Here is a 72,089-nt window from a genome sequence, read left to right on the forward strand (position 1 = left end):
GATGGGACCCAGTATGGAGGCCTGTGGGACATCAAAGTCTAAGCAGTAGGGACTGATTCTGATTTGGTATCACCAGGCTGCAAACTTCTTAGATCAGGATAATTGTAAAATCAAGCAAGTGGGCTATCACCAAAACCTGCGTAGGTAAGTCTGGTGAGCAACAGTGTGTGGCCAGCAAGGTCAATGTCACTTGAGATATCTATTAAAAGTGTGTTGGTTAAAATGGTATTACCATATTATTATAAATGGAATCAGTGTCAGAAGACAAAGAGAATATTTAACCCCTTTCTGAATCCATGCTCTGCATGCTTAAGGCATCAATTCTTACATTATTAAATATATATAATCAGCTCTAAAATATATGTAAGAGGCTAGAGGTTTGATATGAGCTGAAATTCACTAGAACCTGTAGGTCTGGAACATTTGGACAGAATAATAATCCTCATCATTTTCCAGATGGCAGGATTATTTCCATAAATTTATTAAAACAATGAATATGTGACAATTATTTCATCTAAATGAATGATGACAAGTTTGAATAGCTTTGGGTGAATTTCGTCAATGAAGCTGGGGCTACACTGTGGTTGACTAACCAAGAAATTCATGGCTACTTTTGTGGAGACAGATTTAAATGCAAACCTTGATGTGGGTAAGTGAGAAAGATTTGAATCAGTGCAGAATGATACCCTTAGTTAAGATTAAAGGGGAATAATTCCACTAGGGTTTTGAAGAGAGGTGGCATGATATATTTTGTATGATCACATGTAGCTGTATGTGATACTGACCAGGTATAAAGGTCTGTGAAGTGGACGTCATGGCCTCTTTACAATACCCTAGCATTTCTTTGAATGTAATTCAAAAGGCTCTGAGTGGTTAAGCAATAAGGATGCTTTGTGTAAAAGTAAATAGGATGGTATGTTAAACAGCATCACATATTTAACACAACTGTAGCTATTGTGCATGTCTATAATTACCACATGTAGCCTTTGCAATCAGAAGGAGATGGTTCAATCACTAGATGCCTTTGTTTCCATGTGACAGTAAATGTTTTTCTAGTTCATTAATAATGCCTGAAATTAAAATTCCACATAACCTGCTCTTATCACTTCATACCTTTTGTGTTTCTGACAATCTGGATAAACAAACTGAGTCATAAAACATATTAGTCATCTTTTCATGAGTCAATCACTATTAATAAACAAAAGCATAAGTAAAAAGGTCAACATTTAGTGTGTAACATTTCAGGAATGAAGCTTATCTGGTTATGTCTTGGGTAAGAGCAAATCGTTTGCCTATTTGTATAGTCCTTTATTAATTTGTTAACAGATTGGTGAACTGGTCTGAGGATTATTTTCATCAATAACCCACTCGATATGGCACAAAAAGAGTGTAATAATAATTTTTCAGAGAACAATGCAGAATTTAATACTGAAATTAAACTTTTCTCATTAACTAAGTGAATCTGTGACCTAGTTACAGGTGAAGTGTGACAGTCTATATAACGTAGGTGGAATGTTTGGAATTTGCAAACAAAATGAACAGTACTTACATACGTTAAACAATAAACAGGTAGTACACAACATATAGAACTGGTTGTCAAACCACCCCCAGCTTACAACTGAAATAAAACTTTTGTCATTGTGTAGACCTTATAAACCATATAACAGTGAATCAAGGATCTAACTGCATGAAATAATGCATATATAGTAAAAACATAAAGACCAAAGTAAAGTACTATGCAATTGTCAAAATGAACAGGGAAGTTTAAGCTGACCTCAGCTCCTACAGGTATGGCTTCATTTACTAAAACATATGCATGTGGTAGTATCTTTGAGCTGATTAAGATGGAAATACTTTTAAAGTTAGAAATGACAAGATAAATCAGGTTTAAGCTGGTGTAAACTTGAAGAAGGGGGGTAGAAAGGGAAAAAAACAGCCAATATAGTGTGCAACCACCAAAAGTTTGAGACCCAAGATAATTACTTATAGCTACAGAGAGGAATTTCATACCTACAGTGAAGACAGGTATATTCTTAAGTAATTTGTAGGTGGTAGTGCAAATTTATGGGAGTTATGAAACTGCTATAATTCTATTGTTATTATTTAGTTTATTATTTTTTTTTAATACAGACGAAGCTAGATAGATTAAATGCTGTCTGAAACTGCACATAATGACTTCAGAATAATTGATTTTGAATCTTGGCATATTCACTAAATACATTCTGTTGTAGTGATTTAAGCAAGTCAGACATCAAATGTTAACAAACAGTATTTTAAATTATTTAGTTACTTCTTTATTCATTTACCAGTCATGTCATTATGCCAGAAAAAAAAAATTCGGTACTTGTGTATTATCGCAACCACATTCTCAACAACTCGATAATATGTAAGTAGTGATGCATCTGCACAGTGGTCCAATTTCTCAGAAAGTTTCTCAGTACTTTGGACTGAAACATAAGCAACTGGCTGTTTGGGGGGGATTTCAATAATAAAAGCTGTGATTTTACATATACCTGAAAGCAGGAGCCCAAACTGTCCGAATTTTCCTGCAAGTGAGTCAACCCGCATTGTGTTGACCTGCAGTGTGCAGTTGTAAGTGTTCTCATTCACTTTCCTTTAAATATCGTGAAAAAAGAAATACATTTGCAGGCTGAACCTGCATTGCATGTTGTATGGCCTAATTAGTGCAGTGGTGTATGTGGGTAAAGTAGTAAAAAGCAAAGAATGCCAACAAGACAAAGACCGGCATCAGCAAGCAAGCCACCATACCAACTGCAGTTAGTGATGTCACATCATGGGCACTGGGTATTACCATTGCTTCACATGCCTGTCAATTGGTTACCAGATGAAATGGGTGGAAAATGTAAAATAAAGGTGTGTCAAAGGCTCCCAAAATAGGGACAGATTTTACACATTGCCATTAAAATGTTTCTTAGAAACTGGACAACTGTCAACAGCTACCGGTACTTACGTGCTCTCGACATGGTTGACAGCGGTAAATTGTTTGGCCTTTCATTTCCCCATACAGCAAAATCTGTTGAAAGAAAAGTCACTGTAATGGCAGACACTTCAGTGACACACACTTGCAAATTAACTTTAGCAACATATTTCGGCAGGAGAAGGACTTGAAAATGAGCTGCTTCTCCTGCTCCGAATGTGGTTGCGATAATACGTAAGTACCAAAAATTCTTCCATGACCCAAGCCCAAGATGGTATACAGAAGGAATAATGAGTCACATTCAGTACATCAATATACAAAATTCACAATCTTATTCCATTATTTTAGAGAGGAGAGGAATGAAGGTCAGCAGGACTAAGACAGAATATGTGTGTGTGAATGAGAGGGATGATAGAGGAATGGTGAGGATGCAGGGAGTAGAGTTGGCGAAGGTGGATGAGTTTAAACACTTGGGATCAACAGTTCAGAGTAATGGTGAGTGTGGAAGAGAGGTGAAGAAGAGAGTACAGGCAGGAGTGATTTGTGATAATCAGGTACCAGTAAGAGCGAAAGGGAAGGCCTACAAGAGGGTGGTGAGACCAGCTATGTTACATGGGTTGGAGACAGTGGCATTAACAAAAAGGCAAGAGTCAGAGCTGGACGTGGCAGAACTAAAGATGTTAAGATTTGCACTGGGTGTGACTAGGATGGACAGGATTAGGAATCAGTATACTAGAGGGTCAGCTCAGGTTGGACAGTTTGGAGACAAAGCCAGAGAGGTGAGGTTGCATTGGTTTGGACATGTGCTGAGGAGGGATGCTGGATATATTGGGAAAAGGATGGTAAGGATGGAGCTGCCAGGTAAGAGGAATAGAGCAATGCCTAAGATTAGGTTTATGGATGTGGTGAGAGAAGACATGCAGGTCATTGGTGTGATACAGCAAGATGCAGAAGACAAGAAGAAATGGAAACAGATGATCCACTGTGGTGACCCCTAATGGGAACAGCCAAAAGAGAAGATTCAATTATTTTGGTAGAACAGTCCAAGGTAATGGAGATATAGTGCAATATTCTAAAGTATATTAGTAGTAGCATGGTAAAACTAGACATACCATATTCCATTACTGGGTCTGTATTTATGTACTGTCTGATGGAGAAGTTTTAATCTAATCAGATGTCAAGGTACCTAAAAGTGAGCCCTGCCTCTAAATAGGTCTCAGTGAAGTCCGTGATATATGGCCACTGATAAGTACCTAATACAACTAGTACAGTTTGTAGGAAATAAGGAGATACGTTATTGAGACATTATTTTACTATGACTAGTTTCCTGAAATAGATAGCATAACTTAATATGTTTGTGTTATATGAAGTTGCACCCAGATGGGCAATCTGTATTTTCTATTAATTCAGTTTGTAAGAGGACTAGCACCTCATTAGCCTACTACCTATCTAATGCTAAAGAGAAGGGTATACGGGGAGGTTAGCTCCTATTGCAAACATAATTAATTGAAAACAGTGCCCATTGCTGATTAGTGATATGTGTGTTGAAGCATGAGCAGTTCTTTCTAAAAGTCACATGACTGCTGATGAGCCCGATCTCACAATAGTTTAGTTGGTTCTAAGTAGTGGTAGCTGCACACATGGTCACTCTGTGAGATGGATGCAACAAGTAACAGAGTGACCAAGAGAGGTATAGTAAAATTATGCCATGTTGTTTATGTGTGATATACAATTACTGCATCATAAACAAGGGAAAATATAGCTCAAGATGAGACTCATTTAAAAAGAATGGTGTTGGAGCAAAAAAAATCTTTAAATTAATGAACAAATGAATGAACGTCTGGTGAACAAAGAAGCAAGAGTGATGAAAAGAAGAAAGCAAGCATTTCAAGACATTTAAGCATGAAAGCTTCCATAGTCTCCCCTCAGAATGATGATACTGTTAATTAGTTATAAATCTCACTGTCCATAAAACTCTGTAATAGTTGTTAGCTTCAGTAACATAATAAGTAACTGAGAAGAACCAGCTCACGTATTCGGTTAATAAATAAACTGCGCCGTACTAAGTTAATGTAAGTAAAGTGGATGAAAGGCGACTTGGACAGAATTGCACACTTGGAAGTGTTTTCATGGGTATTTTTGTACCCCACGTTTTGTTATTTGTTAATAATTTAATCCATCCATGGAGTAGTGTAGTCTTCCCTATTTATTTTCATCTAAATATAGAACATTTTTAAACAAGAAATATCTTTATTAAATTATCATGTATGACATAGACAATCTTACATTTATATAAATGAAAATAAACCATACCAACACAATCTCAGCAAATATTAAACATTACAAACCATGCTGACCCAACTGTAGCTGCAAACATTACACATCACTTATTCATTGTGAGTCAGACATTACATAGCTCATTCAAATCCTGCCTTCTTTTAAACTTTGTTCCTTCTCTGCATGTACTGATGCCACACTTCCTATTTTTATCTGTGCAATTTGCTCATATCCAATTCTAAAGATCCCAATTCCAATTGTTTTATCTCTGTTACTATTTTCACTTCTAGTAACGTTCGTTTAGACTTTGATTTTCATTTTCTAGTAATTGTTTGTTTGGCAGCCACCATAATTAGTCTCAGCAAGGCCTTACTACGTCTAGGCAATTCTGATTCTCTTTCATAGCTCACAAAAATCATTTCCTTAGATTGCTCACCCAGCATCTCTGACACAGCAGTCTGCAAGAAATCTTTAAAGCCTGCCAACTCATTACACTCCCAGAAAGCATGTTCCCATTTTGCCTCTTTTTTTCCCTATCACATCTCCAACACTTGCTGTCTATCTGAGGAAAAATTCTTTGGAGTCTACGTTGGGTACAAAAATACCTATGAAACCACTTCCAAGGAAAGATCCTAAATCTTCTAGACTTTGTTGCATATTACAGAGACATACATATATCTCCCCATTGGGTCTTTGTGAATTGCTTATCCAATCTCTCTTCCCAATCCTTTCTAACCTCTTCTGATTGATTGTTATTATTATCGTGCAATATTTTATATGGTCTATTAATTATTCATTTTTAATGGCAACTTCTGTTCCAGATTCTACTAAAAGCTGTACCAGTGCTTTCATTTAGGACTGCTCTATTTCTTTCTCTTTGCCTATACTCTGATATCAATCCTTGATAGGACAGGCAATCTCTGCCCTGCAGTCCAAATAAATTCTTGTCATCTTCCCATTATATTACCTTTCTCTCTCTAGTTATTAGCTCCAAATATCCTGGTTCCTTTGCCAGTTTTCTCCAATATATTCTAGCCCCATTCTTGCTTATTGTCTGTATCCCTAATTGCAGTCATCCTTATCTGCAGAATTTCCTTTGTCCATTCCTGTGTTGGCTTAGTTCTTAGAATACTTTCTGCTACTTTATGAATATAATATATATTATATATAATATTTTTATGATTATTGTTATTCTCTTTAAAGGTCTGCATCCAAAATCTCAGTCTCTCCCTGTTTCTTGAGCTTCTCGTTTCATCATCATCTCTTTCTACTTTGAATTATAATTTTCTGCTTGTGCTGTTGCTCTGAAACACCCCTTCAAATTAGATAATCCCAATCTTCCCTCTCCTATTGGAAGAATAAGCTTATCCCACTTGACACTTGCTGTCTTCCCATCCCTGATAAAATCCCTCATCTCTTTATTAATTGCTATCCACAACTTCTCCTCTGGTTGATAAAAATATGCCTGACCCGTGTATAAGACTAAATGGGTTAAAAACAAAAAAATATTTTAACTGCTTGAATTACTATCGATACCCATATAACAGAGATTCCATTTTCTCAGTTTTTGTATTATCTTTTGTTTAGTCTCTTCCCACAAATGCTTAGCTGCCACAATTAAATCATTTTTAATCCATACTCCTAAATACTTTTTATCATGTCCCCATAAGTATGGATATTGCTGAACCAATTCGTATGTGGGTACATAATTTACTGCCATTGCCTTTGTTTTAGCTTTATTAATTTTGTATCCCAAAAAGATTTGAAACTGTCGCAATATGTTCCACAGCACTATAATGTCCCTTTCTGGTTTTGTCAGGTATAAAATAATGCAATCTGCCAATAGAGCCACCTTTTCTTGACGGGTCTATATTAGAATATCGAAAGATGTAAACACCGAATGTTTAAATGTCGAACTGTATTCAGCGAAAGCTGAAAACAACAAACATACAGAACAGCAAATTTTTTCCTAGGGAAAAAAATTGCTGTTCCAAAATACATACACACAGCACAAGCACACCAAATAAACAGCAATCCACACACATACACCTAAAACCTTACACCTAACCCTACACTAAACTATACACACACCACTAACTATCCACTTACCTTAACCCAAACCCTAACCCTAAGGTCCGTCACTATCGCACACTCACCTCACCCGCACCCTAACCCTAACTCACCTACCCCGCCCTAACCCTCACGTCCACACAATCGCACGCTTACCTAACCTGCGCCCTAACCCTAACTCACCTAACCCACCCTAACCCTCACATCCACACAATCGCACACATACCTAACCCGCGCCCTAACCCTAACTCACCTAACCTCATGTCCACATAATCGCACACATACCTAACCCACACCCTAACCCTAACTAACCTAATCCACACTCAGTTGCACACTTACCTGAACCCAACTCGTAACTTTCCACCACAGTGCTGAAAATACCGAAGCAACAGAAATGGACAACCGTATTCTTTCCCTAGGAAAAAAATCGGTTTTCTGTTGCTTCGATATTTTCAGCTTTCGCTGAATACAGTTCGACATTTAAACATTCGGTGTTTACATCTTTCGATATTCTAATATAGACCCTTCTTGACTACCATACCAATTATATCTTTGAATTTCTGAGTCCCTTACTTTCTTTGCCAGTGGATCTAAACATAATGCAAATACCAAAGGTGACAGAGGACACCCCTGCCTGGTTCCTCTGCTCAAACAGAGATTATCAGAGAGGACCCTACCCACTTTAATTTTCACCTCTGATCCCTCTTATATCCTCCTAACCAACCTTATAATTTTACCAGAGAATGCAAATGCTTCAATTGCTCCCAGCTTTCTCTGTCAAATGTTTTCTCTGCATCAAGACCTACCAACAACAGTGGTATTTTCTTACATTCTGCTTCCCTCTGGATCGTAAGTGTTCTGTTAATGTTGTCAAATATTTGCCTCCTCTCCACAAAACCACACTGATCCATATCTATCAATCTTAGCATCACTTTTGCCATTCTTATTAGCTATGTAGATATAAATATTTTAAAATCATAAGATCATAGATGGTTACTTGGCTATTGACCCATAGGTCATTTCAAGTGTAGCCATTTCATCCCAATATAATACCATAGATACTCTAGTCAATAACCAGGACTGTATTTATTAATAACTGCCCATGTCCAGAAGGGTTGTAGGTACTATCCCAAGTAAGAATTTAGGGTGCCCCATCCACTCATCCATGTTCCTTTTGAATAGTGTCATAGAGGTGCTCTGCTTCACATGAATTGGCAGCCTATTTCAAAGATGCGGCAAGAGACAAATCTGTCCCTCTGGCAGGTTTTATTCAAGTTGCAGGCCATATTTAGGTCCTTGGAATGGGTATCTCTAGTCCCATTTTATTTAGGGATTTGCAACAAATTCATTAGGTTTTGGTCGGAGATTGTTCTGTAAGCCAGGCATAAGTCTCCCCTAAGAAGTCTATATGATACTGAGTATAGTAGCGGGGACTTATTTATTTATTTATTTATTTTATTTATTTATTTTCAGTTTGATTACCGGGTAAGTCCACTGGGCCGAGAAGTGCCCATTTTCAGCGGAGGCCCGGGGAGAAAAGCTCCAATAGCAATACAATACTAGGAAGGTTACAAAATACAATAAAGGTTACATAATGTAAAGGTAAAATACAAGAGTGAGATTCATACATTCAGGAAATTGCAAAATACATCATAGGACAGTATAAAACAGGCACTTTTTTTTGGGGGGGGGGCTCTTCAGATGTTTACAATATTTACATATTTACAAACTTGGAGTTAATTAAAGTCTGCTAGTTCTGCTTTTGGAGGAATAGAAAGAGAAAAAAAAACTTGAGAGTAAAGTGGAAGAGGATTGTCAAGAGCTAGTGGGGAGACACGTTAGTGTTTATATAGGGTGAAAGCAGGAGCATTTCCATGTGGAAGATAGGTGTAGGAAAAGTTGGGTTTTGAAGGATTCAGTGTTATGTATAGTCCTAAGAGAAGGAGGAAGGGAATTCCATTTTTTACCTAGAGAGAAGGAGAGTAGGAGCTGGCCAGCGGGACATTTGGGTTTGTGGATGGAAATTAGGTTTTGGTGTTCAGATCTCAGGGATCTGTTTGGGATGTATAGGGGAAGGATGTTCGTTAAGGCTGGGCATTTATCTGGGGAGAATATTAGTTTGTGAGCGGTGGTTAGTTGGAGATAGTCTAGGTGGTTAGGGACTTCTAACCAGTTCAGAGATTTTAGGTTAAGGCAGTGGTGAGTTGATATTTTGGATTTAGTGGCAAATTTGGAGATCTTATTGTAGCAAGCTTCAAGTTTAGAGGTGTTGGAAGCAGACAGATTGGTTAGAAGGGGGCACCATATAGAAGAGAAGGAAGGAGGTAAGTAATTGCTAGGGAATGCCTAGAGGAGTTAGAGAGAAATTGGTTATTCCTATATAGCATACTTAGCTTTTGGTGGGTTTTCTTTATGTTTTGTTGTATGTGGAGGTCGAATTTAAGGTGTTCATCTATGGTGATGCCAAGGAGTTTTGCAGAGGGGACCACTTCAATAGCAGTGTTACTTTGGCTTAGGACATTGAAGATGTTTTTGTCAAAGGAGGAAACCCTGGTGGGCAGGAAAATTAGTATTTTAGATTTATTGGTGTTGAGGGAGAGGTGGTTTTGGTGCATCCAGTTCTCTGTAGTGGAGAAAGCTGTTTGAGTCTTAGTAGTTCAGAAATGTTGTGGGCAGCACAGACTAAGGTAGAGTCATCAGCGTATTGGATGACTGTAGTGTCAGGGATGACAGTGTGAAGGTTATTTATAAAGATGTTGAAAAGCATGGGTCCGAGGATGGACTCCTGAGGAACGCCAGTAGGTGTAGGCAGAAAGGAAGAGTTGCATTTCTTCCATCTGACAGCTTGAGATCTGTTGGATAGGTAACTGGAGAGCCAGGAAAGAGTATTAGGGGAGAGATTAAGACTGGCAAGATGAGAGGGAAGGTGTGTATGGGAGATGGTATCGAAGGCTTTAGATAGATCTAGCAGTATAGTGGATACAATAAGTCCAGAATCTCGGGCTTGGTTGACAGTTTCTAGGAAGGATAGTAAGGCTGTTATGGTGTTGTGGCCAGGTCGGAAGCCGTGTTGGGTGCATGTTAGAAGGTGATTCTGAGTTAGGTAGGGCAAGAGTTGGAGACATTTTTCAAGTATTTTAGATATTGGAGAGAGTAGGGCAATGGGGCAGAAGTTAGAAATAGTGATGTTTTTACCTCCTTTGTGAAGAGGTAGAATGAAGGCTGAACACCAGAGTTTGGGTACGTACGACTCAATGATGGATCTGTTGATCAGGATACTAATTGGGAGAGCAATACCTTAGGCAGCGCATTTGAGGAAGGAGGAGGGTATGTTGTCAGGGGCATTAGAGCAAGGCTTGAGTTTGGATAAAAGTTTTTTAATAAAGGTGGTGGAAACAGGTTTGAGCTGGAAATTAAGGGGGCAGTTATTAGGGTTGTTCGGTGCTGAGGACAGGGGGTTGGGTGGGTTATTATTAGGAAATGTTTTGGTTAGTTTAGCTATGGATTCAGTAAAGAAGGTGTTGAAGTGGGAGCTCAACTCACTATCAGTTAGACTAGCGTCAGGGCAGGGATTATTCCTTGATTCAGGATGGAGAAGAGAGTTGACTGATTTCCAGAATTGTTTTGGATTCTTATTGTTGTTGGACTGAAGTTTATTACAGTAGTTTTTTTTTGTTCATGGTAATAAGTTTTTTTACTTGATTGCAGAGTTGGGTGTATTGGAGCAAGGTGGAAGACAGTTTGTTTTTCTGATAGAGCTTCCAAGCTTTGTCTCTGTGGTGCATAATTTGTTTAGTTTCTTTAGTCTGCCAAGGAGCAGAGTTGGCTTTGGTTTGTTTGTTTCTTAGAGGGGCTAAGGAGTTAAGAGTATTTAGGAAGATAGAGTTGAAATGCTCTACAGCATTGTCAAGTGGAAGAGTGTTTAGGATTTGCCAGTTAATTTGTTTAAAAATGTTGGAAAAAGTTGAGGGGTTGAAGTTGCTAAGGTTGCGAGTTTGAATGTACTGGTGTTGGTGTTGGATGGAGCTAGTTGATCGATGAATGAAGGCACGGAGATGGTCACTGAAGGTGTCAGGGATAGTGCCAGAGAGAATGATTTTGTTTGAATGGGAGACTAGAATCCAATCTGTAATGGTCCCTGGGGGTGGTTTTTGTTAGGATGGGTTGTAGAATGGATTACTTGGGAGAAGTTTTAAAGGTTAATAGTTAGGGAGGGGGTTGATGTGTTAATTTTATTCCAGTCAATATTGACATCACCAAGAATATAGGTTTCATATTTTATTTCAGTTGAGGCCCAGCGAAGGATATTTTCAAGGGTAGTGATATTATTGCCAGGGGAGCTATATAAGGACATAATGCAGATATTCTTATGTTTATTCAAACGGAGAAGGCTTGCTGTGATTTCGGAATTTTTGAATTGAGGGGTATGGATTTGAAGAGGGATTAGGGAGAGAAGGTTGGAGTAGATTAGAGCAGAGCCTCCACCTTTTTTATTTAAATGGTCACTTCTGAGGATGTGGTAACCTGGAGGTAAGATTTCAGAATCAGTAATATGGGGTTTTAGCCAGGTTTCGGAGATGGCTAAGATGTCAGGTTGGTTGTGATTAATCCAGGCGTGTACATGGTGAATTTTGTTATTAAGGCTCTGGGCATTGATAGTGAAGATTTTAAGAGTGCTGAAGGAGGAAGTGTGTGGAGAAGGGGAATGGGGGAAAGTGTTATTTGTGTTTGTGGAGGAAGGAGGTGGAAGGATGGAGTGGTTTGTACTGAGGCAGGGGCCGGGGTTAGGATGAATGTCACCAGATAAGGCTAGGACACTACAGGTAATAAGTCTTAGTCTATTAGGTTTGTATACTAGGTAGTTATCTGGGTTTGGTAGCAGTTTAAGAGAAAGAGTTTTTGTTGAGGTGGAAAATAGTTTGGGATGGAAGAGGTGCAGTAGGTTGTGTGAAATAAGGGAAGAGGATATGGCGCGGAAGTGAGGGAGTAGGAGAGATTGTAGCTGAGTGTTAGGGATAGTTGAGTAGGAGGTAGGAATGGAGGAGCTTTATGGGAGAAAGAAGTAGCAAGATATAGAGGAATTAGTAAGATGAGAAGGGAGCAGGGGAGTCAGATATTAATGGGTTTTGGGGGGCATATTTAGAATAGGTGAGGTAATGAAGTGGGAAGTGTAATGGAAGTTAAAATGCTTAATTGAGGGGAGAAGGTGTAGAAGAGGATGGGGAGAGTTAGACTTGCAGACAGGACAGTGGGGAATTAGTGTAGAGAGGTGAAGGAAGTGGAGTGGGAGGAGTATAAGTCGGTGGGGAGTAAGAGTAGGTGGGGAAATGAAAGGAGGACTATAATGGGGGTGGGGTTATGGAAGAGGGCTGTGATTGGATAAATGAATATGGTAAGAGGGGTATGTGAGGAATAAATGTAGAGGTGCTGGGGGTGGGTGAGATTTGGGGGCAGGGTAGGTGAGCGGAATGAGCCCGCAGGGCGAACGGAGCGGGAAGAGCCAAAGGAGGAGAAAAATTGAGGAAGACAATCAGTGAAGAGAAATAGTCAGAGGTAAGTCTTGCAGAGATGTGTATTAGGAGAAGACTGCTGAGAATGGAGTGGTGTGTAGGAATGTAGGTGAAGGACAGCGAGAGAGGTAGGAGGCTTTAATGAAAGGATTGAGAAAGGGTGTAAGTAGAGTGAGAAGTGGGTAGGAAGTCCTGGAAGAGTGGTGGGGGAGAGAGTAGAGGAAAAAATATCTGTGGGCTGTATGAGAGAGATAAGGAGGGTGTGGGTTAAGAAGTGGGGACAGTAAGAAGGTAGAGGAGTGCCACGTAGTGGTCTGTCAGTTTAATGCAGTAGAGACCCCAGGGAGAGATATCAGCTAAAGGGAAGGAGGGAGCTATCATAGGTCGGGATAGGGGGTGTAATTATAGAAATTATAGAAAGTAAGTGGGATAATCAAGCTGTAGAGGGGGGGGGAGTTGTGGCTGCTGGCTGGCCTGGCAGGGAAGCGCACTGCGACCTAGCTGTAATCAAGTTAGCTACAACAAAGTGTAAGAGCAGTACACATACTTTTACATAGGTAATCTTTGCTGTGAGTGGTACTCAAGGAGCAGTAAGTCCTTTCAGGTATAGTTTGAAATGTCCATTATTGGTGGTTCTTAGCCAGGGTGTCTGGAAGGGTACTTTCAAAGATTAAGGCAGTGTAGGCAGGAGCCCGAGCTAGAACAAACAAGGAGAGAAAGGAATATTTAAAAAGCAGGCAGTGCAGGCAACGAGAGGTCACAAACAGACAGTAGTTAAAAATATGCCTGGAGTAAGTGTAAACTAAGTTAAGCATGCAGCTAAGGTAGGAATAATTTATGCTCTTTCAGCCTCTTAATGATACAACCGAGCACAGTAAGGTAAACTGTTCCTTATGTGCAAGGTAATCTTAAAGAGCGATCAATTAGTAGATTAATTACAAAAGAACAGAAGTGAGCAGAACTAACACAGAGAGGACAAAGAAAAAAAAAACTACAGTTTAAAGCAACAAACATTGAATAAAGCAAGCCCCAAAACAGCTATTTCTACCTCGTATCACACGCTGGAAGGAGCTAAGCATTCGCAGATAGTAGTCGCAAAGTACAGAATAACTATGCAATGTGTGCTACTTTAGTAAAACAATGAAACCTTCCCAATTGTACAGATTAGGTAACTAAGTAGCTACTAGTATAGTTTTAGAAAAACAGAACAACATTGAATAAAGCAAGCCCAAAACAGCTATTTTAACCTCATATTACACACTGGAATGAATTAAGCATTCACAGGTAAAGTCACAAAGTACAAGTTAACTATGCAATGTTCAGAAAAACAGAACAAACATTGAATAAAGCAAGCCTAACACAGCTATTTTAACCTTATATTACACACTGGAATGAACTAAGCATTCACAGGTAAAAGTCACAAGTACAAAGTAACTATGCATTGTATGCTACTGTAAAAAAGCAACAAACCTATCCCAGTTGTGCAGATTAGGTAACAGAGTAGTGTACTAGTATAGTTTCAGAAACAACTATTGAGCAATCTTTAGCCGGTTAAAAGCAATTCCCCTTGCAGAGCACTTTCTTGAGTAAGCGTTAGCAATGGGGAAAACATAAAGATAAATTCTACATTGTAGGACAGCTCATAAAGTGAATGGCAAGCACATAAATCTGTCGAGCATTTTTGGAGTAGCAGTTGGTAATAAAATTGGAGCAGATTCAGTAAACGACTATTAAACAGGCCCCTTGTGGAGCTAAATGCAGGATCCGCGTACGAGCGCTTGGTTAATTAAGCGCTAGCGGCGGGAAAACCAGATGATAAGTATGGCATGCAAGGCAAACAATTAAGTAGTGGCGGGCACAATACAGGATGAATAATACTGGAGCAGAAACTTTAGTCTGTCTGAGTAAGGCATGTGCTGGAGTCCCTTGATCTTCTTAGTTAGAAACCTCTGAGGTTTCTCCAGTTCCTGCAGATGCTTTGTATGGTACATGCCAAAAGGAGTGTTATATTCACTTATGGGCCTGATTAGTGATGAGTATAGATTATTATAACATCATTTGCTCTAGAGGTGATGCCTTTACTAATCAAGTGTGCTATGTAGAAAGCCTTCTTTACTACAGTAGACACATGGAGGTCAAAGTTAAGGTTGCAGTCTATTTGTGATCCCAGATGTCTTACCACTTTGTAGGCACATAAGGTATTATTGTTAATTTGATAGTGTTAAGAGGCATTGTTTTTATTGACGGGAATGATGATGCATCTCTTTGCATTCAGTTTGAGACCATGACTAAGACACCAGTAATTGGTCTGCGTAAGAATCTTCTGAAGTATGCTGACATCATTTGGGGATTCAATAATTGCACCCAGTTTGCAGTCATCTACAAACTTGGCCAGTCACAGCTCCTTAGTTTTGGCCAGAACTTCTGAGAAATATATACCAAATGGTATGGGACCCAACACTGACCCTTGTGGCACCCCACTGGTGACAGGTCTGCTGGTTGATGTGGAGTCACCCACATTGGTAGTGTGTGACTGGTTTGTGAGCCAGTTGGCAACTCATCTTACAACAAAGGGGTTTGCATTCAGTTTGCTAAGTTTATTGGTAATGCCTGAGTGTGGGATTGTGTCAAAGGTCTTTGCCAAGCTGAGATATGCTGTGTGCACAGATCGTCAATGGCCTTGGTCACATTTTTAAAGAAATCCATGAGGTTTAACAGGCAGGATCTGCCCTTGACAAAGATAATTTGGGTCGGATCCAAGGTTTGGAGGTCACCTATGCCTTTATTTATGAGGTCCATGATAATATGTTCCATGGCTTTACAGATGAGGCCGGTCAGACTTATGAGTCTATAATTTTCCTGATTTCCATATTTCTCTGCTTTATACACACTTTCATAGAATTTCCAAAATATTAATAATACTTTTACAGGATCCCTTATCTTCCTTGTTATAAGTTCCCTAAGCTTGGTGACAGCCCATTCTACTTTCTGCTGCCTAAGTCATTGTGTTAAAAGTTTTGTGCTCTTGAGTTATTATCAAAAAAAAAACAGTTGCTTAACAGCAATCTTTCTAAACTCATGCATATTATCGAGGTAATCCCTTATTTTCTGCTTAGCTCCTCTTCTTGTTCTTTGAGATTCCCCCTATTTTGCAATACTTTAACATTTGTCAGTCCCTCTCTCTAAATAATTATTGTTACTTCTTAACCATATCTCCATCTCTTTTAGTTGCACCCTGTTTTCAAACTCCACTTTAATTTTATCCACTCCCTAGCTATATTTTCAGAAGAAATTTCTATCTTCTCTAATAGCTCATGAATAATTTCCACTCCTCATTCCTTAAATTCATCTCTTTTCAACAGATAGGGCGGAAGTCGCCAGTGTCTCATTTTTATTTCATTACCCTGTGTTTTTATTTTAGTTATTATTGGCTCATGAGCTGAAGTAGTTATTGGGTGCATATCAAGACATTCAATTAAATGCACATGTTCCTGTGAAATGTAAATTCTGTCTAGCCTAGCCCAGTGTTTGTATCTTGGGGAATAATATGTAAATCCAGTAGGAACTCCTAGTGCTGAATTCACATCTTACATGCCAAATATTTTCATAGAGATCTTTAAAAATCTAAGCTCATTTGTTATATTTCCCTTCTGGACCTCCCAGACACATCTTCACTATTGGAAATTAAATTCCACTCCCCACTTATAAGAAATATTCCTTGCTGAAAGCTGATTATTTCTCCCAGAATTTTCTTAAGCTCTATTATAGAAGTTTTCGGTTGAATATAAATACATGCCAGTATAATCCTCCTCCCTTGCCAGTAGCTCCTTACTACTACAAATTCACTATTATTGTCTTTTTTATCCTATTCTATTACTATTGGACCTTCTCTTGCAATTAATATAAGTAGTCCTCTCTTCCTTTGCCCCAGATATTCCACTAAATAACCATGCTGAAAACCCTTCTTTATCTAATTCACATCTTCAGTTCTTTTCAAGTGTGTATCCTGTAAAATAACTATTTGCTCTCTATATTTTGTAATATAGTTCACCACTGTTTCTTTTTTGTATCTATCTGTGAGATCATTAATGTTTAAAGACATTATAGAAAGCATAATATTCTTTTTATGTATAACAGATTTTTTGTTAAATGTCTAGTTTTAGCTTTTGTGTTACATGCATGTACTGTATGGCAGGTTAATCTTTTATACAGTTGTTTCGTGTCATCTCCGTTTGAGCCTATGTCACATCTTACATAACTTTTTGTTTTATTAAAAACCTCATAGCAATACAAAACAAAAGGAAGCCAGCAGATTGTAGCATTCAATATTTAATCCAAACTAGCTCAAAAGCATGATATAAAATAAAAAAGAGACAAGCAGACCAGTTCCGGCTGTAAAATTTACATAGCCTTCATCAGTGCAGTAAAGACATGAGACCTTGCTCTCTTTTTATATAACCACTAGGTGAGGCTCTAAATTAATAAATTAATTAACAGTCCTGATTAAAGGTACTCATTAAGTCCTGGTGAAAAAAGACCCCCCAGTTTAATAATCCATTTCTTTTCTTTACTGTTCAAAATTTGATGCCATCCTGCTTTATTTGCCCTGTTACCAATGATTCTGTCTGTCACAGTAAAATTAAAAGATGCATTGTTGTGTACCTGAGTGTGCTTATATAAAGCATTTGTAAGTTTCTTATACCTGATGTCACTATAGTGTTCAGAAATTCTGAATTTGAGTGATCTGGACGTTTGTCCCACATAAAACGCAGAACAGGTACAGGTAGCCAAATAGATCACCCAGTCCATCTGGCAATTTGCAAAAAAGAAAATACTTGACCAGTATTTTTACTACTGAACTGGCTTGTTTTCATTACTTTTCTGCAGTGGGTACAGTGACCATAAGGAAAACATCCTTTAAGCTGATCCCCCATAAGAGTAGTTTGGATGGAATCCCCCTTACATCTCCATCCATGTTTGTAGTGACTCAGAAATTACCCCAGGTTCTTACTTCTTCTGAAAGAAAAATGACATCTGTCATCCAAAAAATCAGAAAATTTGGCATCTGCTAAAAGGATGTTCCAGTGTCTGCGAACACTGTTAAGTAAAACATTGGTGTTCCTTCCATAAGTGGTGACTAATCAAATAATGGGGTCCTTGTCCAGGGTCTTGTCCCTATATATCAAAAGGTCCTGTCTGTCACAATTAGCCACCTAATGTCTGGCCTCATAAATATTCCCCATTTTGTAGCCTCTATTCCTGAATCTAGTGGTTAGAGCCTCCTTATAAACCTCATAGGTGGCATCATTTGAACATATCCGTTTCATATGTAAGAATTGTGATTTGGGAATATTTCTGCATATATGTGGAGGATGAAAGCTGGAAGCATGGAGAAGGGAGTTGTATTGGGGATATTTACAATACACCTCTGATCTCAATGTATGATCACTATTCCTAATTACTAAGACATCTAAGAAGGTGATCCTGTCAATGTTATAATTGACTGTGAATTGTATACCCCATTTATTATCATTTAAGTACCCAACAAACTCCATAAGATAGTCAGAATCCAATCTCCATACTAATCAGCAGTCATCCAGATATCTTCTCCAGATGTCAGTCTCATCTATATATAGATTATGTGCATTGTCATAGATGAGTTGTTCCTCGAGGTGGGCCATGAAGAGATTAGCATATATGGGAGCAAAAGACGCTCCCATAGCCGTGCCTTGAATTTGCAAAAAGCATTTGTTCTGATAGTAAAATACGTTCTTGGTTAGAATGTGTTCAGCAAGGCAAATTAAAAAGGTATTAAAGCCGGGTTGGTACAATTCTGACTTGTATAACCAATACTCTAATGCTTCCAGGCCCGCCCAGTGGGGAATGTTGGTATACAATGCAGAGACATATAGGGTACAGAGTAAACCACCCTGGCTCAAGCTGCATCTCAGAAATTACCTTAAGGAATTCTGTAGTGTCCTGGATATGAGCCCTAACCCATTTCAACAGTGGTTTAAGATACTGCATAAGAAACTGGGATAGTGATTCTGTATCCAAGCCCCTACCTGAGACTATGAGTCTACAGGGTGGATTTTGAAGGTTCTTATGGATTTTGGGTAGGAAGTAGATGTACTGATTTGAAGGGTCTGACACCGTGAGATGATATAAAGTGGTATCTGTAATGATTCCCTCATTCTTGGCTGACACCTAAAAACAATCAATTTGTTTCTTGAAACCAGTAGTTGGATCCAATGTCATATGTGTAAAGGTAGACAATATGGAAGGATTGTTGAAACTGATGGTGCAGAAATAGACAACAACAATAATGTATTGAATATTTCATCCACCTCTCTGTCACCCACCCAAGTTAAAGTTTTGAATAAAGGTCTTAATTTTATACCTGGCTTCTATGTGTCTGAGGATATATTTGCACAAGATATTACCTCATTTTGTAGATTACTTAACTTAAGATTATTTTTTCAGACAGCATCTAATCCTGAATCGCAGGATGATTTCAGATACCACAAATCAAATTTCATACCACCAATGCATCACAATGTTCTAATGTTTCAGAATTGTATTTTCAAAGATCTGCATTTTCACTCTAGGGAATGCCGTGCCAAATCTAATAACCTGTCAAAGATTGAAATGGAGTCTATCCGTGAACTGGAAAACAATCATGATTTGACAATATTACCTGCAGATAAGGGTGAGGCAGGAGTTGTCCAGGATTTGATCCAATACAATATAGAAGCTGAGACAGCTTACTGGTGGTCGTTATTATACACATATGACCTTGGATCCAACTCCTGGTTTCAAGAAAAAAAATTAATAGGTTTTTGGTGTCAGCCAAGAACGATGGAATCATTACGGATACCATGTGATACCTGATGTTTTAATGCAACTATATTAGTATCACCAAATGCATCTTTTATATAATGCTGTTCATCTAAGACCACATATAAGTAATGCTTATTTGTGATTTGCATATTACAGCTGAAATGTGAGTTTTGTGATTTCTTTAATAACTGTACATGCTTACATATGTACTCTGGACCTTATATTAGATGCAAATTCAGTGTTTCTGCAAAGCCAAATATGTCATCATATATTGTTTTACTAAACATGCACTTCTAAACTGTATCACACATTTGTTATTTTAGATAAATCTTATCTAAGACAAACTGTTCAAAACATTAAGAATATTTCATGTAAAAAAATAAAATGTTTGTCATTTCATAGAAAAATTATGAATATCCAATTAAAATTAAGTGACATTTTTGTAATAATCAGAAAATCTTAAGAAAACATAAGCCTAGCCTGTTACAATTGGCCATTAAAAGTGTCACTCGTCTTGTCAGGATAAAACAGACAAACATTCGTGGGTTCAGTTCAAGCAGCTTAATTACACACAAACACATCAGAAATGAGGCTTTGTAACTTAAATAAACTTATAAACAGACTGAGTACCACGCTAATACGTATTAACACTCTGGCTGTTCTCTCAAAATGGCACTGCTGCCTGCACATGCTCACTATTTATATGCACATGCTTACATCTGGAAATGCTTCTTAAAGGTACATACACATGCTCTGATCTACAAAAAGGTCAAAGGTTCAGACTGCAAATTAAGTGTTCTTTGAAACTGACAGTATAACAGGATACTTCCCTATCTGCAAATAGGAAAATAGAACTGTCGTTGGTTATCAGAAAAATAAAATTTCATCTGCTCTTCTTATAATGTCAGTATTATTTCTTAATATTATCATTTCCATGACAGTTTACCATTTTTCACCAATGTCTATCTGAATGCTTGTGTGGATTCCTTCTCCACTGTCCTTTCCAGGAGTCCATTCCATGAGTCCACAAACTATAAAAAAGCATATTCAGAGATTGAAGAAGTAGTCTGTACAATCTGCTACATGTGCTACCTCTTTTCTCCTGTATCCTTCCTGTTCAAAAGGACCCCTTCATATATCCCTGAAAATATCTTATGTACCAGTCTGATGTTCCCTCTTTATCTTCTGGTGTCAAGTGAGGAAAAAGTCTAGCTCCTCTTGCCCCTTGTCATATTCCCCATCCCAAAGATATTTCTGGAAGCTTTCTTTCAGACTCTTTCCAGCAGCTGAATGTCCTTTTGATTATACAGCCTCCAGGAAAGCACACAGTACTCAGGATGGGATTGGACTAAGGTACTGTAGGGTGGAACCACATCCTCTTAGCTTCTAGAAACTATCACCCTAAGGTTACACCTCAGCATGTTGTTTGATGGTGTCACTGGCCTGTCAGTCTGCCCCTAGTAATTCACTACAGGAGTGATTAACCCTAGATTCTTCTCCCACTCTGTTGTCCACAATTCTGCTCTCTCCATTTATTCACTGCAGGTGTGATTAACAACTCTGCTGTCCACAGTTCCACTCTCTCCAGTTATTCACTGCAGATATGATTAACAGCCCTAGATCCTTCTCCTCTGTTGTCCACAGTTCCACTCTCTCCAGTTATTCACTGCAGATATGATTAACAGCCCTAGATCCTTCTCTTCTGTTGTCCACAGTTCCACTCTCTCCAGTTATTCACTGCAGATATGATTAACAGCCCTAGATCCTTCTCCTTTGTTGTCCACAGTTCCACTCTCTCCAGTTATTCACTGCAGATGTGATTAACAGCCCTAGATCCTTCTCTTCTGTTGTCCACAGTTCCACTCTCTCCATGTATTTATTGCAGATGTGATTAACAACCCTAGATGCTTCTCCCACTCTGTTGTCCACAGTTCCACTCTCTCCAGTCATTCACTCCAGGTGTTATTAATAACCTTAGATCCTTCTCCCACTCTGTTGTCCACAGTTCCACTCCCTCCAGTTGATACTTCACACCGGGGTTCTTGTGGCCTAAATGAAGTACTTGGATTTGGTTGCACTGAGCCTCAGCTGTCACCTCTGTGCCCACTTGTTCAGCATTTCAGAATCCTTCACTAAACCCCTATTCCATCTTCTACTTTTGGTCTGATCTTTGTGTCGTCAGCAGAGGTTGATCCTGCTCTCATTTCCCACAGATATGTCTGACAGAACCACACAAACAATTAGTGGACCCAGGACAGACCCTTACGGTACTCAACCAATCATCCTCCTAATTTCTAACATTATCCCTCTTGCCACAACCATCGGTGTCTTACCATGCAACCATGTATTTATCCAGTTACCTCAGTCTTGGCCTTTCGCCCATACACGCCAGCTTGCCTATTAGCCTCTTGTGTGGGACTGAATTAAAAGACTTTGTCAAAGACCAGGCAGACTCTAAATGGTATGTACCTGCAAAATTCACCTGAAAACCCAATCAAGTTTGATTGACAATACTTTCTGACCATGAACCCATGTAGGGTGTTTTCTTGAAGAATTTTGTCCTCTAAAAACATTATTACCATTCCCTTCAGGATTATTTCATTTACTTTCTCTGCCACTGTTTTGAAACTGACAGCCTGTAGATTTGTTTTCTGTTTGTATAATGGTACCACTGTTGCTGTCTGGTTATGACAGCTGTTGTCTTCAGTTCTCTAACATTGGTGCAGTAGCCATTGATCTTTTAAAGATCGCTGCCACAGATCTGCAAGCATATTGGATGTAGATCAGAGGGTGTGATATACCTTTAAGAAGGTTTCCAGTCAGCAGGCGCATGCATATAAGTACTGAGCATGTGCAGGCAAGAGTGTCATTTTGGGTGAGTAGCCAGAGTGAGAGCATGCATGTGTGCAGTAGTCAGTCAATTTGTTTAAGTTTAATGTTCCTGCTATCCATTCTGATATGTTTGTATGTAATAAAGTACTTAAACGAACACTCAAGCCTCATTGTCTTATTCAGATATATATAAGAAGAGTGACATGGTGTCAGAAGTGGCACGTCTATAAAGACATTGTGCCAGAATGGGATCCAGAGTCAAAACCATGAGGCGCACAGTTAAAGTTGGAGGAATACACAGGAGTGGATGATCCCTACTGCTCAAACGACTCAGAAACAGGTAAGAAACAAATTCCAGGTACTAAAACTCGCTTAAATGATTTTTTTACTCAACAAGTATAAAACAAAGCACTCAGAATGCTCAAAATGAATTTCTAATTAAACAAAATGTCTGGAACTGTGATATATTGATAAAAATATTCAAAATAATTACGAAAATGTTTGAAACACTATCCGAGTCACATAAAATGTATAAAACAAAGAAAATGGCCATGTTTTTTTCTATATGCTACTTTTTTTGCAGTAACTAAAACTATTCAAGTATCCAAAGTATCCAAAGTGTTGGCAAGTGTGTGCAGTATTACAGTACAGTTATTTTGCAAAGTACAGTCGTTTGAAGAGTTTATTGTGCATTTGAATGTTATAACAAATACAGGATGTGTGTGCATGTTCGTACATAATTACAAGGGTTATACTTGCATTGTGTTTAATCATAACTTGTTGGTATAGCAGAAGGATTTTGCAGACCATGTCCACTTGTGTTTGATAATAATATTGCAGAAAATTGGAGAGTGTTTGAGCAAGAGAACAATATTTTCATACAGGTTGTTTTTTCTGACAATGAAGCACATACAAAGGCATTTACTCTGCTTAATTTAGCTGGGTCAGAAGCCATTGAAAGGGAGCATTTATGTATGCACCTGCTGTGTATGCAGGGGAGGAGGAAACAGCCATATTGTGGTACTGGCTGAAATGAGCGAAGACCCAGAGTCCTTAAAACGAAAATTTAGAGAAATGTGTAATCCCAAATGAATATTACAATGGCGAGGCACTTATTCTACACAAGAAATCAAAAGCCTGATGAAACTTTTGCAGTATATATAACTGACTTGAGAAATAAGGCAAAAACATGCAGAGTTGGTGATCTAAAAGATGAGTTGGCAAAATACAGACTTGTGTGTGATATTAAAGATGATGCCATTAGAAAGATTTTGCTTTGAGACAATGATTTAACTTTGAATAAGGCCATAGAGATTTGTCAGATATACAAGCTTACACAAAAGCACACAAATATGCTTACAAATGAGAAAAGCACACACATGGCTTTTCCTACTGCTAATGTAGACAATATGCAGCATGAGGTTAAAACGTACAGGCCTAAGTGTGGGGCAGCTTCAGGGAAACCCAGAGCCCTTCTAGCAAAATCCAGAGCATCCTCAAGAAGCACAAGGGTGAGTCAACTAAATCAAAGAATGTGCCCCCACCTAGCCTTTTAGTCAACTGTCATAATTGTGGAGGTAATCATGAACCTAAGAGAGAAAAGTGCTTAGCTTTTGGTCAGCAGTGCCAGAAATGTAAAAAGTGGAATCATTTCAAAAGACTCTATAAATCAAAAAAGGTTCATTCTTTTATTAAAAAAGAGCATTCAAAGAGACAAGTTGATCAATTAGAAAGCTGTGACCCTACTTTTTATGTTGATGGTGTGTCTGCTTGGTGAAACAGTCAATGCAGTAAAGTTGAAGGCAAAGAATGAAAAGCCATAGAGCTCAAAGTTGATACTGGTTAAAAGTGCAATGTTATGTCAGGAGAAACGTTTGCTACAGTAAGAGCTGGTGAGAGGCTTGATTTGGCAAAGTGTGTGTAGTGCTTTCATGTTACTCTGCTGGGAACAACTATGCAATTTTACGTAGTCAAAAGACACGTACAGTCACTATTAGGCCTCAGAGACAGTTTGAAATTGAGACTGCTTTCTTTTAAGAGGAAGTCCACCATGTAAGCTTGAAGGATAACAGCTCCAGTTTTGCCAAGACTATTTTTTTCTGACTACGCTGATCTTTACAAAGAGAAACTAGGCAAACTCCCAGTTGTGTACTCCATGAAGCTAGATCTTGAAGTAAGCCCAGTCATCAGACCAGCACAAAAAGTGCCAGTGGCTATGCAGAATAGAGTCAAACCTGAGCTAGACAGAATGGTGCAGCAACAAGTAAGTTGCCCATTAGAAGAACTGAATGGGTATCCTCCATGGTAGTAGCTCATAAGAAAAGCTCAGATGATATTAGAATATGTATTGACCCAAGAGATTTGAACAAAGCACTAAAACGACCTCATCATCCAATGCCTACCATCAAAGAAGTTGCTGCTCTTATACCAAATGCCACTGATTTTTCTGTCTCAGATTCAAAAAGTTCATTTTGACAAATTTTGCTTGACCATAAATCTTCACTGCTTACCACATTCTGTATACCATTTAAAAGGTACAGATTTTTGAGAATGACATTTGGAATAAATTCTGCCAGTGAGATATTTCAGCGTGCGATGGAACAAATTTTTTCTGGCTATCCATGTGCTATTATAGTAGATGATATTCTTGTAGGAGGCAATGGTGAAGTCGAACATGATAGTTCTGGAAAGAGCTCATGAAGTCACTCTTAAGTTGAATCCTCAGAAATACAAATTCAGGCTATGAGAAATTACTTATGTTGGCTATTTGTTTACCAGTTCAGGCTTACGACCAGATCCTTCCAAGCAAACTGCAATTCTTGAGTTTCCAGCTCCAGATAATGTCCAAGCCCTACAATGTTTTCTTGGCATGGTCAACTATCTAGGCAAGTTCATTCCAGATATGAGCCAACTTTCAGCACTGCTAAGAGAGCTGACATGCAAAGATGTATCCTGGTCCTGGTCAGAACAACAACAAAGAGCATGTAATGTCCTGAAACAGAGAATTGCCAGTCCACCTACTTTAAGATACTATGATGTTCACAAACCAGTAACTCTTTCCTGTGATGCTTCGAAGTTTGTCTTGGTGTAGTCATTCTTCAACAGGGTAGAGTAGTAGCCTATGCATCGAGAACTCTAACCCAAACTGAAATGCAGTGTGACCAGACTGAGAAAGAACTCTTGGCAATTGTGTTTGCATGTTCAAAGTTCCATGATTATAATTATGACCAACCTTTTCAAATTGAGACTGACCACCAACCTTTGGTTACTATTTTGAGAATGCCAATGCACACAAATCCTGCTAGATTTCAATGCATGATGCTCAAATTGAAAAAGTATAATTTCAACCTTGTTTTTTACACAAAAGGCAAACTCCTTTATCTTGCTGATAGTTTAACTGGATCACCCAGAAAAACACTGGACAGCATGAAAATGAGAAACCTGATTTTGAAGTCATGGAAGTGAGAAATGTTTCTTCCACACATCTTGATGAGCTTAGAACTCACACAGCTTCAGATCCAGTTCTCCAGAAGCTCAACCACTTTATCAGTCAAGGATGGCCATCAAAGCAATCTTTTTGCCAGTAGACATGCAACAGTATTTTGTCTGACAGTGGTATCATCATGAAAAGGCCAAAAGTGTTTGTTCCATAGTCTTTCTGAAAGAGTATATCAAATTCTTGCACTGTGGCCACCCAGGAACTGATTCTACCAAAAGATGAATAGGATCTGATGAAGGCCAATGCCAAAAGCACTTATCCATTTTTATCTGTTCGTTTTGGAAGGATTTTAACAGTATTTTATTAAACTTTTGATTTTAATAGTGTTTCGAGTCCATGATGGTACATCCTCTCATTTTTCTTTGAAAGAATTTTTTATTTATTTTTATTTATTTATTTATTTTACATTTGTTGACCGGGAAAGTCCGACTGGACACATGTCCATTTTCAGCGGAGGCCCGGGGAGAAAAGCTCCAATAGTACATAGTAGGTTACAAAAAGTTCCAATAGTACATAGTAGGTTACAACAATGTTTGACAGCTAACATACGATTGTAGTTATGCACTAAATACCCAGGGAAGAAAAAAAGTTACATTAGTATGTACAATAACAATTATAAAGAGAAAAACAAAGCATCATATAGTTAGTATACACAGGTAAGAAAAAGTTACATTAGGATGTACAGTGAACAATTATTATAAGAAACAAACCTACAAGTAGTTAGTTTCAGGGGGAGAGTAGATGGCTTGAGGCCTAGGAGGATAGTAATTTCACTGAGGAGGTTGAGGGGGAGCTATGGGTTAGTCTGGATTAGAACATTGGCAAAGCCAGTGGGATTTGAAGTGGTGGGAGAGGCCATTTCTGAAAGTATTTAGGGAGGTTGATTCGGTGAGACTAGGTGGAAGAGAGTTCCATATTTTACCCACTGTGTTTGAAAACAGAGAGTCACCTCCTGAGTTACAGGATTTGATTGTCTGTGTGAGTAATCTGTGAGATGATCTTAGTCTATTTAGGTTGGTATAAGGGGTAATTATTCCAGACAGGCCGGGAGTGTTTTCAGGTTGAGAGAGTATTTTGTAAGCAATAATAAGTTGCTTCTGTAGAAGTAGGTTTGGTAGTTCTATCCAACCTAGGTTCTGAAGATTAGTACAGTGATGGGTTTTGTAGGGCAGGCCTGTGGCAAATCTTGCAATATGATTATAACAACAAGAGAGTTTAGATAGATCCGATTTGTTGGGATTTGTAAGTAAGGGGGAGGCATACAAGGGGGTAGAAAGGAGATGGGTGCGAGCAATGGCAACTTTAGCCGTGGGAGTCAGAAAAGATTTTATTCTATAAAGGGACCCCAGTTTCTTATTAACAGTTTTGATAGTTTGGTTGATGTGCACATCAAATCTGAGTTTGTTGTCAATGGTAACCCCTAATAGCTTGGTATGAGGGTCGGGGGTGATGGTGGTTCCATTGTTGGATTGTACACAAAAGGGAAAAGTTGGTGTTTTATGGGTAGGATGGAAGAGTAGCATTTTCATTTTTTTTGGATTAAGGATCAGTTGGCGTTCTGATAACCAATTCTCAACTGCAGTGAAACAGTCTTGAGTTTTGGATAATAGAATAGTTGGGGATCTATCTGAGCAAATTAAAGTCGAGTCATCAGCATATTGAATACATGTAGACTCTGGGATGACTTTGTTAAGATCAAAGAAGGGTGAGAGGACTAGAAATTTTGGCCTTCTTTGTCAAAAGATATTGAGAAAGTGCTTTCAGTTTGTTCTGTTTGTAATAGTACTAAACCGCATCAACAAAAAAACCCACTTCAGTTAAGCCAGATTTCTGAACTACAGTCAACAGCAGCTATAGACATTTTTGGGTTTATATCATAACATCGAAGCCTCACAATTTCGAACATTATTACATTGAATCTGAAACCTCGAACACTGACAATATCAAAGCCGCGGAACATCGAATTCTTTCCCAGGGCAAGATTCCCAGGGCAAGAATTTAGTGGGCTGTTTCAGCAACTTCGCTATTTCCTCCACTGTGGTGCGATCTCTGACTTGGTATATTTAAGTGGGGGGGGGTGCATTGGGGGGTGTGGGGGGGGTTGAAGCCCCCCACATTAGAAATAGTTTTTGGTGTGCTTGTGCTGTGTGTGTGTTTCTCGGAACAGCAAATGTTTTCCCTGGGAAAAAATTGCTGTTCTGAGCTTTTAATGTTAGCACATTTTGATCTTCCAAGTTCGAGCTTATGGTGTTCGATGTTTTGTAAGTTCAATTATGTGATATAAACACACATTTTCAAATGGAATGGTCAACATTACTTGGTGTTAATAGACTCATTCAAATTGGTTTGAGATTGACTTACTTTCTAATTCCAACCTAACATCCAATGCTGTCATTACTAAGTTGAAGAGACATTTTTTTGTCTATGGTAGTCCGCACAGAGTCATTTCTGACAATAGTACACAGTTTACAAGTCAGCAGTTCAAGAAATTTGCTGAAACATGGGACTTTGTTCATATTATGAGTAGTCCTGAATACCCACAGTCAAATGGCTTGGCTGAATGTGCTCTTCAAAGTGCAAAACAGCTCTTAGAGAAATTGAAATGAGAGAATACCAAAGTTTTTCTAAATCTCCTGAATCTCAGAAACATTCCTCTCGATAATCATCTTGGTTCACCTGCCCTGAAACGTATGTCAAGACAAACCAGAAAGACACTACCAGTCAATAGCAATTTCTTGGTTCCATCTGATAAGAACAACAAAGCAGTAAAAGTTCAACAACTGAAAGAGCATTTGTCCCAGATGTCCTACTATGATAACATCAGCAAACTGCTCAATCCATTACAAGAAGGGGAGATAGTGAGGATGCAGACAGCAAAAGGTTTTGATCAGATTGGATTTGTGAAAAGTTTGTGTCAAGAGCTGAGATCGCATCGCACATTGTGGAATCACATGGATTAGAATTTAGTTGAAATTAGAAGCATTTATTACTAGTGTCTGAGCCAGTGTTACAGCATCTTGCCTGTAATAAAGACTCTAGTTCTCAGAGTGACTTATCCAATGTTCCAGTTTCAGAGAACATTACAGTAAATATCCCTGTTCCTGAGAATATCCCTGAGAGTCCTAAACCAAAACATTCACCAGTGACTGTCCCTGAGGCTAATTCCAGTCCTAGCTGTTACATTACAAGATCAGGTCACATTTCCAGACATAGTTCCAGATACACTGCAACCTGGACATGAATGTTGTTTTAATCATTATTGTCTGTATAATTTGCATGCCTATTTAAATGTCATTATCATTGCAAGACAGCTCAGTAAAGAGGGAAGATGTAGATCAGAGTGTGTGATATACCTTTACGAAGCTTTCCAGTCAGCAGGCAAATGCATATAAGTACTGAGCATGTGCAGGGAAGAGTGCCATTTTGATTTTTTTAGCCAGAGTGAGAGCATGCATGTGTGTAGTAGTCAATCAGTTAGTTTGTTTGTTTACGTTTAATGTTCCTGCTAACCATCCTGATGTGTGTATGCAATAAAGAACTAAAACAAACACCCAGGTCTCATCATCTTATTCCGATATACAAGACGAACAATGCTGGCTACATTTCTGATGATAATGGAAGGCAGCCTATCGGGTCCTTATATTTCATATTCCCTAAAGGCAGACAGGTCCCCTGAACCTTCTCCAGTCTCTCCTTGCGTCTGCCTACTGGTTGCCTCATTCTGCCCTGCCATCCTCACAGGACAACATCCTCCTTTTTCTTTCTTTTGTGAAAACTGAAGCAAAGTAGTTATTCAATAAATGTACTCTTTCTAAGTCTTCTGTGATCTTCCTCCCAATCTTTGTTCAGACTGGTTAATTGTGTCACTCCCTTTATCCTTTCTACTATATACCCAAAATGCTCTTGCTTCCTTTCCTGATTCCTTCTGCCAAAACCTTTTAACATTTAGCCTCTGCTGCCCTTACCCCATTTATTGCCTTTGTGCTAGCCTTCTAGTGTTGCTCCTCCCCCACCTCCCCACCCCCTTGCTGTCGACCTCTTGTAGGCCCGATTCTTTACCATAGTTGTCATTTTCACACACCTATGTATCCTTATTGTCGTTCTCTTTGAACCATCTGGTTCTTCCTCACACTTTGTGTACACATTTACACATTTCCATGTCTTCTTTACTCCATTGAATTTGTACCAGTCTCATATCTCATCCCTAACCATTTTCCTAGCACAGCATAATCCTTTCTTACAAAACACCAAGCCACTGTCTTTACATTCTTTCCTTTCTGCCTGCTTTAAGTCACACAGTGGTATGATCACTTTTTCCTAACACTGCCTTAACCTGGGCATCCATTGTTTTTGACCATGTGTAGAACTCTGTCCTTTCTGATAGACAGAATGCCTGAATGCCTCATAGTCTAAGACTTCATCCAGCTCCAGCTCCCTTTCTATCGTGTCACTCAGAATCTTCCAGTCTGTTCCTGGAACTTTCAGATCCCCATGAGTACTTCCCTCTTTCTCCTGTCCCACTTCTTCATTTTCTCCTCCAGACTATCATTCTCTTCTCTTGTGTCTAGTGGAAAGAATACCATACCAGTCTACCATTTCTCCCTCCCTTTCTCTACCTTAACCAAAAATATATTTAAGCTAGATTTTAACCCTGGCTGAAACATTCCCCCATTCCTAGTTTGGTCTTCTTTCTCTTCCCTGACCTCAAATCCGATGCCTACTTTATATAGTGTTTTACTCCACCACCATCTCTTCCTTCTGTATAATTTCTGAACAGCCTATAGTGACATGAACTAAGAATTGCTACACTCAGTGTAGTTTCTTGACAGGACACAGCTTGGAAGTGGATCACATGATGGTAATGAGAAGGCTGGATATCCTTTTGTATCCAGGAGACAAGATGGAAGGGCTGTGCAGCAGAGCCATTTTTCATGAGATCCAGAGTCTACTAATCAGGAGAAGGACAGACTAGAACTGGTGTGAGAATTGTGGTGAGGGAGAAACTTTAGAGGACAGTGAGGGATGTAATTAGAATTAGTGATAGACTAATGGTAATCAGACCCCAGTGTAAGGATGGAGTACTATTCCTAATCATGCCCCACAGCAGGGTTGTGATAGTGAGGAAAAGAGTACATTGAGACAGCAGTTTCAGCATCTACTAGATAAAGCAGGACAACATGAATCGGTGTTGATATTGAGTGACCTGAATACACATATCGGGACAGACAGAATAAGATATGAGGACTGCTTGGATGCACATGGGTGGGGCAGCAGGAATAAAGAAAAGGTATAAGTGTCAATGCAACAGTGGCCAATATGCAACTCAAGTATACTCCTTCCTAGTAAGGAAAGGCAATGGGGTAGAATCAGTGATTGCAAAGTCATCCCCAATAAAACAGTCGGTCCATAGCATAAACCATTGGTTTAGGGTTACCACCTGTACCACTTTGCGAGGGACAGTCCCTCTTTGGGCAGTTGTGTCCTTCTAAAAATTGTAAAAATGGGAAATGTCCTGAGATTTTAGAACAAAATGATTTCCTATATTTTATGTAATATTTGCATAAAACAGTTATTCTGTATCTGAAACACCTAAATGTTACAAGAAACTACAGGAATAACCTTTTATTTAGGCAAAAAAGTGAAGTGCTGTCCTTTGTACTGGCTGTGGGTATGTTTTGGCCTGCAAAATCTGATATTTGTACCAAAAATGTCCCAATTTGGGCATTTGAAAAGGTGGCAACTCTACACTGGTTGTCACAATCAGCTGCAAGTAGTAATCACAGAAGGCTCTAAGGTCAACAGAGACTAGGCTGAAGACCTGGAAGTTTACTGAAGACAGTAAACAGTTTACAGTTCATGGAATTACTCAGGGGGTCTAGCACCTCAGGAAGAAGAACACATAGGTGGAGTTGAAGAAGAATGGCATTGCCTCAAAACAAGATGTGTGAGGACTGTAGAACAGATATGTGGCTGAGACAGGTATGGAAATAAGGTAATAAAGAAAACTAGTAGTGGAATGCAGAAGTCCAGGAAGTCATCAAAAGAAAGTACATGAAAAATGGGAGATAGAAAAGACAGACCAGGGTAGGAAGGAATACTGGTTGACTAACAAAGAGGCTAAGAGAGGAGTTGCAATAATAAAGATCAAAGAATCAGAGGCACTCTACCAGCTTCTGGAAAGTGACTAAGTGGATGGCGCAAAGAAACTCTATCAGGTTACAAGGCAAAGACAGAAAGATAAAGAACATAGTCAGACACCTTTCATGAGGGATGCCAGCAACAGCCCGCTCACCAGACCAAAGGACATCAAAGACAGATAGAAGGAGTACTTCTAGCAACGTCTGAATGAAGAAAACTTCAAAGAAGCTGTACTGCTCCAGACATAGCTTATAGTGAAAAAAGAGGAGGACCCACCCTAGAAAAAGTAAGAACAGTACTAAGAAAAATGAAGTCAGGGCAAGCAGCAGGCTGATATGAGGTCACAGCAAATATGATCAAGATGTTATGTGAAATAAAAGAGAAATGGCTCCTGATGGTACTCACATCAGCACGGAGAGAAAGGCACATTCCAGATGACTGGAAAATAAGCATATTAGTGCCAGTGTTCAAAAACAAACGGGACAGTCACAACTGTGAGCAGTAAAGAGTTATAAAACTCATGTCACACTACATGAAAGTTCTGGAGAGGGTGAATGGTAATGAATATGCAGAGTAGTTGAAAGTAAGAGGAAGTTAGAGACGAGGAAGACTCCAAATGGGCAATAAAAGCATATGACAAGGTCCCAAGAAAGCTAATATTGACTGTCCTACAGTGTTTTAAAGTCCGAGAAACATTGGTATAATTAGTACAGGCTATGAACAAGGACCCAGTGACTCAAATATGAACAAGAGTTCAGACTTACAGAGGGGTTCTCAGTGGGAGTGGGTGTACATCAATGTTCAGCACTGAGCCCACTGTTGTCCATAGTGGTCATGGGCTACAGTAGCAAACAGGTCAGGGGGGACAGATCAACAAAGTTGCTGTATGCAAATGATTTGGCATTATAGGCAAACACTGAAGAAGAACTTCAGCAAAGGACAAGGGAATAGAATGCAAAACTGAAGGCACATGGGATGAAACTGAGTACAGATAAGACAATTGTAATGACAACATATGGGAAATCAGAAGAAGCTGAGAATTGAGACAGAAGGAACAATAATGGAACAGGTTTGCAGCTTAAAGTATCTGGGAGGAGTGGGTGAGGAGAATGGAAGCCTAAATAAAGAGGTCAAAGTTAGAACTGGAGTAGCTGCAACCACCTGGCACAGTGTGTCAGGGATAGTGTGCGACAGAAGATTGCCAAAGAAGCTGAAAAGTAATGTGTACAAAACAGTAGTGCAACCAGTACAGAAAGCTTTGCAGTAAAGACAGAGCAGATGAGGAAGCTAGAGGTGTCGGAGATTAAGTGCCTGAGACAGGTAATAGAGATACACTGTGAGGCAGATGAAGTAATGAGAACATCAAAGCAGAAGGCAAAGTAGCTCCAATTGCAGAGAAGAGCAAAGAGAGCAGATTATGGTGGTTTAGATACATTTGCAGAAAAGCAGAAGACTATCTGGTGAAGAAGATTTGTGACAAACAGGAAGAAGGCAGAAGGAAATGAGGGCATCTAGCAAAGAGGTGGATGGATTGCATGAGAGATGACCTGTGGCAATCAGGCATGACTGCCGAAGAAGGTAGTACAGAGACACTGAAATGAGGGAGAGCTGGCAACAGCTGACACAACAACTCAACCCCATGCAGAAAATGGGAAAAATGGGGCTTGTAATAATGATGATGACAACTATAGCCAGACAGCTTTGTGTCCTACCCCCCCCCTTATCAATGGCCTGTGTTTCTGTGATACCAACAATGTCTGCTGTCCCTGCCTGCATCACTGCTTTCAGCTTCCCCATATTTCTACTGACAGGACCCAGTATAGTAGGAGCTTTACCTTTGACTCTAAGGATACAATGTTCCATTCTGTATGCTGCTCCCACTTGTTTCTGACTCTAGTCCTGGTGGTCCAGTCAAGGTGGGACCAATACCCCCAGATACTTATCCACCTAATGCCTAGACACTTCCACCTCTTCTGCTTCTGTCAACCTTCCATCTTAGTTGATAGTTATAATCATTTAGTTGTACCTTTCCAATACAGAGCTATGCACAGCTGCTCCTTCAGGGCTGAGATGGAGCCAAGTGACCCCGATCCCACTGTCAATCCTAAAACTTTTTCCACTGTTTCCTGCCAACACCGGTCATTATACTTGGTAACTAATATACCACATGTTGTGGTACATTGGTGCCTAATGTACCATAATGTGTGCTCCCTTCCTGCTCAGTGATCATTTTGCTCATAACCTTCAATTTTTTCTCCTCTGGTTAAGCATAGAGTGCAGTTTCATTGCAATATGAGCTCTCATTTATTTCTTGTGTAGAGTCCTAATCCCTTGTATGAATGAGTTTTCAATTATTAAAACCATCTTCTCTTTTTCCACTCTACCTTTCCTTTCCTTCCTGTCCCATGCCACTACCCTTACTGTCTCACATATTTTTTATCCCTACTTCCACCATCTTCACTAGCTGTACTAGTTGCCTGGTGGCTTTGCTCCCTTTGGTGTATGGAAGCTCTTCTCCATTCTTCATGTGCTCCTCATAAGATTTCTTCACTCTTGTGTTTCTTTGCTGTCCATCTCACTTGTTTGGCTGATTATACCTATCTTCTCACCTCTTTCCTTTTGGTTCCTGCTCACACTCCTCTGACTGTGCCTCCATTTTGCATCAGTCCTTCCATGCCAGTTTCCCTCTCCTTCCCTTTTCTTTCATGGTTGCATCTGTGCCTTCTCATTTCACCTTATTCTCCACTTCCTCACTTACCTGCATCCTCAGACAACCTCCACCTCTCGTTTTCTTGTCTTCTGACTTTTTCCCTTATGTTTTCCCATCACCATTCTATTTTTAAGCCTCTGCTGCATTCATTTCTTCGGTCACACTCCATCCTTTCATGCCTGCCGTATATTCTGCTATGAACCTCCCCAGTCTCCTGCAGAATCTACATCCTCTGCTGTCCACATGCTCCCTAAACCAAACAGTGTCTGCTTTCTGAGCATCTCAGAAATCTCTCCCCTGTCTTCATGTCCAGTTAGAGAGGGAGTAGTCAGTCCATATAATTTGTTGACTGTGACCCTTCCACTCACCCCTACCCTTCCTGTTCAAGGTGACCTCTTAGTGTCTGTATGACATGACTCCATGTATCTGTATCATTTCCTGTCTATCACGGTTTATAATAAAAAGTCATACTGCTCTGGAAATCCCTGGTCATACTCTTCCCCCTCCATTCACACACCCTTTTGATGGCTTGTTAGTTGACTCTTTTTTTAACACTTTTATTAAAATCTTAAGTTGTAGACAATGACATAGGCACACATACAGTAACAGAAAAGAATAAATCATAGCAAACTTTTTTCATTTCCCGCATTATACACGTTTTTTTTTGTTTGTTTTTTTAACAATTATCATTCACTCCAACACTGCATAGAATGCAAAATTCTAACATTAAATGTCACTCCTCCTGAACATTATTCTGCATGAATTGTTCCCACAGATTCTATATATTTTTATGCAGTTTGGTTCTTCGATTTTCTAAAGATCCCATCTCCGGTTATTTTATCTCCTTTACAATATTCAGTACTTCAATATTGGCTGAGATTTTGATTTCTATTTTCATGTAATTGCTTTTTTGGCAACCAGTAGCATTAAACTTAATAAAGCCGTACTGTACCTGGGTAATTCAGATTCAAGATCCCAGCTCAAAAGAATAAGAATAATTTCCTAAGCTACAGCCATGTGCTCCCCACAACATTTCTGACCAAGTACTCAGTGGGATATTTTTCAGCTATGCCAACTCATTCTATTCCCAAAAGCATATTTGCAGTTACCTCTCTCTCTGTCCCATCAAACCCCAACATTTGATATTTAAGTGAGAAGAATGTTTCTGAAGGCTGCTTGGGGTATAAAAATAGATATGCAAACACTTCCAACTAGAAATCTGAAATGTTCTAGATTTTTTCTGCATGCTTATAGCCATACAGATTTCCTCCCATTGTTCTTTTGTATCCTGAAATGCACAAAGTACTTAAGGTGTGGTCTGACCATGACCTACTATACCGGGATATTTCCAGCTCTTTTATTACCAGTTCAACTCCCATGGATGATATTTAATATATGGATTGTTATGGCCTAAGTGCACTATTTTGCCCTAGTCAGAAATGAACCTCAACTGAGATTTTTTCTGCTGGCTTGGTCAAACTTTCTTATATATATGTATATAGGATAATACATATATATATATATATATATATATATATATATATATATATATGCACCTGTTTCCCCTATCCAGCAGGGAGACAGGTGGGATCCCAAGGGTGTATTTTCTGTTTCCCATCCAGTCGTCCAGGTTCTTCTTAAAGAGGGCTAGAGAGGTACTCTGCTTAACATGGAGAGGGAGTCGATTCCACAGAAGGGAGAGTCTCTGTGACACAAATCTATCCTGCCAAAAAGTACTATTAATGTCACAGACCAGGTTTAGGCCTTGTGTGAGGGTTGCCTGAGTGGATTTTGACTTACAGATATGCAGCAACTCCATCAAGACTGGGTCTGAGATGGCCTTGTATGCCAGACACAGGTCACCTCTGAGCAGTCTGTATGAGATGGAGTAGGGGGACAGGGCTTTTAGCCTATCTGTATAGGACAAGTGTTTGAAACCTTGGATTTTCCTGGTCAGGAACCTCTGTGGTCTCTCCAGCTGCTGCATGTGCTTGGCAGGGTACATGCAGAAGGGAGCATTGTACTCGATAATGGGTCTGATAAGGGAGGAGTACAGGGATGTTATGACTTCCCTGTTCCTGGGTGAAATATCCTTACTTATGAGGTGGGCCATGTAGAAAGCCATCCATACAACGGAGGCAACATGGTGGCCAAAACTCAGGTTGCTATCAACCTGGGTGCCCAAGTCCCTCACAACTGCTTGCATGCTTAGTACATTGTTATTAATGTGATAATTAGTGGGGATGACATTTTCCCCAAAGGGGATAATGATGCATTTCTTGGCATTCAGTTTGAGGCCATGCTCCTGTCACCAGTCATTAGTTTGGATAAGGCCCTCTTGGAGGATGTTCACATCACTAGGGGAATTTAAGACAGTGCCCAGCTAGCAGCCATCTGCAAAGTTGGTCAGTTTTGACTGAGTGGGTTCTATCAGTGAGCCAGTTAGCTATCCATCTGGTAACATACGGGCTGATGCTTAGCTAGGAGAGTTTATTTATTATGCCCGAGTGGGGAATAGTGTTGAAGGCTTTGGCTAGGTCAAGGTAGGCAGTGTTCACCATCTTCTCCTCATCGATGGCTTTGGTGATGCACATACACACATATATACATACACACATGCAAACACACAGGAGCTTGGCAACTTATTAAATAGTATTATACTGAAAGTCATAACTGAGTCCGCAATCCTAAAATATCAAAATGTTGAACTCAAAATGCATATATATTCTTCATATTTACACTGCATCAGCATATATCCAGTCAACACAGGTTCATAGATTCAAAGGTATATACTAGGCTAATGATCACAAGGGTGCTTACAAATCTAGACAAGCTTTCATACGCATCCAGCAAGTTTTATTTTGTTGACCTAAAATGATTTTAAGGGGTATGGTTGGTCAAGCATTTACAGACTGCCTCTGTCCATCAGAGACATAGATGCTGAACCATTTGCAAATTTCTGATTCCTTACCAACTGGTTCAGTTTACTCTTAAATATGGTTAGGGAGGAGCTCTGCTTCACCTACATGGGAAGCCTGTTCAGAAAAGGGGTATTCTCTGAAACACATACCTGTCCCTCTAACATTATTTATGTCCCAAGAAAGATGTAAGTTTCTAGATCAGGTAATTCAGATGTTATTTGTTTTGCAAATATGCAAAAGGTCCATCAGAGTGGGATCCTTGTATGCCAGGTATAGATCGTTCCTCAACAATCTTTAGGAGACAAAGTATGGGTAAGAGCTTTGAGGCGCTCCTCACAGGACATGTTTTTTATACCTTGTATTCTATTTGTGAGGAATGTCTGTGGAAATTTTAGTTGTTGCCTGTGCCTGGTCAGTTATATATCGAAGAGGACATTGTACTCATTGGTGGGTTTGATGAGGACCAAATACAGTGGAACAATGACTTCCTTGGACCTGGATGCCATAGCCAGGACAGACAATATTATTCTCCTGTTAGTGAAACTTGGAAACAAAAACTGACATGAGTCCTGCAGGTGGCAAAAGTCCAGCTCTCTGTACATGTAGGGAATCAGATCTTTTGATTTCAACATTTTAACATTTCCACATTGTACATTCTGTATTATGACTTTCATTATACGTGTGTGCTATAAGTTCACAGTGATACTATATCTAAAAAAAAGTATATATATAAATATATATATCATATATATATATATATATATATATCTATATATATATATATATATACATCTCCAAACTAGGTTCAGCACCCGCTCTTATGCCGGACTGGCATAAATAAACAGAAAAACAATAAAACCAAGTGGATTTTTTAAGGCTTTATTTCGCCTCCTGGTCTGCCCCACAGACCGGTTTCGCTTGTCTAAGCGTCATCAGTGTGTCATATGACGGCACCACGTACAATTTATATTTTACTTTGCTTCCTCCTTAGTTAAAGGAGCCATCCTCATTTCATACATACTCATACTAGTATATCACTCAAAAACCACCAAAATAAACATACAAACATGGAAATGAAACGCTAATTCACTATTTATAACTAAATACAAAATTATTTTCAAACTCCCTACAAATATATTGATGTCTATTATGTACAATTGGGTTAAAAAAACCCTTAAACCCAACATGTGATTCATATTAAATATATGCCTACAACTACTATTTATTGGTTAAACATTTATATTACCAGTGTTCATTTAATCCTGGCTTAAACAATGCCCTAAATTGACTATCCATCTGCGTTCCTTCTCTGTTAATATTTTATGTTTCAGTGATTCACTATCTATATTGTCAGCCACCTTGTCAATTCCAACAAAGACAAAATGAGCCTGGGGATGCTGTATAATATGCTTATACAGCGCACTTCTATTCCTTTTGCATTTAATATCACTGATATGGACTGCCATCCTTGATTTTAACTTACAGGATGTCTGTCCTATGTAGAAGGCGCCACACTGACAAATAGCCATATATACTACCCAAGGGGTATTGCATGTCACTAGACCTCCTATATCATAGACTTTACTAGTATTTGTGGACGTAAAAGATGCAGTCTTAGACATTAATTTACAGAATTTACAGTGACCACAATATGTACTCCCCTTAATCTGTAAGCCTACCTCTTTAGTTTTAATGCCTTTTTTGTAAGCAGTAAAATACTGTCCTATAGATTTACCCTTTCTATAGCTATATAGGCATTTAGGTCCTAGTATACTAGCCAGGTACTGATCATTCAATAATATATTCCAATATCTATCTACTACTTGTTGTATTCTATTAGTGTTGTTTGCATACGTTGTAACAAATCTAATCACTTCAGGTGCTTCCATATTACCTCTATCTTTTACGATTAGCAATTTATTTCTATCCATTTGATGTATTTCGGTCTTGGCCTGCTCAATATTTGTAACCAAATAGCCCCTAGCTTTAAACCTATCACTTAAATCATTTTCCTGTCTAGAGTATTCAGTAGTTGTAGAACATATTCTTTTTATGCGTTGAAACTGTGCTTTGGGTATGTTTTTAATTACATGTGGCGGGTGACAACTATTGGCATGTAGGATGGAGTTTTTTGAAAAAGGTTTACGGTGCAAGGTGGTAGTTATTGTTCCATCTACCAACTTGGTTACATTTACATCCAAAAATCCACCGTAAATAATTCTAATTTACCTGTAAAAATAATTCCAAACTCATTGGAATTTAAATATTTTTTGAAACAATCCCATTTCGTCATGCTCCCATCCCATATTACCCAACAATCGTCTAGGTACCGACGCCACATTATTAACTCCCCCTTATATGGAAATCCTTCATGATAGATGTAACATTCCTCCAGGTAGCCCATGAAAAGGTCCGCATATATGGGAGCAAATGTTGCTCCCATAGCTGTCCCCTTTACCTGTAAATACCATTTATCATTGTATTTAAAGGCATTATGTTTTAATACCAGTCCTAGGATCTCTAGTAAGAACTCCATTTCTGATGGCTTGTAATTGCCTGATTTATTCATCCAATACTTAACAGCTGCTATCCCTACCTGATGTGGGATGCTAGTATAAAGTGATTGAACATCTAGTGTTCCCATTAAACTATGATTGGATATTTGTAAATCGTCCATCAATACAAGGAATTCAGTAGTGTTTTTTATTCTAGATCTCACTAAATTCAACATTGGTTTAAGTTTTTTTTCTAAATACTCTGATAAAGGTTCTGTTAAGGAGCCCCTACCTGCCACTATGGGTCTACCTGGAGGAGAATATATTGTTTTATGTATTTTAGGGACTAAATAAAAGTATTGAAATGTAGGGCTATCTACCGTCAGTTGTTCTGCTAATTCTTGGGTAATTAGTTGTTCTTGCACTGCCTTATTTAAATAGGTTAATATGATAGATTTGAACCCACTAGTTGGATCTATAGGCAAGGGGCTATAAAAGATAGGGTCAGCTAATTGCTTGCCTGCTTCAGCTTCATAATCTTCCCTATCCCAAATAACTGTAGCACCCCCCTTGTCTGCTTTGGTTATAACCTTGGTGGTATCACTAGCCATCCTAGTCATAGCTAAATATTCATCCCTAGATAGGTTATGTGTTGTATTTTTAAATATTTCACTTTGCTGGGTATGTAATTCCTTCATTACCATTTGTTCAAATATTTTCACATGGTTATTGTACATTGGCTGAAATACAGATTTTTTAAACCTAAAATCAACTACATCTTTATTTGTATGAGTATCTGTCTGATTAGCATACCAACATTTCAGATTTAGATTGCGTGTAAACTGTTTTAAATCACGAACTGTATCATAATGTGACTGAAAAAATGAAGGCACATAATTAAGTCCCTTATTTAGTAACTTTATTTCACTGGAACCAACTTGTTGTTTTGTCAAATTTACTACTAAATGATTGACATCTAATATGTCACCACCAGTAGACAAGTCCAAAGTCCCAGGAACCGGTACTGTAGGGCCTCCATGTGGAAACAATCCACTATTTATTGGTCGCCTCTTGTGTTTGCGACCCCCCCTCCTAAAGGGGTCTTGGTTTTCTTAGAAAGTGGCATTTCAGGTGATAATGCATTCTCAAAGTCAAATTCTGGTTCTGTATCGGTGTTGGTACCCCCCGATGAGCCTTCTGAAGTACTATATATACTCTTCTGTGATCTTAATATAGACTTGACCCTCTTCCGCTTAGGTCTATTTTGTTTGACTTTTTCAAAATGCACCATTTTAATATCTTTCTTCCACGTAAACACTCTATCCTGTTGGAAATCATTAATATCCCTACGATATTTTTTCATCTTGCGTGCTTGTAACTCTTGTTCAAACTTTTCAATATCACCCATAAAGTCACTATAAACTTTTTGGTACTCATTAGTGCCTTCAAATTTCAATGTACGTTCCTGACATTCATACAATTTGGCTGTTAAATCAGGCAATTGCCTGTCATAGTATTCAATTAACAATGTCATAAACATGTTAGAAGCTTTAATCTGTGTATCACGCCATTGTTTCATGAACTCCCCATCCTCTTTGCCAAGTCCAGGCTCTAACTGCACCCGCAGTCCCCGTGGTATGACTTTGGCTTGAGCATATGCTCGCAACAATTTACTATGCCAAATTATCGAACGTACCTTTTTTGTAATGTCCCCTAATTTCCGAAAATGTAGTTTGATGTCCGTTTCATTCCCGGTTATTTCCGTATGTAGATTCCCTGATGTATCGGGCCCCAAAAACATGGAATAGTCGTCTTTATCAGCTGTAAGCTGTGAAATGAAAGATTGTAAATCTCGTCTGGTAGCCATCCCAAAGGCGACCAATATAATCCACTCGATTTACAGAAAACCTCTTTCTATAAAAAGGTTTGCCGTTACTTCTTCCTTGGCCGGCCTGGCCCTTCTGAAATACAGCACTCGACCCCTGAATAGATCCAACTCCAAAACTTGTCGGTGCACGTATGGTTGCCGTGCACGAACCAAAACAGCTATGCAGCCAAATTACACATCTCCAAACTAGGTTCAGCACCCGCTCTTATGCCGGACTGGCATAAATAAACAGAAAAACAATAAAACCAAGTGGATTTTTTAAGGCTTTATTTCGCCTCCTGGTCTGCCCCACAGACCGGTTTCGCTTGTCTAAGCGTCATCAGTGTGTCATATGACGGCACCACGTACAATTTATATTTTACTTTGCTTCCTCCTTAGTTAAAGGAGCCATCCTCATTTCATACATACTCATACTAGTATATCACTCAAAAACCACCAAAATATACATACAAACATGGAAATGAAACGCTAATTCACTATTTATAACTAAATACAAAATTATTTTCAAACTCCCTACAAATATATTGATGTCTATTATGTACAATTGGGTTAAAAAAACCCTTAAACCCAACATGTGATTCATATTAAATATATGCCTACAACTACTATTTATTGGTTAAACATTTATATTACCAGTGTTCATTTAATCCTGGCTTAAACAATGCCCCTAAATTGACTATCCATCTGCGTTCCTTCTCTGTTAATATTTTATGTTTCAGTGATTCACTATCTATATTGTCAGCCACCTTGTCAATTCCAACAAAGACAAAATGAGCCTGGGGATGCTGTATAATATGCTTATACAGCGCACTTCTATTCCTTTTGCATTTAATATCACTGATATGGACTGCCATCCTTGATTTTAACTTACAGGATGTCTGTCCTATGTAGAAGCGCCACACTGACAAATAGCCATATATACTACCCAAGGGGTATTGCATGTCACTAGACCTCCTATATCATAGACTTTACTAGTATTTGTGGACGTAAAAGATGCAGTCTTAGACATTAATTTACAGAATTTACAGTGACCACAATATGTACTCCCCTTAATCTGTAAGCCTACCTCTTTAGTTTTAATGCCTTTTTTGTAAGCAGTAAAATACTGTCCTATAGATTTACCCTTTCTATAGCTATATAGGCATTTAGGTCCTAGTATACTAGCCAGGTACTGATCATTCAATAATATATTCCAATATCTATCTACTACTTGTTGTATTCTATTAGTGTTGTTTGCATACGTTGTAACAAATCTAATCACTTCAGGTGCTTCCATATTACCTCTATCTTTTTCGATTAGCAATTTATTTCTATCCATTTGATGTATTTCGGTCTTGGCCTGCTCAATATTTGTAACCAAATAGCCCCTAGCTTTAAACCTATCACTTAAATCATTTTCCTGTCTAGAGTATTCAGTAGTTGTAGAACATATTCTTTTTATGCGTTGAAACTGTGCTTTGGGTATGTTTTTAATTACATGTGGCGGGTGACAACTATTGGCATGTAGGATGGAGTTTTTTGAAAAAGGTTTACGGTGCAAGGTGGTAGTTATTGTTCCATCTACCAACTTGGTTACATTTACATCCAAAAAATCCACCGTAAATAATTCTAATTTACCTGTAAAAATAATTCCAAACTCATTGGAATTTAAATATTTTTTGAAACAATCCCATTTCGTCATGCTCCCATCCCATATTACCCAACAATCGTCTAGGTACCGACGCCACATTATTAACTCCCCCTTATATGGAAATCCTTCATGATAGATGTAACATTCCTCCAGGTAGCCCATGAAAAGGTCCGCATATATGGGAGCAAATGTTGCTCCCATAGCTGTCCCCTTTACCTGTAAATACCATTTATCATTGTATTTAAAGGCATTATGTTTTAATACCAGTCCTAGGATCTCTAGTAAGAACTCCATTTCTGATGGCTTGTAATTGCCTGATTTATTCATCCAATACTTAACAGCTGCTATCCCTACCTGATGTGGGATGCTAGTATAAAGTGATTGAACATCTAGTGTTCCCATTAAACTATGATTGGATATTTGTAAATCGTCCATCAATACAAGGAATTCAGTAGTGTTTTTTATTCTAGATCTCACTAAATTCAACATTGGTTTAAGTTTTTTTTCTAAATACTCTGATAAAGGTTCTGTTAAGGAGCCCCTACCTGCCACTATGGGTCTACCTGGAGGAGAATATATTGTTTTATGTATTTTAGGGACTAAATAAAAGTATTGAAATGTAGGGCTATCTACCGTCAGTTGTTCTGCTAATTCTTGGGTAATTAGTTGTTCTTGCACTGCCTTATTTAAATAGGTTAATATGATAGATTTGAACCCACTAGTTGGATCTATAGGCAAGGGGCTATAAAAGATAGGGTCAGCTAATTGCTTGCCTGCTTCAGCTTCATAATCTTCCCTATCCCAAATAACTGTAGCACCCCCCTTGTCTGCTTTGGTTATAACCTTGGTGGTATCACTAGCCATCCTAGTCATAGCTAAATATTCATCCCTAGATAGGTTATGTGTTGTATTTTTAAATATTTCACTTTGCTGGGTATGTAATTCCTTCATTACCATTTGTTCAAATATTTTCACATGGTTATTGTACATTGGCTGAAATACAGATTTTTTAAACCTAAAATCAACTACATCTTTATTTGTATGAGTATCTGTCTGATTAGCATGCCAACATTTCAGATTTAGATTGCGTGTAAACTGTTTTAAATCACGAACTGTATCATAATGTGACTGAAAAAATGAAGGCACATAATTAAGTCCCTTATTTAGTAACTTTATTTCACTGGAACCAACTTGTTGTTTTGTCAAATTTACTACTAAATGATTGACATCTAATATGTCACCACCAGTAGACAAGTCCAAAGTCCCAGGAACCGGTACTGTAGGGCCTCCATGTGGAAACAATCCACTATTTATTGGTCGCCTCTTGTGTTTGCGACCCCCCCTCCTAAAGGGGTCTTGGTTTTCTTAGAAAGTGGCATTTCAGGTGATAATGCATTCTCAAAGTCAAATTCTGGTTCTGTATCGGTGTTGGTACACCCCGATGAGCCTTCTGAAGTACTATATATACTCTTCTGTGATCTTAATATAGACTTGACCCTCTTCCGCTTAGGTCTATTTTGTTTGACTTTTTCAAAATGCACCATTTTAATATCTTTCTTCCACGTAAACACTCTATCCTGTTGGAAATCATTAATATCCCTACGATATTTTTCATCTTGCGTGCTTGTAACTCTTGTTCAAACTTTTCAATATCACCCATAAAGTCACTATAAACTTTTTGGTACTCATTAGTGCCTTCAAATTTCAATGTACGTTCCTGACATTCATACAATTTGGCTGTTAAATCAGGCAATTGCCTGTCATAGTATTCAATTAACAATGTCATAAACATGTTAGAAGCTTTAATCTGTGTATCACGCCATTGTTTCATGAACTCCCCATCCTCTTTGCCAAGTCCAGGCTCTAACTGCACCCGCAGTCCCCGTGGTATGACTTTGGCTTGAGCATATGCTCGCAACAATTTACTATGCCAAATTATCGAACGTACCTTTTTTGTAATGTCCCCTAATTTCCGAAAATGTAGTTTGATGTCCGTTTCATTCCCGGTTATTTCCGTATGTAGATTCCCTGATGTATCAGGCCCCAAAAACATGGAATAGTCGTCTTTATCAGCTGTAAGCTGTGAAATGAAAGATTGTAAATCTCGTCTGGTAGCCATCCCAAAGGCGACCAATATAATCCACTCGATTTACAGAAAACCTCTTTCTATAAAAAGGTTTGCCGTTACTTCTTCCTTGGCCGGCCTGGCCCTTCTGAAATACAGCACTCGACCCCTGAATAGATCCAACTCCAAAACTTGTCGGTGCACGTATGGTTGCCGTGCACGAACCAAAACAGCTATGCAGCCAAATTACACATCTCCAAACTAGGTTCAGCACCCGCTCTTATGCCGGACTGGCATAAATAAACAGAAAAACAATAAAACCAAGTGGATTTTTTAAGGCTTTATTTCGCCTCCTGGTCTGCCCCACAGACCGGTTTCGCTTGTCTAAGCGTCATCAGTGTGTCATATGACGGCACCACGTACAATTTATATTTTACTTTGCTTCCTCCTTAGTTAAAGGAGCCATCCTCATTTCATACATACTCATACTAGTATATCACTCAAAAACCACCAAAATATACATACAAACATGGAAATGAAACGCTAATTCACTATTTATAACTAAATATATATATATCTACACACACACACACACACACACACACACAAACATATATATATATATATATATATATATATATATATATATATATATATATATGTGTGTTATATATGTTATATATACATATATACATATACACACACATCATCACTAAAGTGTAGAAAGGAGACACAAACAAACCACTTAATAAAAACTGTAAGAAGAACCCTGACAAGTTATAGCCAGGCCATAAAACCCCGTCTTGCACTCGAGTTTCTTGGATGCTTATATGGTGAGGTATGTTTGTAAAGAGGTATTTAAGGGTTATCTGGGTGGTATATTAGCTATGGATTAATTTGCTTATTGTCAACCTCTGTCCACCAGAGACATGGGAGCCAGATGAGGGGGAGGTGAATTTGCAATTTCCCATCCAATGATCAAAGTTTTTTTTTTTAATACAATCAGAGATGAACTCTGCTTCATGTAGATGGGGAGCTTATTTCATAGTGCGGGATCCACTGAGACACATATCGGTCTCACCAGCATATTCTATTTATGTCACAGGCAAAGTTCAAATCCCTGGATCTAGTGTTTCTGGTGCTGTTTGTTTTGCAGATGCACAAGAAATCCATCAAAGCGCCATTAAATTGTGCCTTATATGCTAGTATAGATCACCTGTCAGTAACCTGTAACAGACTGAGTACAGAGATAGGGCTTTAAGGTGATCTGTATAGGACAGGGTAATCATACCCTGAATTATCCTGGTAAGGAGCCTTTGAAGGCCTTCCAACTGTTGCAAGTGCCAGGTTAGGTACATGCCAAAGGGAGCACTGTACTCAGTGATGGGTCTGATAAGGGCTGAGTAGAATTGTACTTTAACTTCCTTGGACCTGGATGTCACATCTTTGCTTATGAGTTGGGCAACCTAGAATGACTTTCTTACTATCTGGGTGACATAGAATGATTTTCTTACTACCTTGGCTACATATTGGTCGAAGGCCAAATTATTGTCTGCATATATTCAAAGAGCCTTAACTATCAGGCCAACTCTTAGGGATGTTTTATCAATGGAATAGTTAGCTTGGGTGGACAATTTACCAAACTGCACTATAATGCATTTATTTGCATTGAGTTTTAATCCATAGCTTTGACACTAGTCATTTGTTTGTGTTTGACCCTCTTGTAGGAAGTTAGTGTCATGGAGGGATCTATGATAGCTCGCAATTTACAGTCACCTGTGAACTTGGTAAGACAGAGACCTTTGACATTAGCCTTGACTTTGGAGAAGTAGATGCCAAACAGGAGCAGGCCAAACACAGAGCCCTGGGTAATCCACTGGTGCCCAGTACCCTGGTGGAGGTGGTCTCATCAATCCTGACTTCTTGGGTCCTATCTGTGAGCTTGCCAGCAATCCAGTGAGCTATGCTGGGATCAATAACACCTGTGATGCCCGTGCACTGGACCAGCAACCTAAATTCTCACCACTAACACCAGTGAGGGGTGTCCACATTGGGAAGGATAACAAATACACACACAGTAAAGTACAATTATCCCTTAAGACCACACAGAGATCACAGTCAATCTGGGGCTGGTTTCTCCCTTTCTCTCCAAATCCCCAATAAGACTCCCCACTGGCACAGCTATACGGTGCAGGTCTCCACTTAGTGGTCCAGCTAAAGCCTCCAGCACCCTCTCTGTCCAACCAGTGCTTCTTGACCCTGCCCAAGTAGCTGACACATGCACACATTGAGATATGAGTTATATACAAACACGCAGACACTCCTGTGGAAGGCTGACACAGGTTCTCCAGCTGTGCCCCCTTCTCAGCCAGGCTATAAGGTAGAAATCACTGCCACCAACCACTAATATCAGCTACTAATAAGGCCCTTACTAAAGGGTGTCCAATTATTACTGTGCAATATTATTATCCAAATATTAAGTGTGACCCAGGGCTAAAGTTATTGGAGTGGCTTGGACATTATCACTATATACATGCAATGTACTCTAGAGCTTAAATTATCCCTACACAAAACAGCCGCAGTTGAAAGGTTTAAAAATGTAATAATAAATAATAAAAACACAAGACAATACTTCTTACTACACAGTGCTAATCAAGAGTTCAGAGATCACAGGAAAATGCTTAAAATAACACAGTATAATAGTTCTGACATCAATACAGAAAAACAGCTAGGATAAACTTATTATTTTCTATCTATGTCTAAGAGCAATTTTCTTCTTTTGGCTGCTCCCGTTAGGGGTCACCACAGCGGATCATCTGTTTCCATTTTTTCCTGTCCTCTGTATCTTGCTCTGTCACACCAACCACCTGCATGTCCTCTCTCACCATATCCATAAACCTTATCTTAGGCCTTCCTCTTTTCCTATTACCTGGCAGCTTCGTCCTTAGCATCTTTTTCCTAATATACTCTGCATCCCTCCTCAGCACATGTCCAAACCAACATAATCTTGCCTCTCTGGCTTTGTCTCCAAACTTTCCAACCTGGGCTGACCCTCTAATATACTTATTCCTAATCCTGTCCACCCTCGTCACACCCAGTGCAAATCTTAACATCTTTAACTCTGCCACGTCCAGCTCTGACTCCTGCCTTTTTGTCATTGCCACTGTCTCCAACCCATATAACATAGCTGGTCTCACTACCCTCTTGTAGACTTTCCCTTTCACTCTTACTGGTACTCGTCTGTCACAAATCACTCCTGACACTCTTCTCCACCCACTCCATCCTGCCTGTACTCTCTTCTTCACCTCTCTTCCACACTCACCATTACTCTGAACTGTTGATCCCAAGTATTTAAACTCATCCACCTTTGCCACCTCTACTCCCTGCATCCTCACCATTCCTCTATCCTCCCTCTCATTCACACACATATATTCTGTCTTAGTCCTGCTGACCTTCATTCCTCTTCTCTGTAGAGCATATCTCCACCTCTCCAGGGTCTCCCCCACCTGTTCCCTACTCTCACTACAGATCACAATGTCATCTGCAAACATCATAGTCCACAGGGACTCCTGTCTGATCTTGTCTGTCAACCTGTCCATCACCACTGCAAATAAGAAAGGGCTCAGAGTTGATCCTTGATGTAATCCCACCTCCACCTTAAACACATCTGTCACTCCCACCGCAGACATCACCACTGTCACACTACTCTCATACATATTCTGTACCACTCTTACATACTTCTCTGACACTCCCAACTTCCTCATACAATACCACAACTCCTCTCTAGGCACTCTGTCATATGCTTCCTCTAAGTCCACAAACACACACTGCAACTCCTTCTGACCTTCTCTATGCTTCTCCATCAACACTCTCAGAGCAAACATCACATCTGTAGTGCTCTTTCCTGGCATGAAACCATACTGCTGATCATTAATCATCACCTCCCTTCTTAACCTAGCTTCCACTACTCTTTCACATAACTTCATGCTGTGACTAATCAATTTAATCCCTCTGTAGGTACTACAGCTCTGCACATCACCCATTTTCTTAAAAATTGGTACCAAAACACTTTTTTTCTCCATTCCTCAGGCATCCTCTCACTTTCCAATATTTCATTAAACAATCTAGTTAAAAACTCCACTGCCATTTCACCTAAACACCTCCATGTCTAAGAGCAATCACAGTTCTAAATAAACTTACATATAGAACAAAGCAGAGTACTGATGAGTTGTTGTCAGCTTTAGACAAAATCCAAAATGGTCTCTCTCTGTCTCTCTCTCTCTCTCTCTCTCTCTCTCTCTCTCTCTCTCTCTCTCTCTCTCTCCCTCTCTCTCTCACTCTCTCTGAGACAGTCTTTTAAATTGATAATACATCACTGCTGACTCATTTTAGATTACATCATTCTTCTCTGGTTTCCCAGGCTAACAAAAACTCAGTTTAACACAGCTTTGATCTTGCACTTGGTGAGGAAACCACAGCAATTAAAGACAGTATATATGTAAAATCTAGCAATTAACTCTGGTCTCAAAACAAAAGAAACAATCTATTGACCCAGACATCTCGGCTTCAAGTTTGAGATTAAACAGTCATACAAGGCTTGACTTATCAGCTTTCTTCCAGCAGAGTGCACTGTTGTTACATTTTTGACATTCAACATTTAACACAATTTTCTTCCATTTAAGAGAACAAGCCTCTGGCTTATATTAATATTTACAAATGGCAGAAATATCTACAAAATTCTATTGAGCTAGGCTGGCAGCCTTCACAACACCTGAGTGGGGTATTGTGTCGAATGCTTTGGCCAGGTCAAGATAGGGTGTATGTACAATTTTCCCCTCATCCATAGCCTTAGTGACCCTCTCAAAGAAGTCTAACAAGATGTGTAGGCAAGACCTTCCCTTAACAAAGCCAAACTGCGATGGGTCCAGTGACTGTAGGTTGCCAATATTCTTGTTGATTAATTTGTTCCATGGCTTTGCATATTAGACTTGACAGATAGATGGGTCTGTAGTTCCAGGGGTCAGTTGATGGTTCACCTTTATGAAGAGGGATGACCGATGCATTCCTCCATTCGCCTGGCATGTAACCTATTTTGAGGCTGTCATTGAAGAATGCCTCAAGTGGCCTTGCTAGCCATGTTTTAGGCTATTTAGTAGGCAAATGAAAATATTGTCAGGGTCCATTGAAGCAATGTTTTTGGCCTTAATGAGTGCCAGCAGGACCTGCTCCCAGTCAATAGTTGGGGGGATATGCTGGAAGGGATTTCACAGGGAGGTAGTCGGGGGAGTGGGGGTGAAGATAGAGCTACATTTATCAGCCAGTAGACTTGCTGTGTCACCCTGAGTGTTACCTTTAAGGTTCCTAACATAGCTGAAGAAGGCTCTATGATTATCCTTAGACTGGAAGACTATCCTGACCTTGTAACTGGCCTAGTTGGACATTATTAGCCATTTTAGTTTCTTGTTTAGTTGCATTAGAGAGTTCTTGTGTCTGTGAAAGTTGAGCTTTCTGATTTTGGCCATCACTTTTTTTATTTTGTTATATACCCTGTTAAGGTAAGGAGTCTGCCCATAGGAATTGTTTTTGTTGATAAATCCAGGCTTACTTCTAGTAAGTATGGCACCATCAACGTAGCCATTTACAAGTTTGTACAGGATTTCTGTAAATAATTCTGCATAGGTAGCTGTGTTCTCAGGGTGTAGGTTTGAGGGAGCCATGAATTTTGTCAAGCTGTCATTTAATAGGATGTAGTTTGCTGTAGAATAGCTCCTTACTGCTATGGGTTTAGTTGGGTTTTCTGGGTTGATTTTTATTTACATGGGGGGGGGGAATGCTCCCCAATGTTGGTGATTACTCCATTCAATATGTTTGATTTTCTGGTTGCAGTGCACACTATCTGGTCCAGGGTGTTTGTGTTGATAAAGTCCAAGAAATGCTGTCCCTGTGAGTTACAGGCAGTGTATTGTTTCCCAGTCTATAAAGAGGTAGTTAAAATCTTCCATGAACAAGCTATTTGGTTGGATGGTGAGCACATCTAGTAGGTCTAGATAAGAGTTGTGAACTTAGTGGGTCAAATAGGGTAACCTGTAGCTGGCCAGAACATGGTAAAGAGCCTTGTCTATTGAGACTTAGAAGTGGATGAACTCCAGGGCATCATCTTGTTTGACCTACCCTGGAGATGCATTTTTCCTAATGTAGATCAACACATCTCCACCTTTAGCCCCTCTCTGTGCTGCTGTTGGTCTAAATGTGTGGAAGACACTGTAGCCATCCACTGTTAGAGTACTTTATTCAACTTTAAACCAAGTCTTGGTAACAGCACAGATGCCCATATTCTCCAGACTCAGACACCCTACAGGAGAGCTTGTAGGGTGTGGAGTTTCTTGTTTAGGCTCATAGCATCGAATAGTAACACCTTAAGGCTGCTTTGAGTTTTTTTTTTTTTTGTCATTTTGGCATTGCCTAAAAAAGTCTCTTAAGGAGTGGATAAAGTTTTAGACAATATCAGAAAGCTTGTGGGGGATAGGTGCAGACCATCCTTGGCAAAGCAATGTGGTCTGTTAACCATATCCTGCCATGCTCATAGATATTGGATTCCCCCCAGAGTGACAAAAGAAACTAAGCCAATTACTAAAATCAATCATTATCTGCTCATTCTGCCACATTATCCTTAGTGTAGACAGAATGTTGCTTCATTCAAGACTATATCTAGCTGTGAGACATATTCAGAGAGATCCATAATGTCTCTTTTTATACAGTCCAGTGAAGTATGTCTTAGTCATTTACACCCACATAGACTATGACATAGACTATGACAGAATCATATTGATAGCTGTGGTGCAATGACTTGAATGCATGCACGATATTGTAGATCCTAGCTCCAGATAGCCAACTGTTATATATATGTTAGCCAGGTGAGAGGAGCTTCTGCGTGCTGTACAATAGAATCCCCTATGATAAGAGTACTAGGTAAAGTGTTTGCTTGCCTTATGGGCTTTGTTCTTGGGGGAATCATTGGATGTAGGCTTATGCATAATATTAGGTCTTGTGTTTGGTGTGTGCTTTAGTGATTGCTGAGGATAGGTGTTGTCGTGTGATGGCTTAGGAAGTATTTGAGGTTTGGAGAGACTTCTTTTAAGTGCCTCAGTATAAGAAAGTCTAATGGTGTGGTGATCGGTGTGTGTGAAGGATGTAGTGGGTGCTCTTGATAACCTCATTTGTAAGTGAGATATTTGCCTCCAAAGAAGTTATGTATGTACATCACTTGCATACATACTGTGTTAGTTCTTTAAGGATTAAAAAGTTTGCTTGAGTACATGAGACAATTGCTATATTGTTTCAGGATGCCCATATCTACCAAGATGGCCACAGAGACATTAGGAAATTACAAATCCATGTTGTCAGGACCTGTGTTTGATTTGGGCTATTATGGGATAGGGACGTGGCTTTACAGAGGTCAACTGAGTGATGTATAGGGTTAAGGCTAGATATTAGATAGTGCTATGATCTGGTATTAGTGCTGTTTCATACACTAACTACTTGCCCTAAGTTTAGCTCCATGGAAAGCCTTTCTGTGTTACAGGTTAAAATCCTAAGTACTAGCTTTATAGGTTTGCTACTATATAGGGTTCTGCTAACTGCCACTGTGAGGTGAACAGCTCCGTGAAAACATGCCTAAATTATAGCAGACAGAAAAAAGCTGAAAACCATCTCCCTTGCTCTATAGCCAATGAATGACTACATTTTGAGCTCCCTGGAGTGCCTACCAACTCAAACAGAGAGACCAGCTAAACACATTCTGCCATAAGATGGAAGATCCTGGGACTTCTTAATGTAAAAGCACAGCAAAGGTAGCTCTCAAGTGCAGATTAACACCGAATAACTAAGTCCCTAAAAACCTTTCTGGCTGATGAACCAATCACACTTTAAGCCTCCGTGTGTGTTTCTCATAAAATTTGTGGGTTTTCTGGCAATTCTCTGAGGACTGAAGTTACTAAATAATGACAAACATTTGAGGTTTCAAACTTTATATCCTTCAGGAAATGCATGCTGGCACAAAACCTGTTATTCTAGCAAGTTGGGAGGGTGGCTTAATGGCTAAGGTGTTTGCCTTACAAACACAAGGTGCAGGGTTTGAATCTCACAAGGGATAATTGGCTAGGCTTAAAATGGCTCGCAAGGGCAGTTAGCTTAGTACTAAACTATGAAACTATGAAGTTTATAAGAACAACATTTAGACTCTGTCCCTATTTTTTGGGCCTTTTACCCCCCCCCCACCCCTATTATTGTAGGCTTTCTCCAGATTTCTTGCACTGAGAGGTTATGCTCTTATGCTGCACTGAACAGTATCACTACAAAAAACAGTGCTGTGTCAATTACCAAAGAGTTAGTGCTACGTTTCCTCAGAATAGGGATTCTAAAATAAATACTCATGAGCTGAAAAACTCTTTGTTTCCTAGAAAAATGCAACAGCTTGATAAGTATTTTAAAGGAAAACAGTAAAGAACTTAAGGCTACTGCATGTGGTATGTCACGTGACTCTGACTTGCCTAAGAAATTTCTACCATTTAACTAAAGAATATGGTTGCTTATTTGGAATCTCTAGACTGTGCCATTATTCCTTAGCTGGATGGATATTCCAGAGATGTTATCATGCTCCCATTGTACAGAGCACTAACAGGATCACACATGACGTACTGCAGCCAATCAGAGAAAGGGAAATCAGGCTGATAGAAAACACATATCCCAGAATTACCAAAACAATGAAAAGAAGTGAGGGTAAGCTGATGCTTAGCTGTGGACACATACACTAAAAGGCAGAAAAGAAGAGAAGAGACAACATCATTTGATGAACTGCATTGGAAACTTGACAAGTGAGAGGGTAAAGAAGAAGGGAAGTGGGGAAAACTGGTGGCAGTTGGAAGGTTGTTCATTCAGTACTGTTTTAAAAAAGTTGTGCTTCAAAAAGATGATAAAAATGCCACATGTATGTATTAACTGTGACAGTAATATAGCATAAGCCATCATAGATGTTTGGGGATGCTTGAAGCAGAGCATTTAAAAGAGAAGATAAATAGTTAAGGGGAACAGAACAGTGAAAGGATGGGGCAAGGTACATGTGAGGTAGCTACACAAGGGTCTTTTCCATTGATATATTAGATTTATTAGGTGCACTTTCTTTACTGAAAGGTCAAATCAAACTTACTGGTTTGGATCAATATCTTATTTAGCATCCTACAGTGTGCAAAAGGTAGTCCCTGGGTTCAAACCTAATTTTGAGAGCTGTGCCAATATTATACGCAGATCACTGATCAGTATCAGCAAGAAACTACGATTCCTCATAAAATCATCCAAGGCTAGCTTCAAAAGAAAAATTGCCAAGGACTCCAAAGATAACCACAAAGCATTCTTTAGCTATGTCAAGAACCTAAGTGGAAACTCTCAGATCTGCTCTGAGTTAGTGCAGAATGGCACAAAATACACTGAACCACTGATATTGCCAACATTCTGGCAGACAGGTTTAGTGCAAACTTCACCCCCTCTCACCCCCTAAAGGGTCCATAACCATATCAGAAGAATGTACATCCCAAGCAATCACTGACACACAGGTTAAAACAGCCCTATCAAAAGCCAAAAACACAGCTTCAATGGGACTGGGCGGTGTCCCAGGCTGTGTCTTACACGAGCTCCAAAATGAGCTAACCCCTCACCTAAACACACTGTTCAAACTCAGCCTCTCTACAGGCTATGTACCCATAGAGTGGCACATGGCAACAGTTATCCCACTCCACAAAGGTGGAGCTACAACGGACCCCAGGAACTATCACCCTATAAACCTGACTAGCCTGGTCTGCAAGGCTATGAAACGCATCATCATTGAACTCATTAACAGAGACATTGGGAACCTCCAAACATTGGACCCTACCCAGTTTGGCTTTGTTAAGGGCAGATCATGCCTCCTAGACCTGGTGGACTTCTTTGAGACAGTTACCAAGGCTTTAAATGAGGGAAAGGAGGTCCACACAGCCTACCTAGACCTCGCAAAAGCTTTCAACACCATTCCCCATTCTAGTATTATAGACAAGCTCACCAGCCTGAACATAAACCCCTATGTCATGAGATGGGTTGCCAATTGGCTCACAGATAGAACCCACACGGTGAGAGTTGCAGGCTCTAGGTCCGACTCTAAACTGGTTACAAGTGGCGTCCCACAGGGCTCAGTCCTGGGACCTCTCCTGTTCGGTATATACTTCTCAGTGGTACAGGCAAGCACAGGAAGACTATGGCTGACCAAGTTCACAGACAACTGCAAACTGGGGGCTATAATTGACTCTCCGGCTGATACAGACATCCTCCAGAAGGGTCTCACTGGTGTCAAAATCATGCCCTCAAGCTAAATGCCAAAAAAGTGCATAGTCATCCCCTTTGGAAAAAACAAAGTACCCACAAACTACCACATACGTGGTAGCCCCCTAAATACAGAAAATGCAATAAGGGATCTAGGGACCCAAGTAGATAGTAATCTCTCCTTTGATAATCATATTGCCAAGGTGGTTAGAAAATCCTTCTATGTGGCCCACCTAATCACAAAAGGGTTTGCATCTAGAACAAAAGAGGTTATTGTGCCCCTCTACTCATCACTCATCAGACCCATCATAGAGTACAACGCCCTATTTGGGATGTACCTTACAAGACATCTTAAACAGCTGGAAAGACCAAAGAAGTACCTCACCAAGAGGATTACTGGCCTCAAACAGATGCCCTATGCAGCACGACTGAAGAAACTCCAGCTGTATTCGGTTGCATACCGCTTACTCAGAGGTGAACTCTGCCTGACATACAAGGCCATGTCCAACTCTGAATTGATGGACATGCTCCACCTAAAAAAAAAACAAATCCCCGAGAGCCACATGCTCTAGGGATCTAAACCTCACCACAACGATAAATAGGACATGCTAGAGGGATAGATTCCTGTCCCAGAGACTCCCCATGCCTTAGAATAGGATTCCAATCTACATTAGGCAGAGCCCCTCACTAACACTCTTCAAGAGAAACCTTGACAAGTGGATGGGAAACAGAAAATTTACCCCGGGGATCACTGCAGTGGCTTTGCTGGACAGAGGCACAGGGAACTAATGGCTCTGCTGGACAGAGGCACAGGAAACTAATCTAAGGGGGCAGAAAATGCCAACACATTCTGGCTAGGCTTATAGATGCCCTCGGGCAGATAGCCTAGTACTTACCTATGAACCTATGATCTAGCCTCTTATCTGTACAATCAACTGACTAAAACAAGAAGAGAAACCAAGTAATGTGAAATTTGTAGCAATTATTATGATGCTAAACGAATACCATTATACTCCTAACTTAACATGGGTTGTATTAATTGGTAGGATCTATAAAATTAGTAATATTGATCAATCAATTTGTTGCAATAGTCATCTTGGGAAACTGCCATCAGCTAGTCTCCAATATTTCCTTCCAGTCTACAATAGTTAAGAAGCCAATACTAAACCATTTCTTTAATTATATTTTTTCATAACTTGCCAAGTTAACTGGATCAAGTGTGTAATCTTTTCACCACAACTCTATGTGTGTTCCTGTGTGTGTACGTACGTGCACACATATGAGAGAGATGTGGATATTTATAAATATAGATATAAAAATGTTGCCAAAGGGATAAATTAGATTAATGTTATCAGTCTTTAGGTTCCTAGAGGGGAACATTGAACAATGGTACTTAGAAGAACATTGGAAATCCTTCACCTATGCAAAGGAGATATTTGGACTTTATTATCAAGTCAAAACCCCGACCCCATGTGCAAAATGGGAAAAAGAAGTTGAGGATAGATGGATGGATGGATGAGCCGCTGTAGAATTATAAATGTTTAATATGAGCTGATGCAGAATTCAAATGTTTTTTAAGATGAGCTGCTGTAAATGTTTAAATGTTGCTTAATATGAGCTGATGTAGAATTTAAATGTTTCTTATCACATTAATATGTTTCCATGTGAAATATTAAAGTTTTTTGAAGTATTCAGAGAAGATACTTTTATTTTATTTTAAAAATCAGGACATTTGTCATTTTATATCTGCATTCCTCTTACATAGGGCAGAAACGCCCAAATGTGGGCTTGCCATCAAAAATTCAGACATGTTGTAAATATAATAATGACTAGAATCAATTCACTGTCTAAAATATGTAGTTGCAGAGCTGCTAAACTGTGGATCATTGCTAACCAAAATTCTACAAGACAAAATCAAGGGCATATAAGTGGGTTGCTTATAGATGCCATGTTGACCCTTTTCAGCATAACGTTTTGAATGTTACTTCATGTCATATCAGTCATGCTTAAGTATGTACCAAAATATTAAACTAAGTGTGAAACCACAGGTGCAAGGTACCCTGTCCTTACTGACCGAGGCACTGGGCACACTGGCACAACAGTAAGCTTAGGCTAAGACACCTGTACAAATCTGCATGAGGCACCTGGGCCATAGACTGCTAGCTAATCTGCAAACAGAAACTACCTTTGCTTTATTTGCACTGCTCCAAGTGGCAACTCTGACAAGTGACATTAAGCAGTCACTCCTGAGGCACAAACCGGGGCAGTTCTGTCTTAATATCTTTATCTCTGACTTGGAGGTTTGGAACTTGAAACAGTTTTAGTTCATTGAAATTGTTAAGTCTGTTAAACTGTTGAACCATCTTGAAGGCTTTGGATGTTTCAATTTCCATGTTGCCAAAGTGTAAATGCACTTGGGGGACCGAAAGTAGGTTCACGTTCTGCAGTGGAGGACACACAAACTTGGACTAAAGCATGGCAAATTATGTGACCACAGCCAATAAACACAGCAAGATTCTGAAATTATTAAAATGATTGTTGATCCACATGGACAGGCCCAACTGATCATGTCATTTCACTGAAGGCAGTTCCACTGAAACCATTGCCCTTGAATAAATAACATTTCAAAGTTATTTTCATTGAAAATGGCCACAGAAAACTGTATTCCTCATTTGTTTTCTTGTTCATTTTGATTTTTTTTGTTTATATTTAATTTTGCAGGACATTGCATTTAGATGTGTGCACTTCAGTTTTAGTGTATAACTATTCTTGTATTTTTGTTGCAACAGAATGCTGTAGCTATGGTGTGGGCCATTTTTTATGTGAAGGTGTTTCCTCTTACCCATGGTTGTACAGCTGTGTCATTACTACATTAAAGTAAGGGGCATTGCAGGTGGAGGGTGATTTTCCCTCCTGCAAAAATGACATTAGTTATCAGTCAGTTTTATTTAGTTAATTATAGTTGTTTTGATGTAAGTAAATTTAATTAAATGATGTGAATCCAGCACACGTTGTCATAAATAATGTACTTTTAACGTGTCTCATCTGTAATACATATATTGTTTGATTTCTATATTCAGAAAATATCCTAAATTATGAAATGAATACTGAGAAAATAATTACTGGTATGACTTAAAGCAGTGTAAAGTGAGGCCCACAGCCTGTTCCCCCTGAAGACAAGTAGTATAAATGGAGCATGACTTTTGTCTCCCATGTGTTCTATGCTTCTTCTACAATCAACAAAGAAACAAGAACTCTGACTGCCTCTTGAATAGGTTAATATGCAAAGCTTTCAAGAAAAATACTCTTTTTCAATGTAATACAACAAAAAAGAATATACAAGCATTTTAAAAGGAATATATAAGCCAATAAAAATCAGTTAATCACATGATACACTCATTAAAGTTACAAAGTCCAGATTTTTTAAAAGGAACATTGTTTCAATTTTAATACTGTTTTCACACTGTATATAACATTAAGACCTGGTGTGTGGTCAGTACAAAATGAATTTATCCATTTATACTCTGCAAATTCAGTAAATACAACTAAGTTACCTCCACGTTTATTCCTATACATTATTTGGATAACTCTAAGCTTAAATGTTTGTTCTTTATCCATTAATTCACTGTGCCTGTATAATGCACTTGTCTTGAGATCCCTACATATCTCAGATAGATGTGAGCATATTCTTTTCTTTTAATGTAAATTGTTTTTACCTATATAAAAACTGGTACATTTCACACAATTAGCAAGATAAACAATATTTTCAGTATTACATGTTGCCAATAAATTAAATCTAAACTATTTTCTCTAACAGAATATATGAAACTAATATCATCATTTATAAAACCACAATACTGACAATTATAGCACATATAGTACCATACTTATTTAATAGTGGTCTTAAATTCCCATAAGTAAAATCTGTATAACATAATATCTGTTTCAGATTTTTTTTTCTTTCTTAAAGAAAAAACTAGCTGAGTACCAACAATTGTAACAATACCAGGCTTCAACTTCAATACTGACCAATTACTTTAAATAATATTTCTAATTTGTGTTGTCCATCTTGTATACTTCATAATATTGCCTAATTTCTTGCAGTATGCACACTTATCAGAATTATCAGAATTTGATCCTAAAGAAGAAAAATGTTTATCAGTGTTATTCTATTCAGATACTACATATTTCATATTAAGTAACTGACTACTATAGCTCCTATTTTGAAAATCTTTCATCCTATTATGAGCTTCATTATAAAAACAATCATTATGAGTATTCATTCTATTCACTCTCCATAGCTGACTTCTAACTATACTATTAAATGCATGCATAGGGTGCATACTTTGCGAATGCAAATATCTAGTTGTTTGTAAATCTTTTTTGAATATACTAGCATCAAATTTACCATCATGAAAAGATGAAACTGTAAAAAGCTTTAAATGCAAATGTATGCTCAATAATACAACAGATTCATGAAAAACATTATATAGACCAAAATACATTGAACCTTTTGGGAAAAGAAGCAACTGAGAATGTGCAAAAATATAAACAACAAAGCCAAGAGATTTTTGAAAGGTATAAAAAAGAAACATGAACATGGAAAAGAAATGGAGATCTGCTATGGTGTAATATCTATGCAAAGGTGAAAGCCAAACTAACCAATACAAAAAAAAAGCAGCTCCAAAGAAAAACAAAGGTACCCAGATATGGAAACTTTCACAATACAAAAATAAGATCATAAAGAGGGAAAGAAGAATATAAGATTAGTAAAGTAGAAGTTAAACAATTAGATGCTGAAGTTATGGAATACTTGCAAAGTGAAGGATTTAGTGTAGAAAGTCCAATACAGGTCATGTCACAGCATGATGAAACAATGAGACCCTAAAATAAGGAGAAACAGGTGGAGTGGGAGACATCTGATGAAGAAATATGTACATTGGAAGGAAAAAGAGATTTAATTTGGCGCAATATTTATGGAAAGGAGAAAGCAAAACTAATCAATACAAAGATATCAGTACCAAAGATATTTGAAGAGGAATAAAGGCAAAGGCATCTGGATACGGAAATTTTACAAAACAAAAAATAAGAAAACAAAACGTGAAAGCAGAAAACAGGATTAGTAATGGAGAAGTTAACGAAATAGAAACTGAAGTTATAGATTACCTGCAAAGTGAAGGATTTAATGTAGAAAACCCAACTTCTGTAACATCATAGCGTGATAAAACAGTGCGTCCCCAAATTATGGAAAACAGGTGGAATGGAAAGCATCTGATCAGTTGCCACATGAAGATAGTCTGGAGCCTTCAGTTAGGAAACCAGTTCAAAAGTTCAGTTGGAGTTGTACTGCAAGAGGAGGAACTGGAAACTGTGGCAACTCTGACACAGTTAGTGTTGTGGAGTGAGTTCCCATATGAAAGACCAACGGATGATGCAGGACGCACCTGAAAAAAATATGTCACATGAAGATATTCTGGAACCTTCTGTAGAATACCCAAAGGAAACAGAGAACAAACAATGTGCCCTCAAATTAGAAGAAAATTATCTAAGGGAAGAGTTGCTTAAATTAATAGAGATGGATAAGCATATTAAGATTGACCCAAAATGTTAGAAGTCTGATAAAACAAATGAATTATTAACATACATGTATGTTATATAACAGAAGTAAATAACATGTATTTCTGTGCAGCTTAATTAATAACAAATAAAGTCTTACCACAAAAATACAGGGCAGTAAAGTAAAGAAAAATGTCAAAATAGAGAAAACTATAAAGCAATTGATACAAGAAGTGTCACTATTAGACCAGTATAGAAGAGGGAACAGATCAACAAAAATACATAGAAATACAGACGTGATAAAAGTAACATATAGTATTAGAATAGACCGGGACCTATTGTACACTATTGCAAATAATAAACTAAAGATATCAGCAGAGGTAGAAAAACATAGAAGATATGCAGATAAACATAAAGGAAAAATACAAAACAAGCAATTCACGGATGATCCAAAAACGTTTCATAAAGAAAAAGTTTCATAGAAAATTGGGAAAAAAGGCCAAATGAATAGAAACACCACCAAAAAAGGAAGAAATACACATATTTTGGAGAAATACCTATGAAGAGTCTGTGGAACATAATAATGATGCTGAATGGGTAGAAGAATTTAAGAAACAGTAAGAAGTTCAAACATACAGGATATGAAATGGGATGAAGTAATGGCAAGAGATATTGAAACAAAATTAAGAAAAGCTACTAAATGGAAAACCCCAGATCCAGTTGCAGTATCTATCTTTTGGCTAAAAGTATTAACATCTTTACTTGAAGATTTAGCTGAGTAAGAATTGCTTATGTGCGCACCCTGAACAGACACCAATCTGTTTAACAACAGAAAGAGCAATACGTCTCCTTAAGAGTGAACCTGAAAGCTGTTATAAAAACTGTAGACCAAACATTTCCTTCTGCCAGTGTATAAACTATATACTGGAACTGATGCCGGCAGTTTATAGTCATTTGGAAGAAAACTAAATCATGGCACTAGAACAAAAGGGTAACAAAAGAAAGTTATATGGAACAAAGGATCAATTGTTGTTTAATAAAGTCATAATGGAGAATTACAAAAAGGGGAAGAATCTAAGTATGGCATGGATAGATTACAAAAAAGCATTTGACAGCATCCCATATTCATGGATAAAGGAGTGCTTACAGATGTATAAGACACACCTGACATTGTTCAATTACATTACAGTGACCAGGAAACAGTGGCAAACCACTTTGCAGCTAAGCCATGATAAAGGACAAATTATTACAAGATAAGAATTCAAAGGGGGTATTCTAGGGTGACTCTTTGTCATTGTCGCTGTTTTGTCTTGCCCTTAACCCAATAAGCTGTCTACTTAACAGACTAGGCCATGGTTATTATATGGCTCTCAGAAAAAAACAAAGTGTAAAGACTTCTCATCTTCCTTTTATGGATGATTTAAAACTGGAAACATTAGCCGCACAGTATTACAGAGAATAATGAAGTTTGTATCACATGGGATCACCCACTATTAACAGTTCAAAAAATAGAGGCGAGAAAACCAGATATAGTAGCAGTCCATGAAAAGAGTGAGAAAACCAGATATAGTAGCAGTCCATGAAAAGAAGACAAAAAGTAGTATGGAAAAGGTTGGGCCCAGAGCTCATTCAAAAACAAAAAAGATTTGTACAATGTACATCTCGTATGTTATATAATTTGAGATATGGCATTCCTTTTACCTCTCAAAAAACTACGTTCCCATCATAAGTTTGAGACCTGATAATACAATTCCCTAAACAGTGAGAAATTAAGCTTGACTGCATAAAATATATAATGAGTCTAAATTTGTTATTGTAGAGAAGTCCTTCTTCTCTGAGACATAATTATTTTGGAATTAGTACATTTAACTAGTAGGGGATTTAGGAGCACAGCCCCCGTGTCATCGGATGTAGGGGGTTTGCCCCTTTCGGCAAAAAATACTTTTAATATTTTATAAGTTTTATGCTATAATATTATACCTGTAGAATTGCATTTAATTATTTGGAATTTCATGACTTACATTGTGGAGTCTTGAAATATAGGGCATCCAAAACTCCCTATACTGTATGAAAAAAATAATTTTACACACTGCCCAATAATCTTCAAAGCATACATTTATAAAATCTTGTGAACTCCAGTGCTTTTGACTATACTTTGCATTGTCTTTCCATTGATTCATTCTTTCTACATTTAACCACTGAAACAAATTCAGGGCCACTGAGGATTCAGAAAATGTCCTTGCAGTGCTAGGGCAGAAGGCAGCAAAACTAATCCTGAAAGAGGTGCTAACGCATCACATAATGCATGCAGTTACTTACCCATCACACGGCATGCATGAGTAGGGACAGTTCAGCTGCAGCATATCTTTGGCATCTGGAGCACCCACCAAAACCCACCCAGACATAGAGAGGACATGCAGACTCCACATAGAAGGACCCCCAGCTGAGAAATGACTACAGAACCAAAAACCGTGAGGCAGCAAAGCTTACTGGTTTACCACTCTATCACCCTGCCATGCATTTCTGCTGTCATGTTTTATCATTTGATGCATGCCTGCCCCCTTGTCATACACTTAGGAGAAGAAAAGTTAATATGCATGCTGTTGTGCAGTCATTTACTGTTAAGGGATTCAGTCCATTGGTAAGTAAAATAGAAGTAACAGTCATAAATGCCATTGCAGCTGTGATTAATGACCTGTTTACACATAAATAAAATGTGGAAGAAGTCTGAGGTACACAGCTATTTTCCTGCTTGCAGTTTGTTTCTTAAACCCTTTCATAAGTCTCAACCTCTTAGCACATAAATGTGGACAAAGCCAGAAATAATGCGGGGACAAAGCCCTAAAAATAGAAGCAAATTTTAAGTATTGCTCTTATAAACTTAAAACGTTGCAGAATAAAAGGTCTCATTTTGCCATACGTTTTCTGAAAGATATGAAGTCTGAAACTTAAATGCCTGTCATTATTAACTGAATTCAGTCCTCACTGAATTGCCACAGAAATCCAGAAAACCACAAATTTAACAAGGAACAAACCGTAAATGTGAGGCAAAAATCTGGACTTACTGAGAAAATAACAGTTGAGAGGTATGAACGCTTTCCATTAATTCATCTGTGTTTACAAGTGTTTAGAATGAAGTATTATACTAATTATGTACTGTATGTAATAAAGGAATATGTGAGTTTAATCAATGCAAGTTTGCATCGACTGAAATTAATCAAAGTAGTTTAGTCAAATCCATTTTAGCTGCATGCTGAGGCTTTACTGATTCAAAATCACAGAATTTTGGGGATAAGGAAGTCTGCCCCTTACCTCTAAGGCTGAGCAATCTCAGAGTTAGTATATTTAGATAGAGTGAATGTATGGACACAGCTTTCCACGTGGTTGCTGTAGACAGCTTGACCCTCTGTAAAACATTTTTTAATAGTGAAACTCATCTTTTTCTAGATGACATTAGTTAAGTAATATATATATATATATATATATATATATATATATATATATATCAATCACAATAGTTGGCATTTTAGTCATGATAAATAAACATGTCTTTGTAAATCTGCACTTTACTGTTTGTTTTTCGACAGAAATCTGAATTCTCATTTAATTCATTCCTCATTTTACCTCTGGAAAATTCCTACCACCTTTGGATTTATTTTTGTGTTTCTCCTGTTACATCATTATATCCCATCATTCATCTACATTATCCCGTTATTACAAACATTGTCTTCTCTATCGCTCAGTTTTTCTCTGTCTTTTCTTTTTCCAAATGCCGCTTGATTTTTTTATTTGCACTATTATAGTATCAGTAACTGTAGATACTAATTCATTAAGCTACCTTGTACATTGTTATGTATCTACTTCACTGCACTGCATATCCGTGCTGTTCCTTTATTCAGTTTAGATTTGGCATTTAATGCTTTGAAATCATACTTCATAAGTTCTACCTCTAGGTCACTGCTGTAAAGGGGACTTGAAAATTTCAGTGTGTGACTCATCTGTCATCTAAATGCAAAAAAAAAAAAAAATGGCAAATGATTTCACATATTTCAAATATTGCCACCATACAAAGCTCTTTTTGTAATTCTGAGCAAGCTCACATAATATTGCAAATCTTTTCATAGGCATTGTTTCTCAACAGCCTGTTACTGTCCTTCTGTGTTTTGCCTTGTGTAGAAAAATAACAACAGCATTATTCATTTGATAAAGCCCCTGGCACTGAAGACTGAAACAGATGTGTGCTGTCTGCAGATGACAAGAGACACATCAGATCAAATTTAGCTCACAGCCTCAAAGGTCAGCATTGTTACAGTATGTACCGAGCATGCCTTTACATGAAAACCAAAGTGACAGACCAAACCAGATAAGTTATGATTTAAATACAGGAATACACAGACATCACATTTAATATAAACAATGACCTATATTCCAGCAAACCTGTGGCTTTGAGCATAGCAGATAACAGATCAAGATCTGATGAACGTCCACAGCACACCAACCGGGATTTCATTTTAAAGAATGACTATCTTAGAATTGGACACTGGACAATCTTTTGACATACAGTGGCATGCTTGTGTTACAAAATCAAGTAACCAGGTCCAGTCATTGCATTATAATCTACCCTTGTGTGACAGAAAAGACAAGGTAACCAAAGCACACTAATCTTTCTAGCAAGAGAGTAAAATGACAATTAATTCAAATGCATTGCAAAACCAAATGTCAGACCACTGAGAGGACATACTTTATGATGTTGAAATAGTAAGGCTTGATTCATATGTACCAGTCATGTTTTATTGTATTAATGTACTCAGTGCTTACCAAAATACAAGGTCATCCATACCTCTCAACTGTATAGATTTTCACAGAATGTCCAGATTTTTGCCTCATATTTTTGGTCTGTTCCTCATAAAATTTGTGGTTTTCTGGCAAATCATTGAAGACTGAAGTAAGTAAACAATACTAAAAATGACATTTGAGTTTCAGACTTTACATCCCTCAGAAAATACATACTAATGCAAAACCTGTTAATCTAGCAACTCTCTAAGCATAAAGGAGCAATATTTAAATTCTGTCCCAATTGTTGGGCCTTTGTCCCCCCATTCTTTCTGGCTTTGTCAAGATTTCTTGCACTGAGAGGTTGAGAGGGAAGGCATCATATCTGAATAGTTCATCTACAGTCAGATCAGTGCTTTTATCTCAAAACTTTAATTTATTTATTTAGTTTTTTTTTTAACCAGATAATTGAAGTGATCTAGTACAGAGCCTTTTCAGCTATGATCCAGGCTACACAGACAGGTTAGCCAGTTAAAAAGTATATATTTTAGTGATATGGAAGCGAAATAAAGAAAACTCATGCAGACAACATCAATACATGAGCACTTCATAAAGAACAGTCATATCATAACTAAATTCTGGCTCTAGAGTTGTAAGGCAGGAATCTTAACCAGTAAGCATTTATACTGGCAGCTGTATTATCACAACTGACTAAATAAATAAATACATTAATTGTAGAATTCTAAATTACTTTACCATAACTTATCAAGACTGCTTTATGGTTCCAGTGAAAAATATTGCCTTCTTCAATTTCAGTGGATAAAAACATTTTTAAATATAAACATTTAAAAACTGTTGAAATGTTTTTTGGCAAAAATAGTGCAGTGTGTGTGTGTGTGTGTGTGTGTGTGTGTGTGTGTGTGTGTGTGTGTGTGTGTGTGTGTGTGTGTGTGTGCGTGTGTGTGTGTGTGTTTGTGTGTGCGTGTGTGTTTGAATAGCTAAGACAATGTACAGTAAGCAGATGTATTAATCACTGCCGTGGAGGTTTGGTGTTTAGTCTTGTACAAATGTTAGAAGACTAATAGTCTGAAGGTAAGAGAGGAGTGTTGTCTTACAGTTGCTCTCAGTGGAAATGTCCACAATGTTTGTTAGGCTGCAGTGATAATGTATTGAATGATGTACTGAAAAACAAGAAACCCAAGATAAAATTACAACTAAGGAATAAATAACTAAAAGACCTTAAGTCATAAAAGGCACATAGGAGTAATGCTATGCAGTACCAGATCAGATACACATTATGACTGCTAATTGCAAGTCCTTCTTATTACATTTCCAATTGTATAATGTTATTTACTTTAACTACAGGAAGTGATCTAATGTGAATCATTTTAAGCTACATCCTGGACCACAATGGAAACAATAAATGCAATATATTTGAGTAGTTTAAAGTAGTCATTTACCCAGGATGTTTTCAGAATAGGAGAGGAAACAGGAGTACCCAGAGAAATCCCCTATGGGCATGAAGATAATATGTAAACTCCACACAGACAGTCTCTTAAGGTCAGGATGGAAGTTCAGATTTTGCAACTGAGCAAAAATTTAACCCCTGAGATATTATGCCGCATACTAATTGGAAAACTGAGTGGAGGTCATGGGGGCTTGTGGTACATAGCAAAGTGGTGTGGCTGATAGAGTCTAATGCCAAGCCCATTCATCTGTTTATAAGCAAGCACCTCCTCTACGATGGATATATTAGACTCAATGAAGATTCTTCCAACCACATTAGAGGAGAGCTCAGAAAACAATAACTTCCAGACAATAAAAGTATTGGCTTATGTGAAGCTTCTCAAGAAACCCCAAGTCTACGAACTAAACTAAATATGTAGGTTGCAATCAAGGGTGATGCAAACATAAGGAACATAAGTAGCCCTAGCTGTCTATGCCCTGACCAGATAGTAGGATACTAAGGATAGACATAGACTGGACCAAACTGGCCACCTGAAATTTTCTAGATGGGATCCTCTGTTTTACTCCTTGCTCACATTCAGTCCAATGAGTCCATCAATTTTCTATACCCACTTTATCCATTTCATGGATGAGGGCTCAGAGGCTATCACAGAAAGAAGCAGGTACAACTCAGAAACAGGTCCCTAATAGGATGTCAGTATATTATAAAGTGTGCATGCGCATGCATGCGCGCACACACACACACACACACACACACACACACACACACACGCACACACACATAAAGTGCACAAACACAGACGCACATATGCAGACATACGCACACACACACACACACACACACACACACACACACACACACACACACACATGCGTGCATGCACAAAGGTGCGCAGTCACATACATATCTGGGACAATTCAACATCATCAAGCTGCATAAATAAAAAACTGTAGAGCCAATGCCAACGTCACACCAAAATTCCAACAGCAAAGGCTTCCAATGGTCAATAAAGACTGGAAAGTGAAAAACTTTTAGTGTATAAAAGACTTTATTCCACGCTTTCGTCTAAAAAAGACTTCTTCAGAAAAACAGTTAAACCACAAATAACCAACTTAAATACTTTTCAAAAAAACTCATTAAAGCCAATTAATTAATGCATGATTGATCCCAAATAAAATTACAAAAAGTTAAAGACATATTCTCAAATTCTTATTAAAACACAATAAAAATGAAGTTAATTATTAGGTTTACATAATAACTACAAAATGTGTATAAAAGTACATAAATTAATAAAGCAGCTCATTTAAACATTTTTAACTTTTAATTTTCTGTGTTTCAAAAAACACTTAATATTAATAGCTTTATTTAAGCCAGGTGTTCTGTCCGCTTCCAACTTAACCTGCCAAAGAGTTTCTCTCTGCTCCATATAATTTTTGAAATCTCTGCTCCAAATAATTTTTGAAATCCCTCCCTCTGGCATCAGATTTAACAACTTCTAATATTGAAAATAAAAATGTTTTGTATTTATTACATTCCTCAGTATGCTTGTACAGTGCATTGCTAACATCCTTTTTCTTTATACTATAATAATGCTCGCTCATACGCTCCATTAAGGTGCGTGTAGTCATCCCTACATAGAATGCTTCACACCCACTACATAGTCCAATGTAAACCACTCCCATAGTTTTGCACATTAGATAACCAGGAACACCATAAGTACATTTAATGTGGGGCAACATTACATATGGTCCTTCAGATATGTATCTGCAAAAATTACATTGCCCACACTTAAACATCCCATTTTTCTGACTCAATTTTAACTGACGTACCCCCTTAGAATTTTTTCTAACAATTTTTTTAATGTTGTTATAGTTTCAATATACAAAACTAGGTTTGCACCCCAACATATTAATTAAATCAGTGTTACCTTCCAAAATTTTCCAGCTCTTCTGAATGATCTCCCTAATACAGCCACTATCTACTGTCATGTCTAAATTGCAGAGAGTACTAACTGCATAATTATCATTGGATGCCCTCATTTTATTACTAACAAAAGGAAGTTTTAGTATAGGAGGGTACAGAATTTCTCTCTTATCCAAAATGTCCTGCCTAAGGATGTGGAGATATTCATTGTCATACACCCTCTCCAAAAACATATAGGTAATCCTATCAAATTCTTCTTGTAACTCTACAAAGGAGGTTGTCATATGGCAAGCCCGTATAAATTGTCCCTTTGGAATATTCTTCTTGATAAAAGAAGGATGATTGCTCTTATAATGCAGATATCCATTGGTAAAAGTTTCCTTTCTATGTATTTTACTGGCAAATAACTTAGTTGTTTCATTCCACTCCAAACAAACATCCAAAAAGTTAACTTTACTCCCACTTTCACCTTTAACAAATTGCAAAAATCCTGACCTAATATTAAAGTCTTTCAAAAATTGTTCACCCACACTTTCATCACCCTCCATTATGAAAATCAAATCATCTACAAATCTAATGTAAAAAAAATATGTTGTATATTTGTTTCAATTCAAAAAGAATTGTAGATTCCCAAAAAGCCACTATGGTATTCGCATAAGCTGGTGCAGCCGAGGAGTCCATCGCTACCCCCTTACATTGTTTATAAACATGTCCATTGAATGTAAAGAAATTATGTTCCAAAACTATTTCTATTAAACTGCATACTAAATTGACTTAATGGTGTCCTATGTTGCTATGTTTCACTAGAAACTCCCTCACAGCTTCCACACCCTGCTGGTGAGGGATACTAGTGAATAAGGACACCACATCAATTGTCAAAATAATGTGCTGACTCTTATTAAATGTAAAATGGGAGAAGAATTGTCTTAATTTATCTAAAAGGTCCCAGGAGTTCTTTAAATAAGAGGCTAAGCTTTGCACAACAGGATTTAACATAGAATCTATGACCAAGGCTATTCCTTCAGTCACAGAATGAGGTGCAGATGCAATCAGTCTAAATGGGGGGTCCGTCATACACTTATGAAACTTTAGGATGCCTAAAAGTGTTCCAACTCTTGGCTTTTCCACAAGTCAAAAATTATACATTTTAATATCCATTACTTGATTCATTCGAGCATCATACAAAAATGAATGAATGTACTGAAAACTGCTAAAAATATCTCTAACATTTGCCGTTAAATATTCATCCGTGTTGTTAAGCATTTTTAGCATAGCTGTATTATATTGTTCAACAGTCATAACTACTATATTTCCCCCTTTGTCGCTTTTCATATACCTCAAATCATTTCTGTCAGTTCGAATAAAGCTTTATGTTCAGAGGATGTCAAATTGTCATACCATCCTCTGTTTTTAGTACCTTTATCCAAATGATTTTTAATATCTTGTAAACACACTTCCTCAAACACCTTTAGTGTTTGGTGTAATGCCAGAATGTAACTAGAAGGTTTAAAGAAGCAACAAGTATCATGTTCAATATATTTAAACAAGTAGTCTAAATTCAATTTGCGGATGTACTGTTTGAAATCAATAACTGTCCGACTATAGTCTGCTTTTTTAGTAGGCACAAAGTTAAAACCATATTTCAGAACTTTAATCTGCGTGTCATTTAAAATGACTCCAGACAAGTTTATGATGTTAAAATTGTCATTGAACCCTCTTACTGTTCGTTGTTTGAAGATTCCAATGAAATCTTGCCCGTCATCCTGGTCATCCGATTCTTGACACTCTTGCTCTTTCTGCCTCTTGGATAAAAAAGTTGTTTTGGGATGCATTCCCGTAGTATTCCCTGCATGGCCTGCCAAGTTACCTGCAGGTTCATTGCTGGCAGAAACCTCCCCCTCCACTGCCTTGCTCTCAGTCTCAGAAGGGGCGGTTACAGTTCTCTCCACCCTAAAAAACTTCGTCAGTGGGGTAGACGGTTGTGATTGGTTGCCAGGCACAGCAGCCCAACACAGCTTATTCAATACACTCTTACGATTATCAGAAACCTTCTTGTTGTTGTTATTTGTTATATCCAGTATCTGGTTGTTAATTATTCTTACTTCTTCCATCTGGAACAAAGTTAATAAAAGCAGACCCGTCTTCATAGGCAGTAACATCTCTCAATAATTTATTATGTTTCCGGTCGATTACCTCGTTCTCATGCACC

This window comes from Protopterus annectens, chromosome 11.part0 (assembly GCF_019279795.1).
Source record: "Protopterus annectens isolate FY-2018-M chromosome 11.part0, PAN1.0, whole genome shotgun sequence".
NCBI classification, from domain to species: Eukaryota; Metazoa; Chordata; order Ceratodontiformes; family Protopteridae; genus Protopterus; species Protopterus annectens.